Raw genomic sequence first — 72,089 nt, forward strand, 5'->3', positions numbered from 1 at the left:
GCCATCCGTTTGTGGGTGATAGGCCGAAGCGAAATTCAATCTTGTACCTAGATTTTCGAAGAGACCTTTCTAGAAATTACTGGTCATTCTAGGATCTCTATCTGACATGATGGATGTTGGAAATCCATGGTGTTTGAAAATCTGGGATATGAAGAGAGTTGCCATTTGGTGTGCCTTAATAGTCTTCTTGACAGGGATAAAGTGTGCTTGCTTGCTAAACCTGTCGATTATTGTCCATATTTTCGTATTCCCATGGATAGACTTGGGTAATCCAAAGATAAAATCCATGGATATACTCTCCCATGGTGAATTAGGAATTGGCAATGGCTGGAGTAATCCAGGTTGCTTTCCTCTATCATACTTGGTCTTCTGGTATACCACACATTTTGAAAAATACTCTTGTATGTCCACTTTCATGGTGGGCCAATAAAAGTACGTCTCTACTCCTCAAAGAGTAGGTTGAATACCTCTATGCCCCACATAGGGAGGAGCATGGGATTCATACATGAATTTCTCATGAAGGGAGTGGGTAACACATAGCCTATTGCCATGGAGAACATAACAATCCTGAAAGGTGAATGGTTCCTCTTTCTTCTCCAATGCAAGGGCTGACATTATGTCTTTAAAGTTAGGGTCAGTAGCATACTCGTCTATCATAGAAGATAGACCATTGTGAGTTGCTATTGACACAACATTAGCTTTTGGTCGTCGTGAAAGTGCATTAGCCACTTGATTGTGCTTACTAGCAATGTGAGCAATGTGGAAATTAAATTGCAAAAGAAAATTTGACCACCTCATTTTTTTGTTGAAAAGCTTTGTTTGTGTCATAAAGTACTTGACACTTTGATGGTCTGTTCATAAAATGAATGGAGTCCCCAATACACAGTGCTTCCATGTGTCTAGGGCATGTAGAACAACTAACAAATATTTCTCATAAATGCCTTGTTAGGAAATAAGACGTAGCTAAATAGATAATTGAGTAGATTACTTAATGGAGAGAGACAGATTTACATACACAAGATTATAGAGTAGAGAGAGAGAGAGAGAGAGAGAGAGAGAGAGAGAGAGAGAGTACACACGATATACGTGGTTCACCCAATGTGGGCTACGTCCATAGGAAAGCAGCCACTCAATGGCTTTAGTACTTCAAAACAAGAAGTAGTTTACAAAGGGATTATACCCTTAATGGAGCTCCCGCCTTGCTTCACTCTCACCACCTCACACTCACCTTGTTGCATCAACTTCACCTATGAAATGTGTGTAGAAATGGCCTCCTTTTATAGGCCAAAAGGGCTGCCGTCTCTCATGAGAGGCAGCCATGTGTAGCCGCCCTTGTGTAGATAAGTCCAAATCGGACCCTCCAGTCCGTCCATGTGTGGCCGCCCTTGAGAAGACAAGTCCACTTTTGAATTCGGCCACCATCCATTGAATTCGGCCACCGGCCCACCGGCCATTGACTTCCGACAACCGGCCACCGGCCATTGACTACCGGCCACCGGCCAACCGACGGTTGTTTTTCGACCACTTTTCGGCCACCGTCCGGCCATAATATTCCGGAAAAAAGGAATATTCCGGCGAGGGGAAAATTTCATTGGTCTGCATCTCAAAATAATCGTGCAATTGAGATTCTTGATTTATGGGATAAGAGCAATCCATGCCTTGTTGTGGGCTAGACTTTCAGTATTGAGATCATTGCCCAAATGGTCGCTTTTAGTGCAGATGTTTATGAAGTCATAGCTAGAAATGTTAAGTATGGAGCCTGATTTACCCCTTGTAATTTTTTGTATTGAAAATGCACATTTATAAGGCCCCCGTTATGAGAAGAAGCCAGCGTGAAGAAAAATCACTCGTCAAAAATAAAAAATTTTACGGCCATGCTCGTCGGAATATTCCTTTTTGTTGAAATATTATGGCCGGAAAGTGGTAGGAAAACGGCCAACCGGTTGGCCGGTGGTTGATAGTCAATGGCCGGTGATCTGTGGACAGCCTTTTCTACACATAGAAACGGATTGTGAAGCATTGTGAAGTTGATGTGAGGTGGTGAGAGTGAAGCAAGACGGGAGCTCCAAAAGGGTATAATCCCTTTGTAATCTACTTCTTGTTTTGAAGTACTAAAGCCATTGAGTGGTTGCTTTCCCATGGACGTAGCCTACTTTGGGTGAACCACGTATATCGTGTGTGCACTCTCTCTCTCTCTCTCTACAATCTCTCATGTGTGAAAATTATCTCTCTCCTTTAAGTAAACTACTCAATTATCTACTTAGCTACGTCATATTCCCTAACAACTAGTATCAAAGCAAGTCATTTTTTGCCATGAAAATTTTGGTTTTCGGCAAGTGATATTCCTTCACGCACGATGTCTTCTCCTCATAAATGGGAGCCTTACAAATGTGCGCTTTCACCATAGAAGATTACAAGGTAAATCATGCTCCATACTTAACAATCTCCCACTTGGAGACTGATCTCAAAACCAAACCTGTGACTGCTTTCCATCCTGGCTTCTTATCCTTGAATGCCGATTGAGGATGAGCAAAAGCTCAACTTCTCCTTGTTGACCACCTTTGTAAACATGTCTGGTCTGCAGGATTTTCACTTGTATGCACCTTTCCTAGCTTTAGATGTCCCTCTTCCAAAAGAGTGCGTATGAAGTGATATCTCACCTCAATGTGCTTTGTCCTTGAATGAAAGGCTAAGTTCTTCGCAAGATGGATAGCGCTTTGGCTATCACTGTACAAGACACAATTGTCTTGTTTGAATCCAAGATCTTCTAAGAATCTGTGAAGCCACAGAATTTCTTTGCTTGCCTCCATCATTGCTACATACTCTGCTTCCGTGGTAGAAAGTGAAACCATTTTCTGCATCTTTGAAGCCCAGCTTACTGTTGTGCCTCCAATTGTGAACACATAGCCAATAGTGCTCCTTCGAGTATCTTTGTCACCTGCCATATCTACATCAGCATACCCTTCTAGAAAAATATCAGTTCCTCCAAAATACAAAGCATTTGTTGTTGTCCCTTTTAGATACCTAAGTATCCACTTCACAGCTTGCCAATTCTCTTTACCTGGGTTGTCCATGAATCTACTCACAACTCCCACTACATGTGCAATGTCTAACCTTGTCCAGATCATAGCATACATTAGAGAACCTACCGCTGCAGCATATGGAACTTTAGACATATAGGCTATCTCCTCTTGTGTCTTTGAACACATATCCTTTGTTAGTTTGAAATGACCAGCCAAATGTGTAGAAGCTGGTTTTGCATTTTGCATTTTGCATTGCAAACCTTTCTAGTACCTTCTTGATGTAATCTTCTTGAGATAGCTTTATTGTCTTCTTCGTCCTGTCCCTTGATATTTTCATACCAAGTATCCTCTTTGCAGCACCTAAATCTTTCATTGAAAAATATTTAGACAGCTCCTCGTTTAGGTCTTTGATGTCCTGCATGTTAGCACTTGCAATCAACATGTCATCAACATACAACATTAGGATGATGAATTTCCCATCTCCCAAATTCTTCGTGTAGACGCAGTGATCCGAGTTGCATCTTATGAATCCATGATCCAACATCCATCGATCAAACTTTAAGTACCATTGTCTTGATGCTTGCTTTAAACCATACAAGCTCTTCTTTAATCTGCAAACCATTTTCTCCTTACCTTTTACTTCATACCCCTTTGGTTGAAGCATGTAGATTTCCTGCTCTAAGTCACCGTGAGGGAATGCCGTATTTACATCCATTTGCTCGAGATTTAGATCATGAGCAGCCACAAGGCTTAAGACAAGCCTAATTGAGTTCATTTTTACAACAAGAGAAAATATTTCATTGAAGTCAATACCTTTCTTTTGAAAAAACCCTTTTACCACAAGCCTAGACTTGTACCTTTTCTTCCCACCTTCTTCTTCCTTCAGCTTGTACACCCATTTATTTTGAAGTGCCCGATTACCTTTAGGCAACTCAACCAACTCCCATGTTTGGTTGCGATGTAGTGAGTCCATCTCCATTTGCATGCTCTTCGTCCATTCTTCTTTGGATTCATGTTGCATAGCTTCTTCGTATGATTCTGGCTCTCCAGAATCTGAGATCAAGAGATGGTTGAAGGAAGGAACAAACCTTTCTGGAGGTCTACTTGCTCTTGTAGATCTTCGGGGAATAGGTTGAGGCTCCTCATTTGGTTGACGTTGTTGCACATTGTCACTGTTTGCAGTCCTTGAGTCTTCACCGTCCTCAAGCTCCATGTACTCATCACCTATTTCTTTTGTTTGTTTTCTTTCCAAGTAATCTTTGTACATATTTAGTTCGTTAAAAATTACATCCCTACTCCTTAAGATTTTACCATCTTCAGAATTCCATAGGCGATACCCAAAGTCACCTTCTCCATAGCCAATGAAGAAACACTTTTTGGACTTTGCATCTAGCTTTGATCTTAGGCTTCTATCTATGTGCATGAAAGCCTCACACCCAAACACTTTGAGAAATGCATAATTCACTGGTTTACCTGTCCATGCCTCTTCTGGAACTCCCCCATCCAATGCCATTGAGGGTGACCGGTTGATTAAATACACGGACGTACTTACAGCTTCCGCCCAAAGCTCAAGCGGTAGGCCTGCATGTAGCAGCATGCTTCGTGCTCGCTCCATGATTTTCCTGTTCATCCTTTCCGAAATCCCATTTTGTTGAGGTGTCCTTGGGGTTGTCCTTTGCCTCCGAATTCCATTGCTAGCACAAAAGCTTTCAAAAGCTTGGCTGCAATATTCACCTCCATTGTCGGATCTGGGGCATTTAACCTTGGTACATGTTTCATTATCCACAAAGGCTTTCCACCTTTGAAATATGGAAAATACATCGGATTTATTCTTCATGACATAAACCCATGTTTTTCTAGTCGCATCGTCTATGAATGTTACATAGTACAATGAGCCACCAAGTGATGGTGTACTTGCAGGACCCCAAACATCAGAATGAACCAGCTCAAGTTTTTTATTTTTTCTTTCATTTCCTGATTTTTGAAATTTTACCCTCTTTTGTTTACCATAAACACAATCTTCACAGAACTCTAAGTCCACTTCTTTCAAACCTGGCAGAAGCTTCTTTGTTTGAAGGATTTGCATTCCTTTGGCACTCATATGCCCAAGCCGGTAGTGCCACACCGCACTGTCAACTTCTGTAGTTGCTACACAAGCTGAAGGTTGCGTGCTCGTAGTATACAAGTAAAGTGTACCGACCTTTTCTCCCTTGGCAACCACCAAAGATCCCTTTGAGATCTTCCACCGTTTGTTTCCGAATGCAATGTTGTGACCTTCATTGTCCAATTGTCCTGTAGAGATCAAGTTTTTCCGAAGAGAAGGAACATGCCTAACATCTTTAAGCTTCCATTCATTTCCGTTAGCAGTTTTCACAGAAACTGTACCTTTACCGTCGACAATCTCACAAGCTTCATCATCTCCCAAGTATACATACCCAAAATTACCTTTGGTGTAATCTTGGAAATGTTGCTTGTGTGGTGTCGCATGGAATGAAGCCCCGGAATCTACTATCCAGGAATTAGACACATTTTCTAATGAGAGAATTAGAGCATCTTGCTCTACTTTACCTGCCACATTGGCCTCTGATGTTGGCTTGTTGTCTTGAGACTCAGTCTCCTTCTTCTTCTTGGACCAGCAATCCTTCTTGACGTGGACCTTCTTGCCGTAGTTCCAACATTCAAGAACTGACTTTGTGCGTGATTTGCTCAGTCTTGAGCGATCACGACCCTTTTGGTTTTTGAACCTCTCCTTAGGACTTCCTCTTGTTTCCACTGATAGTGCAGCACTTGATGATTCTATTATGCTTCTCCTTCGCATTTCCTCGCTTAGGAGAACACCCACAACATCATCAAACTTAAGAGTATTTGTGCCAGAGATAGAATTACTTACAGCCGTCACAAGGCTGTCCCAACTATCTGGTAGAGATGATAGTATAAGGAGAGCTCGCACTTCGTCATCGAAATTGATTTTCACCGATCGAAGTTGACTTATGTTTGTGTTAAAGTCATTTAGGTGTTCTGCAACTGAACCATTCTCTGCCATGCTCTCCCCAAGGCTTAATCAACAATTTTTAAGCTCTAAAGGAGAGTTCAAACTTTCTTGAGTATTATACCAACCCATGTACACCTTCCCCATATTGGGTAACTTAAGATCAAATTGATGCAAGGATATCAATCGGATTGTTGATAGTTGCTTGTGTATGACAATAATTTCCTTAGAAGAGCAGGAGGCTCAAGGCAAGGACTTGTCACTGGAGTGCAAGGCAAGGATGCGGCATTGTCTCACTACACCGGACATTTTAACCATGAAAAGGTTTGTAGAAACAATTCAAGTACTTGACTCTATTGTACGCATCTCGATAATAATCCATGAATGTTTTAATATCATTTTGTAGATCATAATATACCACAAGAAATACTCCAAGGACAACGCAAAGTTCCCTTTGTTTGCAATGAAAGTTATTACAAGATTGTGTGGTGGGTACCCCGTGCCACTGAACACCAAAAGGATAATTTTGATAGAGAAATAGTTTTCTCTATGCATGTTTGGCATCGGGTATGGGTGCCAAGCACTCAAGGCCCCCTATTTCATGTCCTACATAGCTCATGCCCTGGCGGCAAGAGTCGAAGACCCGAAGAGACTGGATCCATACAACAAAAGGCTATTTTTAAGGGACAGAAGACGCTTGATTCCTGCGGGGATTCTGTCATCAACATAGGAAAGATTTTGGCTAAGGGGTGTGCACGTCAAAGAGTTACATAGTGAGGAAGAAGGGGGTGCAATGAAGAGAATAAAAACAACGGGATTAGGCCCATATTCTCCCACTCTGGACTCGTGACTATCGCCACGTCTCATGGTGCTCCCTCACATTTGAGTTTACCAAAGCCCTTTGCTTCTTCTCTTTGTGGATGAGTTGTAAAGAACATGTAATTTTTTTGCTCTTAAGAATCTCCTTCTACCTTGCTCTATGTATAAGCCGTCTATAAGTTCATTGGTGTAACTCTAGTAGGCTATTGGCTCTATTTTTGCCTCCTCATGTCTGATGTGCTTAAAGTAACGTGATCTTTCCATGTAGTGGGTATTTTCCATGCCTTGTGTTGACCCTATTGATAATGAGCCATATGTCTTGGCAAAATATGGACCACGGTTAATAGTATATGCTGCATTGGAATAAATCAAAATGGTGAGTAGAGTAGGGAGTTATGGAGCATATATTGTTTGCATATAGAACATGCTAACTCTCCATGTACTGAGTGATATGGTGCCCACTCCACCCTGCTAGGTATTGTGCCCACCCCACCCTGTTAGGTACGCCTTCTTCAAATTCAGCAAGGCTGCTTGAAATGATGTGAGCTTACTTTCATCCCCCGAATGCTGCTCAACATAGTGGAAGATTTTATCAAGTGATTTCCACACATTTTTCTTGTGATTTTGGATCGCCCCACCACGATCATTGTCTTTAGCCACTCTATGTAACTGTTTCCATTTGTTGAACAGGTTTCTCTTCTCCTCTCTATTAGACTCTTTGAGGCTAAACCCAAGAAAACTTTTGGCCTTCATGCGGCCTATCGATGCTTTCCTTGGTACCTTGTAACGACCTTGAGACATCTTAGGGTCCTCTTTGATTTTTAAATTTCCTCCATGCAGACCAATGTACTTTGAGAGAACTTTCTCTAATGCTTTGATGACTTTTTTTGACTCGCTCACTGGCTTTAAGGTCCATGCAAAACATATGTACAAATGAACCACCTTTTCAATTATTGTACAAAGTGCATGGAGTGTACAAACGTGAACTCACACAAAGGAATATCAAGCACTGCCTAAAAAACCTTATCTTGAAGATGTCTGTTGGGGGAGCTCTACTCCATTGCACACTCTCAAGAGATTGTGCATCGGCCATGCAGTATGAACATGAATTTTTCCCACAGATGCACAATGTGTTATGTTGTATATGCAATTAAGAGTCTTTAAATCACTTGTCATGTGCCATTTGACTTTTTAGTCACCAATGCAAATCACTCCACTGAAAGAACACCTCCATTTCTTTGGTCTCACTGATGATAGAAGGAATCTGGGTTTGACTAAAAACCCAATGGAGGATTTCAAAATCTTCTTCATCAACCTGCATGTGAAAAAAGGAACATAAAGCCAAGAAACATTTATGCAATATTTTTGTTATTATAGATTAAACCAAGTATATCTCAAATGATCATAGCGTCAGAATATTATTTTTTAACTGCATCGTGGGTCCTCTTTGGTTATTGATGGATCCAAAGCTATATTCATGAGGGTAATGGTGACTCTCTCTAGCTTCCTGTTCTTTAGGATCTTTCACTGGTCGAGCTTCAAAGAAAACTTGAGAACCCTATTGCACTCCACTTGACTCATATCAAAGAAGTGAGCTACATACCTTTGCAATGCTTCAAGATCAACAAAGATGTTGTTATGCTCATTAAATTGTACCTCTCTCCCTCCCTTGCCTATAAATGTTGCTTCAGTATGGAATGGTGATTCAAGTTTCTCAAACACCTCATCATTTAAGTGTCAACGTGTAGTCTTTACATGTGATGGATATGATCCTCTTTTTAGCTAATGCTTTGAAGAGTGCCATGTATCCATATGCGAGATGCCACTCTCATCAAGTATTGCTTGCACTTCCATTGGCTCCAGTTGATTCTACTTCATGAAGGAGGTAAGGAGCCTCCCTTTAAATTTATCAAAGTTTTTAAGAGTTTTCATCTCTTCAACTGCTTGTTTTGGAGCTAGACTACTGTAATCCACTCCGGCATTGGAACTTGCTCTATTCGAGTTTGGATGTATCAAAGACTTGCAAAGAAAGCACCATGCGTCATGATCAATCATAAGAAAGTGTAAAGTATATATATGGTACAAAAGTAGAAACAAACTTTGAGTTACCTTAAATCTCGTATTTGTTGTTTTAGGCCATCGCTACTAGTCTTCATATTTTCTATGTTGCATGAATCTCTTTTTTTTTTTTGACTCCCAAGCACGGTGTATTTCATACACAAACTTGTGATATTCTTCTCAAGGCTTTGGATTGTCTCTCTATTTGATGAAATTCTGGTTGCATGCTTCAGTAAGTTTCTTCAATTGCATGTTCTCCATCGTTGGGAGGTCTATTTGCTTTTCTGCATTCGATCCTCGGATTTCCAAATGTTCAGTGTATCCTAATAGCCCATCCTTGCCATCGCCTGTGAAATGTAAAAGTTTAGTGATATTAGTAAAGGGAGGTGCCACATTTGTTGTAGGATCCTTTGGGTTAATAGACCCATCGGTCCACAAATCCAAATGATGTTCCTTGTTTTTCCTTCTCAGTTCTTTCTCCATTTGGGATTAAAAAGACTCTTTCCTACGTTTTTACAATGATGTGTACTCTTGCAATACATCAACATGAAGATGATGCATGTGTTCCTTCTTTGGGTAAGTGTTGAAGATGAAGGGGTTGAGGATTGCAAGTTCAAATTGAGTTTTTCATCAGAAAAAGAAGTGATGTCCATTCCTAGAGTCGATAGAGCAACAGATAGACAGGCCTTCTACTTTATGGTTGTCAGCCTCTCAAAGTTGCTGCCAAAGAAGGAGGTTTGCCAATGGGGCTCATTGTAGTCGGCCTTGTTCATGTAGCATCCGGATTGAGGAGTGAGCTCCTATAGCAGCCCATTTGCACTCATAACTAGCCAGCTCTTGTGTCGCTACGTTCCCGCGCAATCTTTGTCCCATGTCCAAGTTGCCACCACTATCACATGCCACAATGTGGTGTGCCATGCTGGGTTCACTGCATTGTCCACCTCTATCTTTGCCACAGCCCGCGCCCGGCGAGTAGATGCCCAATGATTTTGTCCACCCCCATGCCAAAAATCTCCATGAAAGCTGTAGAAAACCTCTGCGCTGCCATCACTTTGTAGAAGATCTTTGGGAAGAAGCCGTGAGGCAAGCACTGCGTAGTCGCCCATCCTATCGGTGCAGCTTGCCCCAGCTTTGGTGCATCTGTATACGTATTTTCACCAGGCTTGGAAACTTGGAAATGCTTGAATGCTCAAATTTAAGCTCATCTCATCGGCATGCATCTCTGCAATGGTAGCGATGGCGTCGAATGTGCTGAGGGCTTCCGTGCTCGCGCTGGGTAGCAAGTAATTTGTGGTTATGGAGGTGAAGGAGAGGTAGGAGTATCTTGTCCAGGTTCCAGAATCCAAAAGAGAAGCCTGGAACTCAACAAATTTGGCCACGAGGGTCTCAAAAAAGTAGAAACAAACTTTGAGTTACCTTAAACCTCGTATTCATTTTTTTAGGCCGTCACTACCAATCTTCATATTCTCTATGTTGCATGGATCTCATTTTGATTTGACGAAATATTCTGAGCGCATGCTTCATTAATTTTCTTCAGTTGCATGTTCTCCATCGCTAGGAGGCCTAGTTGCTTTTTCGCATTCAATCCTCGCATTTCCAAATATTCAGTGTATCCCAATAGTCATCCTTACCATCGCCTGTGAAATGTAAAAAGTTAATGATATTAGTAAAGGGAGGTGCTGCATTTATTGTAGGATCCTTTGGGTAAATAGACCAATTGGTCCACAAATCCAAATGATGTTCCTTGTTTTTCCTTCTGAGTTCTTTCTCTTGTTGGGATTAGAAAGACTCCTTCCTACGTTTCTGCAATGGTGTGTACTCTTGCAATACATCAATGTGAAGATGATGCATGTGTTCTTTCTTTGGGTAAGTGTTGTATTGCAAGTTCAAATTGATGTTTTCATCAAAAAAGAAGTGTTGTCTATTCCTAGAGTCGATAGAGTGACAAACAGACACTATGACTAACGAAATATCTCAAGTTTTGGAAGCGAAGGGTTATAAGCTTGCATTTAAAATCACTATAGTCCCATGTTTAGAGTTGATAGAGTTCTGTAGCTTATGTTTTTGGAGGGAACACTTGTGAATTGGTGTTTCAAATCATTAGTCATACATTCATTTAGATTTCTGACAAGAGAACAAAGGACAAGAAAAGAAGGTGGTAGCTACCAATGAATGTCATTCTGGTTGTTTGTTGGTGCAAAAAAGCATCACCTAGAATATCCTATATAACATTTTTATTTTATCTCTCTAAGATGACGTGGAACTTCTTATAGGACCCCAAAGTGAGTCCAAAGTTCTCCTAATGGGAGTCAGTTGCTCGACCAGTGGACCAAGGAGGTCTCAAAATTTTTAACCCAGTTGCCCATGCTGAGGCCTTGTGTGCCAAATTTATAATCTCCTTGGCTAAAAAGGATAAAGTTTGGGCTGTCATGACCAAGGATATGATAGATACAACTAAACTTGGTTCAAAAGATGGGAAGTGGAAAGGAGTAGAGTTTCACAACAAACTCTTAGCCCGGCATGGTGTAATGGAAATGGCCTATGAAGTTTGAGAATAGCGGAATTAAGAGAATTAGAGTGAGCATTTTTGTGAGATTACTTCGAAAACATGAAGGGTGAACTTAATTGATGGTAGCAACATAAACATAGTACTTAATTAGCTTGGAATGAACAATAATTCTGCAACAGAGAGAGTATTCGAGAACATGAAATAGTTGAGGACCGGATTTACTTGGAGCCGGGTACCCCTCCAAAAGGCGTTTGTATTATAGATTCTCCCATCAAGAGAGACTTGTTACAATACAACCTTTGTGTTCCTTGTGACCTTGGTGATGCTATGAAGATGGAAAGCTTCATGCATCACGAGCTTAACATAAACTTTGCAAAAAGCACTAACTATCCCACGGCCTCAAACACCTTCGAAGGTGGAGAGAGCTAGCGAGGAATGAGGGTAGGGAAGAGGAAGAAGAATCATCCATAGGAGAAAGAAATAGTTCCTCACTTATCATCACTCTTCTTGCGTAGCATAGCATAATAGCATAGTAATGAAGATGAAGAAGATGGCAAGCTTAAGCATTAAAGCATGGTTCTGGGTTGGATTTGCATTCCATAGCCAAGATTGTTAGTGTAGGCTCTCCACTTCTCAACAAGCTTGGAGAAGGAGATGGAGCTCGTACCTTTGCACTCCACACAATGAGAGAATGTGTGTGTGTGTGTGTGTGTGTGTGTGTGTGTGTGTGTGGGAGAGTATACCCCCCCCCCTCTCATGCTTGGTCCACCTCTCTCTCTCTCTCTCTCTCTCTCTCTCTCTCTCTCTCTCTCTTTTGTATTATATTATTATTTCATTTGGACATGTGTCCTCTTTTTTTCTCTTTGAGAGAAAGAACTTAATTATTTATTTTTATGTATCTAAATTCTCATTGGACCCCTTTAAAACCTATCCAATAGCATTCAAACACATCACGAGGGCCACATGTGGAGGATCGTTTGAACATGTGTCTTTTATGCTTATTAAGTCATTTGGTTGAATGGAATACTTTAAGGACTTAGTCAATCCAGCATGGAAAGGGTCATGCCTCTTGAGAGTTATCTTTGAATTAAATAATTCAGGAACTTTAGTCATTGAAGCATGTGAGAAACACCTCAAGCTTTTGGGTAAGGTTCCCACTAACACTTAGCAACCCAACAAGCACCTCATGCTTGGGTAGGATTCCCACCTCAAGGTTAGCCCTAATTTACCTAAGGTCAAAGGACTTTTCAGCACTAACTTTTGGAGGTCTTTAATGAATCTAACCCTACGGTCTTTAAGCTCGATTAGGTAGCATTGCTCTTTAACATACCATCTCTCATTTGGACCCATTTTAACCTTGGCCCCGTATTGTGGCCCCGTGTTGACACAAATCCAAAAACACATGTCTATATTCTAACTCTTGTTCCCGTTTATTCTTCCACATTAAATGATCAGTTTAATATAAGAAAATAATTTGGATTGGTTAGATATTAGATGTTATGACATTACCTCTCTCTTGAAATCATAGTCGTCTTCAACTATGAGGTAGAAGAGATAAAGTCTTAGTCATTAATCTACGTTTCTTAGGGGGTAGAGGATCCCTTTTTACCCTGCGACATCATTCCAGAATGGATCACTAGTCCATTTGGTGCTTGGGAGATGTAGGTGCAGCAAGCATGTCTACTCTTTAGTCCATATCATACTCCCAAAGTAGAGTGACAAATTCTACTTGGTGTTTGAGTGACGTCGTCATCACAAACATGATTCTAAGCATGCATACTATTTAAATTTGTGTACAAAAGAGGAATATTCTTATAAGACAAAAACATTGTTCCTTAAGAAAGCATTTACTTTTGCTTGCTCTAGTGCAGCATTGTAAGCATTGAAAAGGTTCATACTATCCTTAAGCTGTATTCCTTGCATCCATCTAGCATCTTCAAATGGATAATTTTTTAATTTAATAAGATACTATCGGATAATCTTACCATGCCGAAGGATAGCTTCGGGTTGTACCATACGGATACCATCTTGAGAGATAATATGACCTGAGTATTGAATCTCTTGAAGGAAAAGTTTGCTTTTCTTTTGATTGATAAAAAGCTTGTTCTCCCTCAATGCTTGGAAAATCACTTGGAGATGTTGCGTGTGTTCCTCCAAGGACTTGGAGTGGATGATGATATCATCAAAGAACACTCCAATGAACTTATGGTAGGATCTAAATATTTTCTCCCATCAAACGATTAAATGTGGCAGGTGCATTGGTCAAGCCAAAAGGCATGACTAGATATTCATAAAGACCAGACATTGTACGACACGCGGTCTTCAGGATATCTTCCTCCACTACCCTTATTTGATGATAACCACTTTTAAGGTCAATCCTACTAAAGAAGGTAGAGCCTTATAGCTTATCAAACAGATCTTCTACCCGAGGTATGGGAAATCTGTTTTTGATAGTGATATGGTTTAGTGCACGATAGTCGAGACTCCACACGCATGCGTTATATACCATCTTTCTTTTGCACTTAAAGGATTGGAGAACAAAAGGGAGAGGATCTAGGCCTCACCATCCCTTTGTCTACCAATTATTATACTTGCCTCATAATCTCCTCTTGTTGAGCTTGGGAAACTCAATAAGGAGGCTTGTTAGGCGGTGACCTTCCTGATAGGAGCTCAATTTGATGGTCATCATCTCCTCGTTCTGTAGGTAAGTCCATAGGGATATTATCGATGAACACATCTTGAAATCCTTTTAGAAAGTTAGACAAGTCTAACTCTCCATTTTCATTTGATAAACCATTAGCGTCATTAGTGGATTCTTTGACAAAAATCATGTACGCAGAGATCGAGCTTTTCATTGACTTATCAAAAGCTAGTGAATTTAGAAGTGGTATAGTACGATCAGACTCATTAGCATCCATATACATGTTCTTTCCCCTGTAGGTGAAGTAGATTCTCCTTTCAGGGAACGTCATGTTGGCAGCCATGCGATCAAACCATGGCAACCCTAGGGTAGCATCCTCATGTTGGAGAGGAGAGATAAAAAAAGTCTTCTTTTTTGACATAGCTTTGGACATGAAGCCTCAACTTCCCAATCAAGGGAGTTATGGAGGCTTACTGTCCCTTGAAAGTTGTGTCACCCGTTACAATATCTCCTATCTCGAAAGCTTGAATGCCCAACTTGGTGGCCAACTTCACTGATATGAAGTTGTGAGTAGAGACAGGGTCAAACAAGATGAAGGCATCATGCTCCCTTACCTTTTCTTTTCAATGAGAATCCTCTTTTGGAGCTTCGATGGTGGAAGCCCAAGGAGTCTCATTGCGAGCTGAGGCAAGAACAATAGCTATGTCCTTGCTCCCCACACTTAAAACACTTATGGTCCTTGCAAAAAGCTTCAAGATCTTTATGAGAGAGTTTTGTTTTACCTTTGTAAACTCCCTTCTCCTTGGACCTATTGTTGTTGTTATAGCAAGTGCCTTGGGAAAAATTTTGGGCATTGGTTTTCCTCTTTGCATCATTTTTGTATTTGTTTTCCATGGGCTTGACATTCTGTCTAGCCCCTTGTTGGAAATTGATGCGGTAAGAAACCATGGTGTGCTGGATTACTTAGGTGATAGAACCAGGCCGTTGGGCGTTGAAATACTCGGCCATTTCTTCCGGTAATCCCTCACAAAATTGTTGCTTTTTCTCGGCAAAGTCTATCTTTTGGAAGACAATAGCCTTGAGATGTAAATCCCAAAACTTGTCCACATATTTGTGAATAGACTCATGTGAGAGAAGCTTCAAACTGCGCCATTTGGTAAGTACTGTGTCCTTTGCATCGCTTGCAAGGAATTGCTTCATGATGGAAACTTGTAGAGTTTTCCATGTCTTTGGGGCTTCACCATTGCCACAAAGGCTAGCCCACCACTGATGAGACAATTTTTGGAAGTGCATAGCTACATGGCGTAGCTTGGAGGACTCCGTGAAGCCCTCGTCTCCAAAGGCCGCATCAAATTGTTAGATGAAGGCCAATACTTTGTCAGTGGCACCAAAGGTGCCATCATAGGTGAGAAAAGAGATACTCTTTTCTCCCTCTTGAGCTTCTTGAGCTTTTGTTGTCTTTGCCATGCAGGGTATAATTTGCGATTTCCTCCCCTCTTGTATTCTCTAGGAGAATAGACATAGATCTCGTTGGGAGAGGAGTAAGGTGAAGAAGGAGGAGAAGAGGGTGACAACTTTCTTGACCTTCTCTTCCTTTAGTTCCTCTCTTCCTTTCAGAGTGACAAGGAGAAGGACTGTGTGTTGACCATTTCCTCTTGGGACGAGTTGGCGATCGTCTAGACCGTCGTCTTTGTGGAGCCACATCTTCAGAGGAACTTAGGGATTCATTACTTTCTTGTTCTTTGGATTCCTCCTCTCGTATGGGAGAGAGTCTTCTTTTGGGGGTCTCATCAAGAGGCCTCCTAAGCTCTCTCTCCTCTTGGAGAGGAAGGGAGATCCCATAAGCACGAAGTTGTTGAATAACTTCGGCTTGCAAAGTAGGATTGCCCATAGCTTGATACAACCTAGTAACAAGATAATTGATAAACATGGGGGATCATCATTAGCACCTTCATGTGCAAAATCAAAGTTATCAATGTTCATTCTACTCTCTTGGCTATTGTCATCCATGCTAATTATACTTATGTGTTTACTTAGTGTATTCTTTGGCAACTCAAAACCTTAGTTGCTACTCCTCTTAGCCTTTGAAAATAAGCACTTAAGTATCTACACCCACGGACTGCATTGGTTAATTATAGAGAGTAGTGGGGTGGGTCTAGCATAGAAGAATTTCCGAGGGAGGATATGTAATGGAATTTGCCTATTCAATTTGAGAATAGCGGAATTTAACGAGAGTACTTTCAAGAAATGATTTTGTGAGCATAGCGGGTAGACATAATTGAAGATAGCAACATAATCATAGCAATTAGTTAACTTGGCATAGACAATACTTTTGCAAGAGAGAGAGTTTAGAGAACATGACAACAATTGAGGACCGGATTTATGTGGAGCCGGTCCCCCCTCCAATAGGCATTTGTATTATGATTTCTCCCATAAAGAGAGACTTGTTACAATACAGTCTTTGTGTTCCTTGTGACCTAGGTGATGCCATGAAGATGGAAGGCTTCATGCACCACAAACATAACATAAACTTGAAGAAAGCTTTAACTATCCCAAGCCTCAGTCCCAAGACCTCAAACACCTTCGAAGGTGGAGAGAGCTAGCAGGGAATGAGGGTAGGGAAGAGGAAGAAGAAACATTTCGTAGGAGAAAGAATTAGTTCCTCACTTATCATACTCTTGTTGCTAGCATACATAATAGCATAGTAATGAAGAAGAAGGAGATGGCAAGCTTAAGCATTGAAGCATGGCTCTTGGTTGGATTTGCACTCCATAGCCAAGAGTGTTGGTGTAAGCTCTCAACCTCTACTTGCTTGGAGAGGGAGCTCTTGCACTTTGCATAGCACACAATGAGAGTGATTGTGAGTGTGTGTGGGTGAGTATACCCCTCCAGCAAGGCCCTAGCTAGCTTGGGTCGACCCCCCCTTGTAGCTCATGCTTGAAGCTCATTCCTCCAGGCCTAGCCAATCACAAGCAGGAGCCATTACAAGCAACGTGGGTAGCCTTGGGACAAGTGTCCCCCTTTCCCCTTTGAGAGAGAGGACTTGATAAATGAAAAATCAATTAGATAATTCAAGTAATTTATCATTGGACCCCTTTGAAGCTTAGCCAATAGGCTTCAAGCAACACATGAAGGTAACATGGGTAGGGGCCTGACATGTGTCCTTGCTGCCTCTTCAAGTTGGGGCTTCCCTTGTGTGTGTGAGTGGGTGTTCTCTCTCTAGCTCCTAGGAAAAGGGCTCGCCCCCCCTCTTGTAGGAATGATTTTGACTTTAGGTGATCAAGCACCTTACTCATCAAGCATGACAAAGCACTTGAACTAGGGGGTGTTCCCACAAGCATCTCAGGCAAGCTTCTCAAGGCACCTCAAGTACCTTAATCATGCAGCAAGTCAAGTACCTCAAGCATGGAGCCAGTCAAGCACCTCAAGCATCTTAATCAAGAACCTCAAGCATGACAAACACCTCAAGCACGACAAGCACCTCAAGCAGGACAAGCACCTCGAGCTTGGGCCGGGTTCCCACCTCAAGCTCAGCCCTAGCTTACTTAAGGTCAAAGGACTTTTTACATACATTTATTGGAGGTCTTCAATGAAGCTAACCCTAAGGTCTTATGCTCCATTGGTTAGCCTTGCTCTTTGATAGACCATCTCCCTTTTGGGCCCCTTTACTATTGGCCCCGTGTTGAGATAGATCTATAAGCACACACCTATATCTTAACACTTGTTCTCGTTTATTCTCCCATATTAAGTGATCAATTTAATATGAGAAAATCATTTGGGTTAGTTAGATATTAGATTTTATGACAGGATAGCTCCTTTCGGACTTCTTATGGCTCAATAATGGTAAAGCCGTAGACAAATCTAAAAACACCCCATTATTAAGACCAAAGCTTCGAGGTGTGTACCATATCCCACATAGTGGACTCAACAAAATCGATAATAGATCCCAATCCCACTTACCCTAATATAATAACTAAATCAACTATTAACAGGCTTATCAAGGACCTCGCTTCTTAAGCAAGAAAAGAGAAAACAAATGCTCTAATACCAATGTAATGGAGCTGGCCTATGAACTTTGAGAATAGCGGAATTAAGAGAATTAGAGTGAGCATTAAGTTTGTGAGATTACTTTGAAAACATGGAGGGTGAACTTAATTGATGGTAGCAACATAAACATAGTACTTAATTAACTTGGCATGAACAATACTTTTGTAAGAGAGAGAATATTAAAGAACATGACAATAGTTGAGGACCGGATTTACTTGAAGCCGATCCCCCCTCTAAAAGGCGTTTGTATTATGGATTCTCCCATCAAGAGAGACTTGTTACAATACAATCTTTGTGTTCCTTGTGACCTTGGTTATGCTATGAAGATGGAAAGCTTCATGCATCACGAGCTTCACATAAACTTTGCAAAAAGCACTAACTATCCCAAGGCCTCAAACACTTCGAAGGTGGAGAGAGCTAGCGGGGAATGAGGGTAGGGAAGAGGAAGAAGAATCATCCATAGGAGAAAGAAATAGTTCCTCACTTATCATCACTCTTCTTGCTTAGCATAGCATAATAGCATAGTAATGAAGATGAAGAAGATGGAAGCTTAAGCATTGAAGCATGGTCCTGGGTTGGATTTTCATTCCATAGCCAAGATTGTTGGTGTAGGCTCTCCACTTCTCAACAAGCTTGGAGAAGGAGATGGAGCTCTTTCCTTTTCACTCCACACAATGAGAGAATGTGTGTGTGTGTGTGTGTGTGTGTGTGTGTGTGTGTGTGTGTGTGTGTGTGGGAGAGTATACCCCCCCTCTCATGCTTGGTCCACCTCTCTCTCTGTCTCTTGTATTATATTATTATTTCATTTGGACATGTGTTCTCTTTTTTTCTCTTTGAGAGAAAGAACTTAATTATTTATTTTTATGTATCTAAATTCTTATTTGACCCCTTTAAAACCTATCCAATAGCATTCAAACACATCATGAGGGCCACATGTGGAGGTTCATTTGAACATGTGTTTTTTATGCTTATTAAGTCATTTGGTTGAATGGAATACTTTAAGGAATTAGTCAATCAAGCATGGAAAGGGTCATGCCTCTTGAGAGTTATCTTTGAATTGAATACTTCAAGAACTTTAGTCATTTAAGCATGTGAGAAACACCTCAAGCTTTTGGGTAAGGTTCCCACTAACACTTAACCAGCCAACAAGCACCTCATGCTTGGGTAGGATTCCCACCTCAAGGTCAACCCTAACTCACCTAAGGTCAAAGGACTTTTCAGCACTAACTTTTGGAGGTCTTTAATGAAGCTAATCCTACGGTCTTTAAGCTCGATTAGGTAGCATTGCTCTTTAACATACCATCTCTCATTTGGACCCCTTTTAACCTTAGCTCCGTGTTGAGACAGATCCATAAACACGTGTCTATATTCTAACCCTTGTTCCCGTTCATTCTCCCATATTAAATGATCAGTTTAATATGAGAAAACCATTTGGGTTGGTTAGATATTAGATTTTATGACACATGGTATAGCGTAATTAAGTCTAGGTGGCATCTTAGGGGAACTCGTTATGAAGTGCAAAAAAGCAGCTAGGGTATTGGAGTGGGGGGAAGAAACTAGGTACTTGAAGAACTCCATCTTGCACTAGTTCCACTGGCTCGCCAAACTTCTTAGACTACCACAAAGCCCCTATTGGATAGAAACTGCCAGGAAAGTGAATAATAAGAGTCTAAATCGGTTTGCTCAATTCTAGGACGTTAACAGTGAGAACTGGAAAACCATTGACTTGCTAATAACCCAATATCAACTAAATGGCTTCAAGATATTGCTAGTCAAACAGAGTGATAAAAGAGTTGGACAAGGCTGTAAATGCCAATCTGTGAATCTGGGTTTGAGTGGAACGCCTAGAGATGGCCCGAAAGTAGTCTTTTTATATGGAAACCCCATCCTAAAGGCATCTATTAGGTATTAATGCATGAGAATAAGTGGTCTAGATCCCTCAACAAAATATGGAAGAGACAATGGCTAGACGAACGGTGGAGGGAAGTCATGGAGAACATCTGGAAGCCAAAGTGGCCGCAATTTATGAAGATATTTTTCTGGAAGGTGATGTGGGGTGCTCTACCAACGGGCGTAAAGATCCAAGAAAGAGGAATTGGGTCCGATCGTTGCCTCGGGTGCAGGATAGCTAGAAGATCTGGCCCACCTTTTAATGGAATGCCAGATGATCAAAGACCTGGCATGGAAAATATGCAAGTGAATTCAAAGGACATCCAATATATCAAGCTCTTTAAGACTGATCTATTCCTTGTTTGCAAGAAGATGGAAATCCTTGCCCTGCTTATCTGCACTCAAACTGTTGGTTACTTCTTCTTCCACCATATATGGTAGGCGAGGAACCGCCGTGTATTTGAGAGAGACCTTCAAGCAACAAGATTCTCAGAGATTATACATAAAAGCAGAGTGGTGATATATACGCTCGGAAGCAAGCAAGATTCGGGAGACTGGTTTAGGGCTACATCCCATGCCATGTTGTCAACCTGGAAGAAGTAATTGCCTAGGTGAGAGGCGATAGACATCTAGTTTGTAATATCCAGCATCTCAAGGCTCAACCTGAGCTTGAGGCTGTTTTGTAAATTCTATGTTGTGCTTAATACAATCCTCTCACAAATTATGAGTTTTGTATTTAAAAAAAGGACTAGATTGTTGAATTGAGTATGTCTCTACAATCTTTTTTCCATTTGTTTTAAAGGAAATCAAAGGAGATACTCTTTGGCTTGAGATAAAAAAAGGTAAATACCTTTTACTTTTGCTTATCTCTTGAGTTATCATTTTGCATTATCTTTTTTCCATTTGTTTTAAGGGGTATCTTGGCCCTTGGGCTCTAAGGAGTGAAAAGTTCAAGGAATTGCGACATGGTGGGGTGTGATGCAGAAAAATGAAAAAGGAAAATTTCCAAAATATCCTTCTATCTATTTTGATTGGATTGTTCAAGATTTTTTTATCTTTATTCTCTTTTGACAACTGAGATCCGTATTTGAGTGCTTGATTACCTCGCAAAAAATGCAATTGTGTGTAAAATTAATGAAGCAATCGATCGCCAAATTCTAGTTTTATCATCTTGAATTGATAGACAATCAGTCTTCTTATGAAAAGCTATAATTTTTTTTTGTCTTCGAAGAAATTTAATCTCTCAAGCGAGGGTGTTTTGGGAATTTTCAAAAATTTGAAGGGCATTTTGGAGATGCACAAGGGCACAAATCACACGTGCAGGAGAGAGAGGAGAGAGAGAAAGATCAAGAGGAATCCTAGGGAGAGAGGAGAGAGATAGAGAAAGGGAAATCCTGGCTCTGCATGCACGTGGAAGAGAGAGAGAGAGAGAGAGAGAGAGAGAGAGATGGATCCATGACATGTGTAGCAACGATCAAGAGAGACGTTTTTTTTTTAATACTAACAGCAGGCATGCTGTTGTCGGCACTGTAACGGAGCAGGACAGTAGACGCAACAAAGACCTCTGTGTGTGTGTGTGTTGCGCATCTGGAGGCGACATTTCTCTCTGGCTTTACCATGTTGCCCTGGATCTGTGCATCACTATTTTCATGGTGGGAGATCTGCTGCTACAAGTAGAACAAGGGTGAGCGCAAGAGGTAAAGGAGGAGGCGTCTGAGGGTTGCAGGTGATGGTGATAACGTTGTAGGCGAAACAAGGCCACAACCATTGAAGACGATGCAGACAAACCGGAAGCCATGTGCAAGAGGCGCTTGTCAATGTCCCCTCCCAATTCGTCTCTCCTTGCGTGCTTTGTCTGGTGAGAGAGAATGTGGACGATGAGGACGGCATGTAAATAGAAAGAAACGTGTGCATTGACTACAACTAGAAAGCTAGTGTTAAGAGTTAAGATATTGCGGGAATCTACATAAAAAGTTAATTAATGGGTGTACAATAGATCATACATATTCCTGAGTAGCTCATAGTTACCAAGATATATAAATGGAAACTAAAGCGTTGTCAACGATTCTTTAAGCATGTACTCTCTTTCTCCTCTTTCTCTTGCATTGAAACTTTAAGGAGAAAGAAAGGCTAGATACTAGAGAAGGCTAGAAAGAAACCACAAAGAGAAGAAATGAAGTATATGTTGGAAGCAAGCAAACATGTTTATGTAGGAAACATAAAGTCTTTTGACATAAAGCTTTTAATTTCCTGCACAGTCACCCACCACTTTTGGGTTTCTAGTGTTTTGCAAAGTTTTTCATTTTGAAATGGTGGGACCAAAATAGTTCAATTTGAGTATGTCTTGTTTGATTCATACCCTTTTGTATAAAAATAACCGTCCCAAACACACACACACACACCCCTTCACCACGCCAAAAAAACACACACACACACACACAAAAAAAACAAATTTTAACTACACGTTCATGTTCTTTTGTAATAATATATTGGATCAAGGTGTTTGCTAAAGAGATAAGGAGATCTATATTGTGTATAAAGCGGGGAGGAATTTCGGCTCTTGTTTCAACCACATGCAAAAAGAGTTTGATCCGGTCAATGTGGCTTGAACGAAATGGCAACATAGGAGATTGTGCGTGCAAGACAAAGAGAGAGATTGTTGGTATATGAGAGAGAGAGAGGGGGGGGCCGCCGAAGGCGGTTTGCCATACTAGTAAGCATAAATTATAGGTCGATCGGTTTTTGTGAGGGAATCCATCTTCGGTTACATCGTGAACAGTGTTCGGGAAAAATGTGTCTCAGCTTAATACGTGCCGTTTTCAATTTCCAAAATGCCGGTTGAGCGCAAGGAGAAAAGGAGAAATTCCGTCCCAAAATAGAGAAAAATAGTGTAAAAACCTGATAAAGTAACCTAATTTTTTTAAAATTCCTCTTGGCAAATTCAAGGAAAGGAATTTTGTATGTTTGGAAAAATGATTTTTCCCGAACACTTATCGTGAACCACTAAAAAGGAGCAAGCATTGGTAGTAAACAAGTTACAAGAATAGTGGGAATTAAGAACTCCATCTGCTAGCCTCATCACTAAAGGGCACGGGGCATTAAATGAAGCCCCAGAGGTGGGATCTACGACTGAGAAGCCCGGGTACAAAAGCAGAAGTGTGCAGGGCCGTAGGATGCACCAGAAGTAAACTAAGACGCCGAAAAGTAAACTTGGACATGGACACACCTATCCACGTTGGACTTATCATGCGTTTGTTGACCACCATGGTCAACATATGCGCACGAGGGGTTGGATAAGCCATGCGCCTTGCCCAACACTCACCAGGGTTCAAATCGTGCGAGCAGCACCCCACGCCCCACTTTTTTGAGCCCTCAGATCTCCTTGAGATTTATGCACGCACCCCGAGCCGTAGATCCCATCTCTTTGCTCCCGTGCCCTTTAATGCTGAGGATCTGCTAGATGTCCACTTAGCACACATAACTTATGTACCACTCAATGTTAGATCAATAGATATTGATCTACCCAGTACTCATGTACTTCGAGCTTCCTACACACTTCAGGCACTTCCAGCAAGAGAAAACGCCGCGAGGATCGACCTTTTCCTTTATGGTCGTCAGCCTCTCAAAGTTGCTGCCGAAGAATGAGGTTTGCCAATGGGTCTCATTGTAGTCGGCCTCGTTCATGTAGCATCCGGATTGAGGAGTGAGCTCCCGTAGCAGCCCATTTGCACTCGTAACCAGCCAGCTCTTGTGTCGCTGCGTTCCCGCGCAATCCTCTTCCGCTGTCCAAGTTGCCACCACTATCACGTGCCACAATGCGGTGCGCCATGATGGGTTCACTGCATTGTCCACCTCTGTCTTCGCCACAGCCCGCCCGGCGACTAGAAGCCCAATGATTCTGTCCACCCCCGTGCCCAGAATCTCCATGAAAGCTGCAGCAACCTCTGCGCCGCCATCGCTTTGTAGAAGATCTTTGGGAAGAAGCCGCGAGGTACGTAGTCGCCCGTCCTATCGGTGCAGCTCGCCCCAGCTTCGGCGCATCTGTATACATATTTGTGCCAGGCTTGGAAACTTGGAAATGCTTGAATACTCAAATTTAAGCTCATCTCATCGGCATGCATCTCTGCGAAGGTAGCGATGGCGTCGAATGCGCTGAGGGATTCCGTGCTCGTGGGTAGCAAGTAAGTTGCGGTTATGGAGGTGAAGGAGAGGTAGGAGTATCCTGCCCAGGTGAAAGAGAAGCCTGGAACTCGACAAATTTGGCCACGAGGGTCTGGAAAGAAGAGATGTTGTTGGCTTTGGCAAAGAATCGGGCGCCCCAAGGGCTCTCTAATGCAGGGTAGGTTCTGTGAGTGGCAGACATGACCACGCCGTAAGTGCCCCCTCCGCCCCCGCGAAAAGCGCGCCCAGAATAGGTCTTTATTTTGACAGGCATTTGCAGTGATGAAGTTTCCATCAGCTGTGACTACCTCCAATTCAAGTATGTTGTCTGCGGCCAAGCCGAGAAGAGGGGAAAGGGGACTGTGCCCGCCTCCTTGCATGTAGCCCCCATCAGTGCTGACGCTGCCACTCATGGCGGCGCCCGCCACCACTCGTCGTTGCGCATCCGCAACCTCGTAAAGGTCATTCCATTGCACGCCTGCTTGTGCGGTGACGGCGGGAACCGTCTCTAGATATGACGAGCTGCAGCCTGTTGGGCTGAACTCGTCGTGAAATGCAATGGCTTTGAGATGATGCATCCAGAGGTTGAGGGAAGCGCGGGCGGTGCTGCGGCCCAAGAAGTCGTGGCCACTGGCCTTGATGCTAAGGCGAAGGTTGTGGTGGAGTGCAAAGCGGATGGCTGCTTGCACATCCGATGTGTCAGAGACGCGGACCGCGTAGGCGGGAACTGCCCCCTGGTAGCAGGCAGTGTGAGCGTAGTGAGGCGATGAGGGGAGCCTGCAGGAGAGATCTCCCTCTGATTCAAAATTGGGATATTGCATGGCTCCTGGTTGCGCAGAGCGCCACTGCGCATTCTGCCAATTCTGCACAGTCTCGTTGGCGCACGATGGCCATGCGAAGCTCTGATCATCATCATGACAAGGAGCTGCAGGGGGGCGTGGACGAAGAAGGCGCCCCGAGATGTTGAGGGCATTCCATGCTTCATCATCAGGCCAGCACTCGGCGGTGGGTAGGCAGCGGTCGCACCCATGAGCGCCCGTACTATAATTACTCGTAGCTGTAGCTGAGCATTATGAGCAGCTCTCTGCGAGCTGAGCAAGAATGTTTATATGCTGATCCCTTGTACCGCCATCTTGATCACCTGCAAGAAAAGAAGGAAGAAGCAGAAGGAGGAGGAGGAGGAGGAGGAACATATATTGGTAACATGATCTCATCCTCTTCGTAGATAATCACTCGCAGTTCCCCTTTGCATCAAAAATTGTTGGGTTTAAAAGCGCGCGCGCAGAGAGAGAGAGAGAGAGAGAGAGAGAGAGAGAGAGAGAATGATACGATCGACCAAGGAGGACCGGCCAAAAGAGCCGTACTGATAGAGCAACCTTTAGAAAACCTGTGACCTCTAGTCTGGCCGGCCGGCGGTCTCTCTCTCTCTCTCTCTCTCTAAGTCGCGCTGTGTCGCCTAGGTTGCCGGGGCGCTGCAGGGCACACTGCGGAGCGAGGAGAAGTCGACACGTGTACGGGGAGCGGACAGGAATCCCCCTTTTATAATAAGGAAAATTACCAAAATACCCCTCTAATTTGTGAAAATTCCCAAAATACCCCTCAACTTTCAAAAATTCTCAAAATACCCTTGTATTTATTTTAGTTGGATTGTTCACAATTCCCTAATCTTTATTCTTTTTTGACAATATTGGAGATCCGTTTTTTAGTGCTTAGCATGTAATTTGTCACAAATTACCTCAAAAAAAAACTCTTATGTCTAAAAATAATAATAATGAAGCAATTCATCTCCAAAGCCTACATAACGGGCTCAAATTCTAGTTTTAGTATCTTGTATTGATAGACAATTAGCCTTCTTATGGAAAGCTACAAATTTTTTTATCTTTGGATAAATTTACTCACAACGGGGGGTATTTTGGAAATTTTGGAAAATTTGAAGGGCATTTTGGGAATTATGAGGGGTATACTGGGAATTTTGGAAAATTGAAGGAAATTTCCACAAATTAGAGGGGTATTTTGGTAATTTTCCCTTTATAACAATAGGAAAAATTATCAAAATACTCTTGTAATATGTGAAAATTCTCAAAATACCCTTCAAATTTCAAAAATTCCCAATATACCCTTGTATCGTTTTTGCTCCCAATTTTTGCATAGTCTAATGTTTATGGCAATGGAGATCTATTTTTTAGCCTCTCAGACAAAATTATTCACGAATGAGCTCACAAATAGAGGCAGCTGTGTTTAAAAATGGTGAACAATTTTAGGCTTCAGCAAAAGTGGCCTCATTACCATCTAAAATCCTTGCTATATCATCTTCTATTGAGTAGAACCAATCTTCCTATACAGAGTTCCATAAGAAATTGTTTTTAGAGATGTCTGTGAGATTAATTAGGGGAATTTTGGGAATGTTGGCAAAATTGAAGGGCATTTTGGGAGTTTTGGGCCAAATATGAGGGGTACATAATGTAATTTTTGAAATAAGAGGGGTATTTTGGAAGGATATTTAGGTAATTTTCCCTTTCTAATATTATAGATATAGATATATATAGATAGATACTCTCCAGGCTCCAGCAGTGTTCCGAAAAATTCATTTTCAAAGCGTTACACAATACTCTCGGTGAATATTTCAAAAGGAAATCTTTAAAAATTGTGATAATTTTTAATAGTTTTACACTATTCTACTTTCCTCACCATCTAGGCAAGGTTTTACCTTTTCCTCTTGCTCTCAAGTGGCATTTCGGATTTCAAAGCGGCACAATTGTAAGCTGAGACACACTTTTTCCGAACATTGCTCTCCAGGGTCCAGAGTCTTTTTTCCTAGACAACCATGTTTCGTCTTGGGTCCTGTGAAAGAATACTAGTAGAATTTTCCTAAGTTGCCAGATTTCTGAACCATTTTCTTGTATATTTTACACTAGTATGTGACCCGCGCGTTGCTGCGGCCAAGAAAATCATGGAGATCTCTCTCTCTCTCTCTCTCTCTCTCTCTCTCTCTCTCTCTCTCTCTCTCACACACACACACACACACACACACACACACACACACGAAGACATATATAAGTAGGCGTGTGCTCTCTCTCTCTCTCTCTCTCTCTCTCTCTCTCTCTCTCTCTCTCTCTCTCTCTCTCACACACACACACACACACACACACGGAGACATATATAGGTGTGTGTGTGTGTGTGTGTGTGTGTGTGTGTGTGTGTGTGTGCTCGCCCACGTGTGAGGAGAATGAAACTATAGTCCTTGGAATCACTCTAGCAAGATAACAATGCATAGCTATGCCTTCTGTCTCTTTCTCTCTCTCTCTCTCTCTCTCTCTCTCTCTCTCTCTCTCTTAATGAGCACATGGAGTATTTTTAGTCAAATGGTTGCGAGTGACTCATTCTTCACACGACTTCTAATAAATTCAAAGTGCCCATATCTCCTTGCTAATCAACCAACAACAATGTATTATATTTATACCAGCTTGATTTTGTTGTGCCATGCTATCAAAACCATGACTTGCCAATAAACATGCTTTTCATGACCCTCTATTGGTTGAAGCAAGATAGGTTTTGGTGCTACGCTCTGGGGTCACTTTTGACGGGCTACCAGGTTACCAAGGAAAGTCTCTCTCTTTCTCTCTCTCTCTCTCTCTCTCTCTCTCTCTCTCTCTCTCACACACACACACACACACACACACACACATACAGTATGTCGAGTCATGGCTGTAGGTGCTCCCACCTAAGCCATCAACTCTTTTTCCTCAGCCCAAACACTCAGTGTCTTGAGCAAACCCATGGACACCCATTGCCTTGAGCACCCATTTGCTACTACCAAGCATTCCCCACAAGAAAGCAGTGCCTCTCCCGTGTTCAACTCTGCTTCACAACCAAGTTATTGCTACTAAATATCACAGCACCACCGCTTGGCCTATTGTACCTATATGTGATCACCAGCAGCTACCCTAATCAAGGTCTTGGTTCTAATTTTGGTGACCCACCTCATTATTTGTCTTTCTTTGTCTAGTTGCTAGTGGCAGAGTGCTATGTGTGTGTGTGTGTGTGTGCGTGTGTGTCACACACGGTGATGGTGACACACACACACACACACACACACACACACACACACACACACACACACACACACACACACAGTGAACATGCGTATGCGTAACACACATGCAAGTCGTCAGGCATACAATTTTGGATACTATAGCTTGCACATTGTTGAAAAATGGTGGATTCTCTCTCTCTCTCTCTCTCTCTCTCTCTCTCTCTCTCTCTCTCTCTCTCTCTCTCTCTCTCTCACTCACACACACACACACACACAGGTTAACACGATGTCAGGTGTACAATTTTGACTATTTCAAGGCATTGGGAAAGAATTGATTTGCATTGAATTTGGAGTACTTCATGTAATTTTTAAAGGCTCTTTAATATGTCTATAGAAAGGAGGACAACCAGCAGGGACATGTGGAGACCCTCACAAAGAAGTTTAGTGCAATAGCCTTAAAATATAGTAAATTTGCTTTTTAAAGTTTTTGGAAAAAACATAGTATATGTTTTTCGAGTGTCGCTCGTAGCAAGCGAGAACCTACTCAATACATAAAGATGTCAACTAGGGACGTCACTGACCCGATTAGGGCATGGAGGCGCACCAAGAGGGTGTCAACCTCTTGTCGAATACCTATGGAATGGTCATCTAAGATCTCTAAGTCCTGTGTGTGCGGGAATACCCAAATCTGCCAAGAACCTCCTACATCACAAAACTAAGCTAAACCTTGGGCTAATGACCTCGGTTTGACACGAAACTCACCGTAGGCAATTTCCTACATGTCCCCAAGCTACCTAGACCCTCAAACCTGAATTCTGCACCCTGGCAGAAAACACGCTTACTGTCTGACAGCAAAATGGAAGTTGTCGGAAACGGTCCCAGATGGTCTCTACAGCTGCGTCTAAGGGAGAGCTACCCTACTCTATGGTTGGTTTCACTGAAATCTACCCTAAACTCCCTAAAACTCACTTGTAAGTCCGTAGGTCGATGCTCGTGAAGTAGCGTCTCGTGGCAAATGGTTGGCGTTGAATCAAAGATGTCGATGAGCTAAACGCGCCTGTGGTCTCAGTTCTGCAATGCGACTCATGCAGCACAAGATAGCAATCAAAGAAGATGCACACACAAAAATAGATAAGCTACCGGCGCAGAGAGTTTTTCTAACTCATAAGATCCATCCCCCCAAAACCCTTCATTTTGACCTTTATACTTATGTCTTGTGGGAGGAGGGTTTCCCATAGATACATGGCTCAATAATCAATTGTGTACTTGAGTTGGGAATCGGTACAACTTGGAAGCCCATGGCCCCAGAAGATAAACCCTTTACATTTGAATAGCAAAAATATTACGAGCTCGACTTCAGAGCAAAAAATTAATACAAAAAGGCGGGGATTTGACTTGATGTAGTTGTGGCCGCTATCCACCGTTGCTGAGCTGCAACACTCCCCCCCTCCTAAACCAAGTCGTCCTCGACATGGGGTTGTTGTGGAGTGTGTTAAGCGCTTGGTGTTTCATCTGTCCAATTGAGTGGACATCTTTCTAATCTGCGCCCTGCCATAAGCTTAAGGTCCGCTTTGAACTGGGCCTTCTTCTCCTTTTCAATGGCTGATAGTGGGATATTCTGGATCCCATGCTTCAACTCAATCGCTGTATAACTTACATATCTTGCTCTAAGGTCTGCGACTTCGATGTTGAAGATCTTTGAATTATAGGAGAAGAAGCCGGTGTAGAAAGCCTCTTCGAATGTTTGGAGGTAGGCGGCTGGGCAAAAACATTAGACGAGAAAAAAATCCATGCAAAATGACTTCATCTGGTTGGCCGGATAGATCATAGTATAGGCCTCTTGTACCCTCCAAAAAACCCAACCAGGGAGTGTCGGTTAACTCCGTCTGGTGGTATACCTGTATACAGGTTAGTAGCATCCGACATATTTTCCTTAGCATGCTTGTAGATAGGTCTGGGAGACCTCTGTACATTTCCTCAGCTTCAGTCAATGATCTGATCATATATTCTTATGTAAGGTAGTCACCTGGCTTAGGAGCTGGCAGTAGTGGATAGTTCATCCAAGTGGGATGCTCCTTCTGAAGGTGCTCAAACTCTTGCCATGTGTATGCTCGCGGACAGGGGCAAACTGTAGGATCTTCTTTAATGTATCTAGGTGCGTGGACTTGATGGATAAGAAATTATGGATGCTTCTTAAGCCATCTCTGTCGCCATGTAGGTTCAAGACTTTTCTCCGGCACCTGCTGCTCCTCGAGCTTCATCTATCTGCTGGGGAGTCAGGTGAGCGACATTTGCAAAGTGTAGTATACGCTGCTCCCAACGTAGGCTCTTCCAATGATACCTCTCATGGAGGGTCTCCATACGCTCTCTTAACTACATCTCTGCCAATTCATTCAATGTAAGATCTTTGTCTGTTGCTTCAGCTGTAGTAGGCTCTGGCTCTGTAGCAAGTGCAGATATTGGTTTCTCTGGAGGCATCTCTTGCTGTACAGTCCCTTCTGTCTCTAGTGGCCTGGCTTCTTTTCTTCTTGCATTTTCCTTGTAAGCAGACCACCAACTTGAAAGTTGTCAGTGTCTAGTCAGAGTGCTGGATAGGAGCTTCAACTGAATCTTTGATGATCATCAAATGCAAGTAACACTCAAAATATATGTATAAAGCATGCTTGCAAGCCCAAAACACTAAAACTGACAATTTAGCAACACCAGACAGTGAGCGTGTTTATTGTCTCCAGTAGGTGTTTTTGGCACTTTGAGGCGACAATGAGTGCATAGGCATGTAATACAATGCATGTGGAGTGTACTCCCCAATTTTGGTGTAATATGGAGCAATATACCATGATATATGGCAAACCCTGAATGGTAGGTGAGCTGTATAAATAGGTAACTTAGTGAAATTTTGATGCATAGTGCTTGTGGTTTCACAAACGTTGTGCAATGAGGCTAGATACAGCTTTTGATGGGGTGCAAGTGAACTTCTCAGCATTGAAACAGTAAGAGCGCTTACTGTCTCCAGAGTGATATGGAGCTGGTTTTTTGATCTGTAATGCCAGGGTTAGCCGGAAGGTATCATTTGATGATTTTTGATGTGATGACTTTGATAGTGTGATGCTCCTTGGCAACAGTAGGTCCAGAGTTGGCTAGCTGGTGACTGAAATGGCTAAGTGATGGTTTTTTGCATTTTTACTTGGTAGGAGGCTTAGCCAATGTAATCATGGTGATGTATAGGAGCTATCTGGAAACTTTGGTAGTAGTCTGGACATGGGAGACAGTAAGAGCGCTTACTGTCTCTTGAGCATTTTTTGAACTTTTTGAGAATGTAGCTTTATGGATGGCTCATAGAGGCTCTAAGAAGCAATTGTGGAGTTTGTCTCTCAACTTGGAATTGGGTATCATGGTTTCTTTACCAGGATTGATGTTGGCAGACTGATGAGCTTGGATTTTGGTCTAAGGATGGGGCTTTTGTGATTTTGTGGGTCAAATGCATGTATATTGATGTATTTAGAGGTGCATATGTGCTCAAAGTTGAGAAATTGGCCAAAAATCCCTTAGAGACAGTAAGAGTGCTTATTGTCTGGGGGATCACAGGAGTGACATGCAATTGGAGTTTTGTGTTGGGACATTGTAGCTAGGCCCTATACACCCTTTTGGTGTGGTCACTTGTCAATTTTGACATCCACATTGGGTGTCGTGTCTTCCCAGACTCCCAAAGCCATCTACTGACTCTGTGTTGGTCTCGGCCTTCCGGGCTAGCATATGCCTATGTGGCATTGTTATTAGACCTATCTCTGAGGTCTCTGTGAAGTCCTATAGCCTTTGGTGGTCTCTAGAGTCTGCTGTGTTTTCTACGGGATTGTGCCTTCCCAGCCTTGTGTGTGCTTGTTACGTGCTTGTAAATGAGTCAAACAAGCATTAAATGACTTGAAAAGTATTCGTACTTACCCCTCATGGTAGCCATGACTGCAATGTGGAAGCAGGTGGCAATATGCTCTCTCAAGCTCTCTTTCACAAGGACAAGTAGCAAATGACCTTAGAAATGAGGGCTTGGGGTATACATACCTGGAGCTTAGGATGTGCAAGTGCAACCACCCCCATGGTTAGTCCCAACTCACATGTTAGATGACCTACTGATCAAAAATTTTGCAATTTGGACACCGTATGGCCAAATTCCATCACTTTTGCACTTTGAGCCTTTCCGCATTAAAAATATGGTTTCCGTCATTTTCCGCAACCTGACCTGTTGACATTGGAAATCCATTCTGAAAATTCCTGCGGGTTTCCTAATATTAGGAAACATTTCTTGTATCTCTGTTTTATTTTTGGCGGCTTATTACTATTTATTAGAAAATAAAAAGAGAAAAATAGCAAAGAAATAGCAAATCACTGCAAAAATTATCCGAAAAATCATAGGATGTCCCGATATCTTGTATTTATTTAAGATAGCTAAAAACTAAATTTTGTACATATTTACACACACCCAGGGGTATATATGTGGTAGTTTCCCCTTTTTTACCACTATTCAGGGCAGAAAATGCAAACTTGGTCAAGAAAATTCGCAATAAAACACAAAATAAGTCGGAAAACATTTGAATACACTGCCCTATCATCATTTTGGGTCCGCATATGGAATGCCTCCCCCCCGCCTATCTGGAGTCCTCCCGGACGACATTGTATCATACTAGTGGTGTTGTGCATGGGTAAAACATTGGTGCCTATGCAAGGCCGTGTAATTAGCCCTATGCATGCATACTCGGTCAGTGCATGGAAAAATTAATGTTGTGCAAGATGGGGGTCTTAAGCAGATTGCTTAAGGGCATGTGCTGGCGAGGTTTCCAAGTGGTAGAATGCTTTCAAGAGACTAAGTTTCTCGGACATGGTCAGAACTGGTGGTGGTTTGACCAATGTTGACGTGTTGAGTACCTGTTGATGTTTTTTAGGTTTCCATTGCAACCTGGATGTAGCCGGTTTCAGGTTTGGAATCTTTCGTTTGGGTTGCCATTTATACGAAACGGCAGTTTTGGTGGGCTGTTTAGGAACCCAAACTTGTTTGTAGTGAATAGGAATTTTGGTTTTGATTTGCCTGGGTGGTGGGTGGGCTCGGGTGTACTGTTTGGATTGTCAAGTAGCTGTGATTTCCGTGTGGTTGCCTTTTGGCAGTGGGGGTTGAGCAACTGTTGGCTTGGGTTGCTTGGGCCGCCAGACCTGCTTGGTTTTCTATATAGGAGTAATGACATTAGCAGGTTTGATTGGATTCCACCTATATTTGCTGGATGTTTTCGATGTGTTGGGCACTAGTGGTGGCTTCGCTCTCTAGACAAGTTGTTGGCTAGGCTTTGGCGGTGGAGATTGTGGATTTGATTGTTTTGGCCGCCAAGCTTACTTGTATGTTGGGCGAGGTAACTGTGGAATTCCGGATTTATGTTAAGGCCTTTTTTTGGTGTGAGGAAGTGCAGGTTGTGACACTGGTTCTTCAATGCTGACCTGACATGCAGCATCAGCAGTTTCTTTTGGCTGTGATGGTTGTACAGTTGCTGAAACAGGTGCAGGTGGTGGAGGAAGGAATTTCTGATTTTTTTCTCGTAGTTGCTGATGAGGGACCTCCTCCTCGCTTGCAAACAACACTTTGCTAACCTTTCCCTCTGCTTGAAAGTACATAAGGTTACCTGACCAATGCAAATAAGCGTTGTATCTCCTTTGCCAGGTTGTACCAAATATGATGGGGGAATAATCATCTTGAACATCGCACACATGAAATTGATGAGTGCACAGCAAGCCATTGATATACAAGAGTATCTCCGCCCAGCCTTTGGTTATGATAATTGCATTATTGAAGGCTTCACAGCAGCGAAATTCCGGCACTAACTGAACACCTGTTCAGTTGATTAAAGAAACTGTATGTGACGTAGTTGTAATGAGCTCCTGAATCCACTAAGGCATAGGTTGGAACTTTATCCAGGGTCACTTCAATCGGAATGCAAGGATCAACATCTTCATCATCCAGATCAAAAGGAGTAATCTGATACATCCGAGTCCAGTTTTGCTTATTGAATCCCTGTTGCTGCTGCTTTTGTTTGAGTTGTCGAAGTCGTGCTTCTTCTTGAGCTTCTTCTTTGATAAATTTGGCTGTAGCTTTTCGACAACCAGCTGCATGCACCCTCTCAAGCATTTCTGGAGTTAGCAGGAAATGATATTTCTTTAACCTGCATCCACTAATCCAATTAGGCATTTCCTCTCCCTCTAATGTGGAAAGTTTGATGGCCCCGCTAGATGATATATCTGTAATCAAATAGGGTCCCATGCCTCGCTTCTTCAATTTCTTGGTTTTTTGTTTGAGTTTGTAGACAAGCACATAATTACCTTTCTAAAATTCTTTCGTTATCAGGTGCTTGTCATGGAACTCCTTCATTCTGCGCTTTTGCGCATAGATGCCTATGACAGCTTTCATTCTTATTTCATCAAGTTTCTCTAGGTCATCTAGGCGTTGTATGAGCTCATGACCTGTCCATTCGAGTGCTTGTGCCACTCTTAAAGTAGGCATTAGGAATTCCATTGGCAATATTGCATTAAGACCATACACCATATTGTATGGTGTTGTATTTAGGACAGTCTTATAGGCCACTCTATATGCCCAAATTGCAGCGTGCAATTTCTGGTCCCAATCAGTCCTATTGTTATTCACTATTTTTGTGAGCACTGTGCATAAGACTTTGTTTGTGCTCTCCGCTAAGCCATTGGCTTGCGGGTGATATGGAGCTGACTTCTTATGTATGACAAGGAACTCGTCAAGCAAGTATTCAATCACTTCATTGACAAAGTGTGTTCCTCGATCACTGACTATTTCTATGGGTAGCCCATATATTGTGAAAATTTCTTCATATAGAAACTGAGCGGCGGTGCGTGCATCATTTTTAGTTGTGGCTTTTGCTTCGACCCATTTCATTAAGTAATCTGTAGCCACAATGATGTATTCAGCGTGACTCCTATAGGCCGGTGTGATCGGACCCACGAAATCAATTCCCCATTTGGCAAATGCTCTAGTTCCTAGCATAGGTCTAAGAGGCATATGGTCCTTTCGCATAGGAACTTTTTCACGTTGGCAGTCGTCACATCGCTTGACATACATCTCCGCGTCTTGAAGGAGTGTCAGCCACCATATCCCTGCAAACATAATCAATTGCACAGTGCGTTCTGCTGAGAAATGGCCACCAGCCTGCCCTGCATGTGCTTCCTGTCGGATTGGCAGGTATTCTCTTTCCGATGCACATAGCCTTAACTGATTGTCTTTGTTTCGTTTATACAATTGATTGCCAATCAGTTGATACATTTCTGCTTCCTTTATTATCGCTCATTCCCTTGTCTTGCTCATTTTCTCGGGAAATGGAGTCCCCTTAAGATAATCGACTATATACTGACTCCATTTAGGTGCTATGGTCACTTGGTATAAGGTGGCATGATCCACCGGTGGTTTGGCTCTGCATCGTGCACATTCCTGAATGTACTTGTGCACATCCTTCTTCATCCGCGGCCAATACACTCCAAGTCGATTCAACTTCCTAGAAGTCTGGTGGAATCCGTGATGTATTCCAATGACCTCTGTGTGAGCTTCAGCCAGATATAGTGGAATCTCATTTGGCTCAACGCATAATTGGAATATACCGTCAGCATTTTGACAATACAATCTTCCACTAATCAGCTTGAAGTTCTTGCTTTCAAAGACCACATCTGGTGACATCAGTCGTTCAGGCCCTACTGAAACTTGTCCGATAGACAGGATTTGGAAGATTTTGTGACTCCATCGAGGAATCATTTCTATATTGAAAAGATAAGCGTCAAGTAGATCATCATCAATCCCCATTGGTGGCTCTCCGCTTAAGATTCGAGACAGATGATCAGCTCGTTGGTGGGTTGTACCTTTTTTAACTACTACAGTGAAGTCAAACTCTAGCAATATGATGAACCATCTGACAATTCTTCCCGTATTGCATGGTTTGTTCACCAAGTAGAGTAGTGCTTGATGATCTACAAAGAAGGTGAAATGATTGGCTAGAAGATAGTGTCTGAACTTCTTTACAGCGTATATTATTCCCAAACCTTCTCTTTCAGTGGTGGTATAATTCTTCTCAGCACTATTCAGCTGTCTACTGGCGTAAGATATTGGGAAATCCATATTACCATCACCAGGTTGAGCTAAGATACACCCAATCTCTATAGCTGAAGCATCTATGTGAACATGGAATTCTTTCGTCCAATCTGGAGCCTTGAGAATAGGAGCCGTGATCAACGCTTCCTTCAGATTTCTAAAGGATTCCTCACATTCTTCAGTCCATTTGAATTCAGTGATAAGGGCATACAAAGGTCGTGCAATCACAGCATACATGTAGATAAATCTGCGATAGTATCCACAATGGCCCATAAAAGCTTGCACGCCTTTGGCATTTGTAGGTCTAGGTAATTCCATTATGACTTTAATCTTTTCAAGATCTGTGGATATCCCATTTTTTGACACTATGTGCCCTAATATCTTCCCTTGTCTAACCATGAATACGCATTTTTCAGGATTCAGGCAGATTCTATATGTTCTACACTTCTCAAAGACTTTCTTAAGGTGAACTACATGTTCATCTCTCGCAAGGGAATGAACACACAGGTCATCCATATAGATTTCCAAGAAATTTTGAAGATACTCCTTGAATGCGTGACTCATCAGTCTCTGGAAGGTTGCTGGTGCATTGGTGAGCCCAAATGGCATCACTCTATACGCATATATGCCCCATTCTGTAGCAAAAGCGGTTTTGTGTTGATCTTCTGGCTTGATCCCCAGTTGATTGTAACCAGAGAATCCATCCAGAAAGCTATACGCTCTTTTTCCTGCTAATCTCTCTAACACGTGTTCGGTCATGGGAAGAGGATAGTTATCCCTGATTGTAGCAGCGTTCACTTTCTTAAGATTGACACATACTCGTAACTTGACATTCTTTTTGGGGACAACCACAATAGGTGACACCCATTCCATATGTTCAATCTCATAGATGAATTCTGCTTCCATAAGTTTGTCTATCTCTTCCTTTATCTTTCTAGCAAAGGTTTCGTTGTACGTATATGGACGTTGTCTGCTAGGTTTTGCATCGGCTTTTAGGGGAATGGTGTGCTGACAGATAACAGGATCCACACCCTTCAAGTCCTTGTAAGACCAAGCAAAAACATCCCTATACTCCTTAAGGGCATCGATTAATGTTAACTCTTCCTCTGGAGTAAGATCTGTGGCAATGTAGGCAGGTTTAGGCTCTTCTCCAGGGTTTTCCAAATCAATTCTCTTAGCTTCTTCAGGACCATCATATGATGTCCCAACTTGTTTCTTCTCTTGAACAGGCTGTTCCAAACATATACGCCTATCCTGAATAGTATATTGCTTGTAGTGGAAAGGAACACTGATTCCATCCTGCACTAAACTGCTTCCTTCTGTGCTATTTGATAGCTCTGTGGTCCATTCTTCGTTGGTGTGCAAGCTTTTCTTGGCTAAATTCTCTCATCGTCGTTCACGTCACGCTTTTTTAGCAGAAATATTGCTTTTAGCCTCAGGTTCTTTTTTAGGTGGCGGATTCTTCATTCTTCGTTTTGTTTCTCTGAAATACATCCCCGTTACCCCATCTTTAATGCAGTCTTCAGCCTTGACTAGCATTAAGAATTGTAATTTGCTTTCTAGCTCCGGCATCGGGTTGGTTTTCTTGTATCTTCTCTGGATCTTCCTTTTGTAGCACTGCAATTTATAGTGGGGTGGTCTAGGTATCGTCAAAGGAATCCTCATTTCATCCTCAGACTCACTATGCTTCCCACTCGAGTGTTCGTCATCTACATCTTCTATGAAGAGGCACTCTCATTGGATCCCTTCGTTTTTTGACTCAGTGTCGTCTATCGTCTCTGGATCTGAAGAGCAAGGAGTCAAGTCCCTGATAGAGATTGTGTCCTGAATTGTCAGGCATTGGACTTTCTTCTCTATCTCATCGACTTCATTGACCATTGTAGTCTCCTCATTGCCTTTGTCTATCGTGTGAAGTGCTTTTAGCATGCGTAGGGGGACTAAGTCCAAACCTTCACTGTCACAAAACTTTGTGGGAGTGGTCTCGTTAGTGCTTACATCAAGTGTAGCTAAGATCTGCATCCATTCCAAAGGCTCAAAGGCTTCTTCTGGAAATGGCTCTGCAATATATGCATCATCCACTACACTTCTTTCCAGTTTGCACTCATTTCTATCCAAGCTTCCATTGTCTGAAGCTCCGCACATCCATAATTGAGGTTTTTTTACCAGAAATGCTTGAATTTCGGAATTAGCTGCTGTGACTGAGTCAAAATCCTCCGCAAGTGTTCGCTGCACATCACGAGAAGAGTAATCTTCGAGGTTTATCCTTGTGATGTTGTCCATGTGGCGAAGATATAGGTAGTTGTAGCCCCAGTCTTGTATCATCATGAGCTGGCGCATGAAGGGTCTTCCAAGAATAACTTCATAGTTATTCCTGTCACCGAAATCAACTACTGCGAACGTATGCTCATATTCTATACCACATGACGTTACGATGATTTTTTCCAATATTCCCAAGGGTCTTTCGACATAACCATCGGCTAATTGTAGCTTCATTCTGGTCTTTCTGAGTGCTGGTTTTCCCCATTTCTCCCAAAGATCTTTTGTAACTATGGCTGCACCTGCTCCACTATCCAAAATTGCCATGGTTTTGACGTCATTGAACTCCAGTGGTAGTATCGTGTTGCCTTCCTCACCTTCACAGTAATCTCTAACTTTGTTTACTGGTACAGATTTGACACTAGCTTTTGTCTTTTGATCGTCACCCAACTCTGCTTCAAGCATCTCTTGCGAATCCTTTAGACCCAATTTCTCTAAGCATGTGCTCACTTCTTTCCACATATGTGGTCGTATCTTGAGCAGCTCTGCCAACGTTAAAGTGCATCTTACTTGTGTGGACAGCAACTCATGAAGGGCGTTAGAGTCTAAGGTTGGCTTGAACGACTTTCTTTGAGACGGAAGGATCATAATGTCAGACTTGGCTTCATATTTGCCTTGATAAGCAGGGAGTTCCTTAAGATTTTCATCTATGCTCTCTGTCGATTTTTCTGACCCTATGTCTCCATACATCGACCCAGCATCTAGATCGGGCATCTGGCGTTCTACATCAACTTCCTCTAGAGGAGCTGACTTGAGTGTCATGCTTCCATCTTTGGCGTTTCTGATTAGCTCCCACAATCTATGAGGCCAATCATCTCTGACTTCAGGTGCCATGGGTGGTTCGTTATAGATGGATTTTTCTGTGCTATTTTCCGCCACTCTATGGTCCAACTCTTGTCTTTTGCTCTCTTCTTCAGCCCGCGATTCTTCAATCTTTACTTGTGGATCAGATTTCTCTTCTAGTTCCTTGAAGCTAGCTTCTGGAACATTCACCTCCTCAGGTATATCAGATTTTAGGTCAAATGGAGGTTGTTGACTTATCCTTTCCTCAACTGGCATCGCAAGAGGCTTTTCTAATAATGCATGAGCTGTTTGGATCAATCGTTTGCACATTTCGAACCTCTGTTTCTCCAGCTCTGCATTTGGATAAGTCAGCCATTGATTTGCCTGAGTTTGGTACGTTTCTATCCTGGCTTCATAGGCTTTTATTATAGCATCTAAGGGTTCACACACCTTCTCAACCAAGACTGATCCACCTGAAAATAGGCTACTGCTCTCCTTATCTTTCTTTTCCTGGCTGTTCGTGTTGTCTATCTTGTTTGGTTCTGCTTCCCCAGAATCAGATGCTACTCCAGAAAGATGTTGTTGCAATTTCTCTTGAGCTTTTGCAAGCTCAGCAGATACAGTCTTGTATTTATGATGATTTCTAGCTCTCTCCTTAGAGCGGATTTTACGTCTTTCTACCCTTCAACTAGGAGCTTGACTAGCTCTCTCTTGGCCTTCATCCTTTTTCTCACCTTCTTTCCCCTTAGCTTGAGCTCGTGTAACTGCCTTGACAGGTACAGTCGCTTCAGTCTCCGATCCACTCGAAGAAGGTATCACTCCAATCTTACTTATGGTCGCTTTTCCTTTATTGTCGGTTTCGTTTGGACAGTCGGTATACAAGTGGGTAATTCCTCATTGATTACACTGAGGTTTGATACTTTGTTCCCCCACTGGACAACTGTTCATCAAATGATCTCCACCACACCGGTAACATGGTCCCAATGGTCTTGGTGGTTGTTGAGGAGGTTGCGGGGTGAAATTTTGCCTTGGAGGATAAGATCTTGGCTTCATTTCTCCCTGCTAATTAGCTATGAACATCAAAGTTCCTTGACCCACAGTCACTCCCTCGTTAGACATCATGGAAGTGTCTGGTTGTGGAATGTAACTGGTGGTAGGATTCGACATCCATGGATCATACATCTACCCCCCTCCTGTACTGAGTTCTACAGTTTGACCACATCCATAGTTCTCGTCCGTGTGGTAGGGCGGTGTAGGAACTAAGGCTCTTTCCTCTATTGGCTGATTTGTATACACGTACCTGACTGCTGCCTGGGCTTCCCCTGGCAGTGGTGGTTGATGTCCAAGGACAGGTTTCGCTCTTTCCAGCCCTGGCTGAACATCCGGATGTCCTGTGGCATATCTAGGTGGTGGTGGTGGTGCCCTATTCATCTGATATGGAGGAATGGCTTGCCCTTGTTGTGGCTGGTACACAGGGTTTGGTTGGTACTGCCTTTCTCTCACATATCCCCTTTGGTGGTAGCATTCTTCCGTCGAATGATTTTTCCACTTTTGTTCTATTTCACACCACTTTTGCTGCCGCAGTCTAGGTTGGTCACGTGGCTGAGGTTGCATCACATGACACTGGGTTGTGGGATGACTCCCTCCACAGATGCTACATAAGCGTAATTGTGGCTGTCTCACATGCTGAGGTGCCAACACAGCATTGTTGAAACGCTCAAGGAGTTTGTCTATAAGGGCATCGATTTCTCCAGCGGTTCGCACAGGGGTTGTTGGTCCCGTGTTCACAACACTTGTAGTCACCCTCGAGTCGCTTGACCTGGTATCAGAATCCTTTCGGGATTCTCCATATATATTGCAATTGTCGACCAGGTATACCGCTTCTTTGATAGCCTCGTCTAATGTTTGGCATCTTTGAATATGCAAATCCTTCTTGAGATTCTCGTCTAGTAACCCTTCTATGAAGAGCAACGCTAGCCTTTCTTGTTGAGGGATCTCCCTGGGAGGACATCTCTCCACATATTGCTTCAATCTCAAGGCGGCTTCCTTTACTTTCTCTTTCTCTTGTTGTTTGAAAGAGTATATTTGTGAGACTGTGTCATGCTTTATCCCACGTTTGGTGAATTCTTGGACAAAGCCAGATAAGAGATCCTCTATGTCAGAGAATGAGCTCTTACTTAATGGCTAGAACCAAGTCATAGCAATACCATCTAAGGTCAATCCAAATCCCTCATATTGCGTATGGAAGTCATGTACTTGCTCTGCTCTCAGCACTTGTCTAAAGGCAGAAGCATGGGCATATGGATCCCCAGATCCTGTATATTTAGACGGCACGCATTTGGCGACTTGATGCGGCCTTAGGGGTCTGAATCCTACGGTTGGTGTCCCAAGTACTTGTATAGTGTCCCCTATATGTGCAGTAGTGGTTCTCTGATGCGGCCTAGCTACATTTTGTGTCGTTTGAGTAGCTCTACCTGAGTTTCTGTTTGTCTCATTTCTTCGATGAATTCCTCCGGAGAGTTCTTCATCGCGTGGTGGATTCCTTGTTCCCGCTTGGAACGAATATCCACTCATGTTTGGCACTTGTTGCGTGTGGAATTCTGGTTTTTGAATAGGTTCAAAGAAACTAGTCTGACCAAGATTCTGCATAGGTTGCCTCTCTACTTGGATTGGTCTTAGGATGTCATCGTCCATTAAGTTTCTTACTGGGATTGTAGGCGGTGCACTTGCTGTGGGCTTTGCTACTTCAGGGTGCACAATGGGTAACCCTAAGTATGTATACCTACTCATCTTTGCAGCAGAGGTCGGCATGTACTCCTGACCAAACTTGTCTACGATTAAGAATTTGCTTTCATTCAAGAGGTAGACATACAAAGTCTTATCCGGAGTAGCCTCTTTCTCGTTTACATCCTCATTGACATAGTACGCAGCAGTTTCTTCAGGAAAGGCTTTGTAAATTCCCCATCGAGGATTGTCGGACATAAGCCTTCTAGTGGTGAAAGATCTGAACATGGTTCTATTGTTGTTTTCCTCTAGAGGCGGTTTCTCCTCGACCTCATCATCAGCATTTTGTCTTGGACGCATTTCGTCCCCATTTGTCCGCGACATCAGGGCTTTTGACTATCATGTAGTAAGCACCCTGTTCATCCATATAACCTCCTTTTCCATCATAAGTGGCCAGGACCCTATACTGTAATTCGATTGGATTATCTCCAATCTGAACACAGCTATGGTTCATAGAATCCTTGAAGATTCTGGCATTTTGTCCATTGTTATAGGCATACAGCAAGATTGATGGAGGTCTCTCATGGTCTTTGGAGGATTCTCCCATAAAGTTAACTCCCTCTTTGAAGTTCACTGATGGTTGTCCCCCTGCCATGGTCTGATAGTATAGATCTTCTGATGATGTGTCAGAGATGTAATCCTCTGGGATTGGGCCTAAGGATACCTAGGTGGTCTGATTGACACTCTCTTCCGTAGAAACTTGACTCACCTGGTCCCTAAGTGGTCTATGTTCTGAGGGTACTACAGCTCCTGACCTCAAAAACATGAAACGTGCTTAACCTTGGATGCACTAACCTGGAAAGCTACCTTACTTCCAGCTGGCTGTGCTCTCAGGCTCCTAGTACACCCTGCAAGCAGTTTACACACTTTTACTATCTATTTGAAGTATTTCTCAGTATAGAAACTATATATATACATGCATTCAATGTATAGATTAGGTGGCAAGCCAAATATCACAATTTGGGCACTGGAGAAAGTAAGAGCGATTACTGTCTAGAGGACAGTATTGCACTTTCTGTGCTCACAGGATGTATTTTGACACTCCTAGCAATAGGAACCTCTTACCTGGGCTTATACCCACCTTCTGGAGTCTTCACCTGGGTTGTGGGCTTGCTGGCTTGAGTTATGGTCACTTTTGCAGATTTTGTTGTGTATATCAAGCACTTGACAAGACCAAAACACATCAAATTTGGATTATAACTACACAAACTTGCTTCTTACTGAGCCTACAACATGTGTACATGCTTTCGCTTGGTCAGTTGGCCAAATCTAGGTCTGGAGACAGTAAGAGCGCTTACTGTCTCGACTTGCAGATTGCAGCTTTTTTTGGTACCTGACACTTGTTGTGGTTACTAGAGGTGATTTTAAGTGCTTTTGGACACTAATACCAACTCTGTACACCAAGATGGCTTTTCTAGGTCACTTCAGTCACTTTACAGCACCAAACATACAAACCTTGTGCAAATCCAAAGTAAATTGAACCTTTCACATCCAGGACACTCCACACATGTGTCCTACTTATTCGAACCCTAAAACAACAAAGAAAACACTTAATGGTATCTAAATCCTAAGAAAAAGAAGTTTTTAGGTGTTTTCTTTTTTGGATGTTTTTGTGCTTGACCTAACATGCACTTTTGGCACACACTAAGCCAAACACTCTTAAGCTACTGAATGCTGCTGAAAACACAACTTTTACACTAAACTACAATAATACTCTAAACTAACAATGACAGCGGCAAGAAACTCACCAATCCTAGACTAACAAAGCCAAGGATACCTCGACTTTGGCAAAGTAATGAAAGATTCTTTCCGTACAGCCATAACCACACACTAAGGTATCCACTCTAATCTAGGTAGCTCGTCCCTGGCAACGGCGCCAGTTGTTTTTCGAGTGTCGCTCGTAGCAAGCGAGAACCTACTCAACACATAAAGATGTCAACTAGGGACGTCACTGACCCGATTAGGGCATGGAGGCGCACCAAGAGGGTGTCAACCTCTTGTCGAATACCTATGGAATGGTCATCTAAGATCTCTAAGTCCTGTGTGTGCGGGAATACCCAAATCTGCCAAGAACCTCCTACGTTACGAAACTAAGCTAAACCTTGGGCTAATGATCTCGGTTTGACACGAAACTCACCATAGGCAATTTCCTACATGTCCCCAAGCTACCTAGACCCTCAAACCTGAATTCTACACCCTGGCAGAAAACACGCTTACTGTCTAACAGCAAAATGAAAGTTGTCGAAAACGGTCCCAGATGGTCTCTACAGCTGCGTCTAAGGGAGAGCTACCCTACTCTATGGTTGGTTTCATTGAAATCTACCCTAAACTCCCTAAAACTCACATGTAAGTCCGTAGGTCGATGCTCGTGGAGTAGCATCTCGTGGCAAATGGTTGGCGTTGAATCGAAGAGCTCGATGAGCTAAACGCGTCTGTGGTCTCGGTTCTGCAATGCGACTCGTGCAGCACAAGATAGCAATCAAAGAAGATGCACACACAAAAATAGATAAGGTGCCCGCGCAGAGAGTTTTTCTAACTCATAAAATCCATCCCCCCAAAACCCTTCATTTTGACCTTTATACTTAGGTCTTGTGGGAGGAGGGTTTCCCATAGATACATGGCTCAATAATCAATTGTGTGCTTGAGTTGGGAATCAGTACAACTTGGAAGCCCATGGCCCCAGAAGATAAACCCTTTACAATTGAATAGCAAAAATATTACAAGCTCGACTTCAGAGCAAAAAATTAATACAAAAAGGCGAGGATTTGACTTGATGTAGTGGTGGCCGCTATCCACCGTTGCTGAGCTGCAATAGTATGGCTGAATGATTAAAAAGTCCTTGCTTTAGTGTAATCCCACCTACAGATTTTGAAATTTATCTCTAAATTTTAGATTTGAAGGTGAGAAAACCTACAAAGTAAAGAAATTGAGTGTAATAGCCTTCAAATATAATAAAGTTGCCCCTAAAATTTCTCATATGTAAGCTTTTTGAGTTTTTGGGAGAAAGTATTGTGTCTCACCTTGATTTACTGCAACCCCCCTTACAAATTTTTTAGATTTGCCTCAAAAAATCTAATTTGTCTTTAAGCGCTTGCAAAAACGTAGGCTTAGTGCAATCCCACCTATGACTTTTGAGATTCACTTTTGAATTTTGAGTCAACCCAAAGCAAGAGCAAGAAATCTAGCATAAAGACCTAAAAAATAGCCAAGATTTTCCAGAGTTGCCTCTTGTTGTCCGCCTTTGCTATCTGTTGAGGTCCGCTCTTGCCTTGGGCTTACACGCCTTCTGCCTTGGATTTGTCGGATCAAAATTTTTTCAATTACATTAATTCCCGATTTTGTAGATGTCAATGTTGATTCATGATTCTTGATTGTGGATTCTATTGATCGTCGCTTTGTTGATTGCTGATTGTAAGACCAATGCTTATTCTCCCTCCCCCCTCTCTCTCATGCTGGCGTGATAGCCCCCCCCCCCCCCTCTCTCTCTCTCTCTGTCTCTCTCTCTCTCTCTCTCTCTCTCTCTCTCTCTCTCTCTCACACACACACACACACACACATGATGAATCACATGGACCATTCTCTATTTCTCAGCACACACAAAATCTTGCACTAAAAAACGTCGCATTCTCTCTCTCTCTCTCTCTCTCTCTCTCTCTCTCTCTCATACATACACACAATGCGTGTAGGACATCCACAAAAAATCATTTGGTCTCCTATTGTTGAATCATTGAGCTCGCTGCACTTCAGTATTGCAATGCAAATGTGGAAGGCCTTCTTGCAACGCTCCAACACCTCAACGAAATGGCATGTCAACTTTGTCTCTCTCTCACACACACACACACACACACACAAAGGCAATGGGTCTCTCTCTCTCTCTCTCTCTCTCTCTCTCTCTCTCTCTCTCTCTCTCACATACACACACACACACAGACAAAACACGGATACATGCGTGCAACTATTGAGCTTTGAGTAGTAAGGCTAGAGAGAGATTATTTACGACATGGAAGGTTTGTGCAATCCTACAAAGGGAGATTCATTAGGACATGGCCACACAAAGCTTAGTTGTTTATAAGCCTGGAAAATTTTAACTAAGACATGCTCGACAGTCCAAAACGTCACGGGTAGCAGTAAGTAGTGAGGTAGAGTGAGACGCAAACAATAGAGAGAAAGAAAGAGGACTGACCGGCAAGAAACCGATGTAGTTTGTATAGCTGAATGATTGAAAAGTCCTTGCTTTAGTGTAATCCCACCTACAGATTTTGGAATTTATCTTCAAATTTTAGATTTGAAGGTGAGAAAACCTACAAAGTAAAGAAATTGAGTGTAATAGCCTTCAAATATAATAAAGTTTCCCTATGTAAGCTTTTTGAGTTTTTGGGAGAAAGTATTGTGTCTCACCTTGATTTAGTGCAACCCCCCTTACAAAAACTATTATAAATATAGACGAAGTACTAAGTTTTCTACTTTACATTTCTAGGACTCAGAAAGGATGACAACCAGCATGGACATGCGGAGACCCTCACAAAGAAGTTTAGTGCAATAGCCTTAAAATATAGTAAATTTGCTTTTAAAGTTTTTGAAAAAAACATAGTATAGCTGAATGATTGAAAAGTCCTTGCTTTAGTGTAATCCCACCTACATATTTTGAAATTTATCTCTAAATTTTAGATTTGAAGGTGAGAAAACCTACAAAGTAAAGAAATTGAGTGTAATAGCCTTCAAATATAATAAAGTTGGCCTTAAAATTTCTCATATGTAAGCTTTTTGAGTTTTTGGGAGAAAGTATTGTGTCTCACCTTGATTTAGTGCAGCCCCCCTTACAAAAACTATTATAATTATAGACAAAGTACTAAGGTTTCTACTTTACATTTCTAGGACTCAAAAAGGAGGACAACCAGCAGGGACATGTGGAGACCCTCACACAAAAGTTTAGTGCAATAGCCTTAAAATATAGTAAATTTGCTTTTAAAGTTTTTGGAAAAAACATAGTATAGCTGAATGATTGAAAAGTCCTTGCTTTAGTGTAATCCCACCTACATATTTTGAAATTTATCTCTAAATTTTAGATTTGAAGGTGAGAAAACCTACAAAGTAAAGAAATTGAGTGTAATAGCTTTCAAATATAATAAAGTTGCCCCTAAAATTTCTCATATGTAAGCTTTTTGAGTTTTTGAGAGAAAGTAATCTGTCTCACCTTGATTTTGTGCAACCCCCCTTACAAAAACTATTATAATTATAGACAAAGTACTAAGTTTTCTACTTTACATTTCTAGGACTCAGAAAGGAGGAGAACCAGCAGAGACATGTTGAGACCCTCACTCAGAAGTTTAGTGCAATAGCCTTAAAATATAGTAAATTTGCTTTTAAAGTTTTTGGAAAAAACATAGTATAGCTGAATGATTGAAAAGTCCTTGCTTTAGTGTAATCTTAGCTACATATTTTGAAATTTATCTCTAAATTTTAGATTTGAAGGTGAGAAAACCTACAAAGTAAAGAAATTGAGTGTAATAGCCTTCAAATATAATAAAGCTGCCCCTAAAATTTCTCATATGTAAGCTTTTTGAGTTTTTGGGAGAAAGTATCGTGTCTCACCTTGATTTAGTGCAACCCCCCTTACAAATTTTTTAGATTTGTCTCAAAAAATTTAATTTGTCTTTAAGCGCTTGCAAAAACCTAGGCTTAGTGCAATCCCACCTATGACTTTTGAGATTCACCTTTGAATTCTGAGTCAACCCAAGGCAAGAGCAAGAAATCTAGCATAAAGACCTAAAAAATAGCCAAGATTTTCCAGAGTTGCCTCTTGTCGTCCGCCTTTGCTATCTATTGAGGTCCGCTCTTGCCTTGGGCTTACACGCCTTCTGCCTTGGATTTGTCGTATCAAAATTTTTTCAATTACGTTAATTCTCGATTTTATAGATGTCAATGTTGATTCATGATTCTTGATTGTGGATTCTATTGATCGTCGCTTTGTTGATTGATGATTGTAAGACCAATGCTTATTCTCCCTCCCCCCTCTCTCTCATGCTGGTGTGATAGCCCTCTCTCTCTCTCTCTCTCTCTCTCTCTCTCTCTCTCTCTCTCTCTCTCTCTCTCTCTCTCTCTCTCACACACACACACACACATGATGAATCACATGGACCATTTTTTATTTCTCAGCACACAAAAAAACGTCGCATTCTCTCTCTCTCTCTCTCTCTCTCTCTCTCTCTCTCTCTCTCTCTTACATACACACAATGCGTGCAGGACATCCACAAAAAATCATTGGTCTCCTATTGTTGAATCATTGAGCTCGTTGCACTTCAGTATTGTAATGCAAATGTGGAAGGCCTTCTTGCAACGCTCCAACACCTCAACGAAATGGCATGTCAACTCTGTCTCTCATACACACACACACACACACAAAGGCAACGGGTCTCTCTCTCTCTCTCTCTCTCTCTCTCTCTCTCTCTCACACACACACACACACACACACACACACACAGACAAAACACGGATACATGTGTGTAACTATTGAGCTTTGAGCAGTAAGACTAGAGAGAGATTATTTACGACATCAAAGGTTTGTGCAATCCTACAAAGGGAGATTCATTAGGACATGGCCACACAAAGCTTAGTTGTTTATAAGCCTGGAAAATTTTAACTAAGACAAGCTCGACAGTCCAAAATGTCACGGGTAGCAGCAAGTAGTGAGGGAGAGTGAGACGCAAAATATAGAGAGAGAGAAAGAGGACTGATCAATAAGAAACTGATGTAGTTTGAAAATTATGCTCTTTTAGGCATAGTAAGCTGATGAAAATCTACACCTTAACGTAAATTTTGGGCTAATGTAACGAACCACTAAGCTTTGCATGACCATAGCCTTAGATGACACATGGAGGGAAGTTCCTTCAAAATGCAAAGTAAACCCACCCTTCAAATGGCTTTAAAAAACAAAAGTAGTCTATGAGTGAAGTGAAATTCCATGGCTTTCCCAAGAACTAAAACTATTATAAATATAGACAAAGTACTAAGTTTTCTACTTTACATATCTAGGACTCAGCAAGGAGGACATGTGGAGACCCTCACAAAGAAGTTTAGTGCAATAGCCTTAAAATATAGTAAATTTGCTTTTAAAGTTTTTGGAAAAAACATAGTATAGCTGAATGATTGAAAAGTCCTTGCTTTAGTGTAATCCCACCTGCAGATTTTGAAATTTATCTCTAAATTTTAGATTTGAAAGTGAGAAAACCTATAAAGTAAAGAAATTGAGTGTAATAGCCTTCAAATAAAATAAAGTTGCGCATAAAATTTCTTATATGTAAGCTTTTTGAGTTTTTGGGAGAAAGTATTGTGTCTCACCTTGATTTAGTGCAACCCCCCTTACAAATTTTTTAGATTTGCTTCAAAAATTCTAATTTGGCTTTAAGCGCTTGCAAAAACCTAGGCTTATTTCAATCCCACCTATGACTTTTGAGATTCACCTTTGAATTCTGAGTCAACCAAAGGCAAGATCAAGAAATTTAGCATAAAGACCTAAAAAATAGCCAAGATTTTCCAAAGTTACCTCTTGTCGTCCGCCTTTGCTATCTGTTGAGATCCGCTCTTGCCTTGGGCTTACACGCCTTTTGCCTTGGATTTGTCGGATCAAAATTTTTTCAATTACGTTGATTCTCGATTTTGTAGATATCAATGTTGATTCATGATTCTTGATTGTGGATTCTATTGATCGTCGCTTTGTTGATTGCTGATTGTAAACCAATGCTTATTCTCCCTCCCCCCTCTCTCTCATGCTGGTGTGATAGCCTCTCTCTCTCTCTCTCTCTCTCTCTCTCTCTCTCTCTCTCTCTCTCTCTCTCACACACACACACACACACACACACACACACATGATAAATCACATGGGCCATTCTCTATTTCTCAGCACACACAAAATCTTGCAATCAAAAACGTCGCATTCTCTCTCTCTCTCTCTCTCTCTCTCTCTCTCTCTCTCTCTCTCTCTCTCTCTCTCTCTCTCTCATACATACACACAATGCGTGCAGGACATCCACAAAAAATCATTGGTCTCCTATGGTTGAATCATTGAGCTCGTTGCACTTCAGTATTGCAATGCAAATGTGGAAGGCCTTCTTGCAATGCTCCAACACCTCAACGAAATGGCATGTCAACTCTATCTCTCATACACACACACACACACACACACACACACACACACAAAGGCAACGGGTCTCTCTCTCTCTCTCTCTCTCTCTCTCTCTCTCTCTCTCTCACACACACACACACACACACACACACACACACACACACACAGACAAAACACGGATACATGCGTGTAACTATTGAGCTTTGAGCAGTAAGGTTAGAGAGAGATCATTTATGACATGGAAGGTTTGTACAATCCTACAAAGGGAGATTCATTAGGACATGGCCACACAAAGCTTAGTTGTTTATAAGCCTGGAAAATTTTAACTAAGACAGGCTCGACAGTCCAAAACGTCACGGGTAGCAGCAAGTAGTGAGGGAGAGTGAGACGCAAACAATAGAGAGAGAGAGAGAGAAAGAAAGAGGATTGATCGGCAAGAAACCGACGTAGTTTGAAAATTATGCTCTTTTAAACATAGTAAGCTAATGAAAATCTACACACTATAAAATTTTGGGCTGATATAACGAACCACTAAGCTTCGCATGACCATAGCCTTAGATGACACATGGAGGGAAGTTCCTTCAAAATGCAAAGTAAACCCACCCTTCAAATGGCTTAAAAAAAACAAAAGTAGTCCCTGCCACAAGTGAAATTCTATGGCTTTCCCAAGAACTAAAACTATTATAAATATAGACAAAGTACTAAGACTTAGAAGTCTTCTCATTTTCTATCTTTCATTTTTGCATTTCTTAAGATTTCCTTTGAAAATGCAGCAGAGTGTGACATGTGACATGTGGATGCCTTCTCCTTGCTCAAAAATTTTAAGCTCCATTATAAAGAGTATAGATGTTTTCTTCCCTTTTCAGTAGTTTCAAATAGACTCTTGGCTGCTAAATTGAGCCAAACTTTCTCGAACACAAACATTGCTTTCATGATCATCGAATTATGCTTTTTTGGTTGGTATAAAAATGTATTTTTGTTGCAAAACTTACCATTTTATGTTTTTTAATGAGCAGATTGTTGCAAAAATGACACAAAAGCCAACCCAAGTGATGTATGAAATGTTACAAATCTCTCCAAATATTGCTTTCAAAGCAACTTAACCTATACCTCTTGGGATCTAAAAATGGCAAACTTTTTGCTCAATTGGGCTGAGAAAAGAATGCCACAATAGTGACACCATCCATGGCGGGGCCTTAGCCAAATACGTCGATAAATTTTACATGTTGTCAATTAGAGAAGTTGCCACGATAAAGATGGCTTTGTGGTAGAACATTTCAAATAAACTAGAGACACATTAACACCAAAACTAACAGAAATGCTCAATAAAATGTTATGACGTGAGAGATTTCCTATAAGCTGGCCTAATTACCTGTACAAGTTGTCACATAGTAATTTAACGCTTCTTCACACTGGCTAAGAATAGAGAGAAGCACACAAGCAAACATTCCATCAAAAGTCATCATATGTCAACTTTGTGACTACTAGTCCAAGATCAAGAATCATTACATGTGTAGATGAGACTCATCCAGTGTTCGGGAAAAGTTTGCCTCAACTTAGCCTTGAGCCGATTGCAAAATCAAAGTGGCCGGTTGAGGGGAGGGCAAGAAGGAGAAAATTCCACTTAAAATATATGAAAAATAGTGTAATTTTGCAAAAATATTGGCTAGTACTGTAAAATTTCTGGTACAGATTTGTCTTGGAGGGATTTTTGTATGTTTGTGACACTATGACATTTGGAGCACATTACCGCTCAGATAGACCCACAAAAACAAAGGAAAAGTTCAAGTCAAAAAATCTCGAAGGCAGTAATGCTAGTGTCAATGCTCGCGGTAATGGTCCTTCAGCAATGCACACGGTAATCGGCCCGGCTACATTTCCGCGCTTATTTCCGCGGGCGTTACAGCAATCATTACCGCAATCATTACCGCACACGCGAGTATTTTTTTAAAAAAAGCAGATGACCATTTGGATGGTCCTTGGTAGGACCCATCCAAATGGTCATTTGCCTTTTTTTCCCTATATATTTAATAAATAAAAAAACAACAATTTCATTGCTCAAAAACTTTAGGCCAAAATCAAATGTTTAATTATATTGGAGAAACTATTCATTACAAAATTGCCCAAATAGGCAATGCATAGCGGCTAAACAATTGTGGCCAAAAGAAAACTTTGGGCCAAAATCAAGTCTTTAATTATATTGGATATTACAAAATTGCCCAAATAGGCGATACATGGGGGCTATACAATTGTGGCCAAAAGAAGACGGGCCCAAAAACACTCGGAGGATTGAGCTACTCAGATCCTAGGACCTCTCGAGGGACTCCCTGACTCTGGAAACACTACAACAAAAAAACGTGTTATCGACGCGGCCCGTCGCTATGCGCGTTGCTATCCGCGTCGCTGTGAAACCAGTCGCTATTAGCGATGCGCATAGCAATGCGGATAGCGACGCGCATAGCGACGACCATAGCAGAAAAAAAATTTCTTGGGCAGAGGGCAGGTAGCTTGGCCTGTGCCCAGTTAAAAGATGGACACAGCCACAGCCAGACTTCCTGCCCTCTACCCAAGAAAGCGAGCAGCACCAAAATATCAACCATGCTCCCGCGCGCAGAAATTTCGGCAGAGTTCCCTTTGTTTTTACATAAACTTTTCAAAAAAAACCATATCATGTATACGCCTCTTACATGCTATCCATGTAGGATCTCACATGAGATTTAAGGCCAATGAAAGACAACCGTACCAACTGAAAAGCATAGCCATAACTTAAAAGCATAACCATAACGAACCATAACCATAACTTAAAAGCATAACCATAACGAACCATAACCATAACTTAAAACCATAACCGGCTATAACCACTTTGATCAAAACCATAATGCAGATAACCATAACCATAAACAAAATTAACAATAACCATAAGTATAACCAGAAAGAAAAACAATAACTGTCTATACAATGACAATAACAATAATCATAACCATAAGGGAAACAATAAATGTCTGAACACTAATTGTTTGTACAAAAAAGAGACACAGAAGCGTGTCTGTGTCTCACAAAGCATATAGATGAAATCTGGTCCACTAATGATTAGGCGTCGCAACCTACACATAGGACAACTCACAAAATTAGTATTGATATTACTTCACATATACTGACTTAATTAAATCAACTCACACATATTAACGTCTCACCTCAAGCGATCAGCGAGACTGTAAGGCCTCCCAGTCTACAGGCTCTCTTGAAGCTTCAAAATCATTCAGTGCTTCATAGATACCTCTGCGATATCCATCTGACTCCTCCTCGTGTGATGGAGCTCGATGCATCGCAAGATTCTACATTTATACAAAAATCAAAGTAATAAGAATACATGATTCATCGCGTTTTCAAAAACGCCATAGTTAAGATTGGATTAGAAACTCACAAACTCATAGCGAAAGGTGTCGAAGCCTCCGCTGCCAAGATGAGATGTCCCCCTAGTCATCTGTCGTACCTGCGCGGCCTCACGCTGCTGTCTGAACCGCGTGGCCGTTATCCACTCATCCTTCCTGATCTGCAGCCACGTCTCGTGTGGGATGCCCGAAGGCTTCGGCGAGCCGGTCCTGAAAGCCTTCCGAGCTGCATCTCGTCGATGTTTGATGGTGTCCCGTGCAACACCCTTGATCCACCACGCCGAAACAACGGAAGAACCCGGAGCAGGCTGGTACTCTCTCAGGATGGTCTCCACTATGTAAGTGACTTTTTCCTTTTCTTGCTGATCCCAAGACGTTAGAATGCTGGTCGAAAACTGCAGCTCCACTAGCTGGAGAATCCATTGTCGCATCTCAGTCCCGACTCTATCCATGTCAATAGAACCATCTCCCCGTACAGTATAGAGCTTGGAGGCACTAGGATCGTGTGCCCCCCAAGGTGTCCGAGGTGTGCCAAGAGGTGTGTCGAGAGGTGTGCCTGGGTAAGACGGGGGTCGTGAGCGAGGAGGGGTCGAAGCATGTGTGGACCCTCCTCCACAGCAACCACCACCTCCTCTGCCATACCTTCATCCATCTCATCTAATGTCACAGTAGTATGGACGTCGTCTGACTGACTTTACTCCAGGAGATCTTGCCCTTCAAATACTTGTTTATTTCTTGGAGCAACCTACCACATTCTTGAATATATGCATTGGATCCAACAAATGGTTAATTAGTAGATCACCCCAGTACGGCAACATATGGAGAATGGACAAACCTTTCATTCCTGGAACAGGTTGCCCCTCATGTTGCTCCCATCGGCAAAGCCACTCTTGTACATGCATAGGACGACATTCGACGTGACCAAGCTAGCCTTCGCGCAAGTGATGGCCATCTGGAAGATAACGGTGGTGGCCTTGATAAATTGTCTTTCGAAGAGAGGTAGAATAGCGCACATCCAAAGACTGCTTCCATCCGTGACTCTATATTGGTCGGACCTTCACGTATAATCTTTTTTCTCTCTCTCTCAGATGTAGGTGCTATGTCGTGGAAATCAATGCCCGTTCCGTAGGAGTCGTATCGCAGATTCTGTACGGTTTCTCTAGCAAACTCTCCGTACTTGTGCACATGCTCATTACATATCCTACGCTTGCGCAGGATTTGATACTTGCAGAGCGTGCACGAGCATGCAATCTTTTCCTCCATGTTAGTTGATGACGTTGCCATCTACAATGATTATGAATGTTGTTTTAATATATATATATATATATATACTCCTCACAATGTAAACTACCTCGCATTCTCTAGTCTTGCCCAATCTCGTCTTTATTGGTCAAAACCTATATGGGTAGACACATACGTGCACTCCAGGTGTACATGGCAATGCATGTAGCAAGCAAACCCCTTTGTCTCTTTTAGTTCCATAGTTTCTTCTCTGTCTACGTACCCTATCTCTCGTTCTTTCTCTCTCGATCTCGCTCTCGCTATCTCTCTTTCTCTCTCGATCTCGCTCTCGCTATCTCTCTCTCTCTCTCTCTCTCTCTCTCTCTCTCTCTCTCTCTCTCTCTCTCTCTCTCTCTCTCTCTCTCTCTCTCTCTCGATCTCGCTCTCGCTCTCGCTATCTCTCTTTCTCTATTTTTCTATCTCTCTCTATTTCTCTATTTTCCTATTTCTCTGCCATAACTCCTGGAGCTCCACTTCCCTATCTCTCTCTCTCTCTCTCTCTCTCTCTCTCTCTCTCTCTCTCTCTCTCTCTCTCTCTCTCTCTCTCTCTCTCTCTCGCTCTCTACTTCCCTATCTCTCTAATGATCGAACAAGCGACTGATCTAGGGAGATCTAGACGCCCACGACTGCGAAGGACTACACAACATCGACAGAGGCTGCATCAGAGGATTAGCTAGGTCACTTTGGCTCAACATGCACAACGTCCGGTCAGAGTACTGACCATGGAGGAGATCTACCTATCCCAACTAGCTCGTTTAGCTGTTTAGTCCACACCCAACAGTTTAGGATTCCATAATATTTTATTTTGTCATGTTCTTACTCTGACTTTGTATCAGATCCATCACATTGTAACTTTCTTGTCTCATGTCTCATAGGTCACTTTGGCCTTTCGAAGACGTTAATATAACATTTCATTTCATTTCTCTCTTTAATTTTTTTTTCTTTAGTTTTAATTTCTTACATTTTCTCTCTCTCTCTCTCTCTCTCTCTCTCTCTCTCTCTCTCTCTCTCTCTCTCTCTCTCTCTCTCCCCTACACACACGCACACACCGCTCTCTCTCTCTCTCTCTCTCTCTCTCTCTCTCTTTCCTACACACACACACACCGCTCTCTCTCTCTCTCTCTCTCTCTCTCTCTCTCTCTCTCTCTCTCTTTCCTACACACACACACACACGATGTAGAGGTAGAGAGAGAGAGAGAGCAAGAGAGAGGGGTTGGGGAGGGTGGAGATGGACATAATACCTGCGCAGCAGGTTTCGGCCAAGACTTGAGCAGGCGAAAATGGCCCCTGCGCGCGGGTATCGCTTTTTTCTCCCAATTTTTTTGGCGTCGATATACTCGTGGCAAATAAAGCCTTTCCACACGTATATCGACGCACATTGCGATGTGTATAGCGACGCCCGCTAATGTCGTCGATATACGCGTGGAAAGGCATGGCCGTCAATATAGGCGCGTCGATATCTTCATTTAGTGTTGTAGTGAAAAGAAAAAAACAACAAAACCTTTAATTAATACAAATGGATACATAATTCTGCATACACTCATTTTAAAAAAAAGTTCACACTTACAGGCTGTAGTGTACGACATGCATTTTCAAATTCTTCGCGATTGATTTTGTTGTTTTCATACAGCCAGCACCATGTCTGATATTCGGAGTGGCTCTCTCTGTATCTCTGGATCTCTCGGCTTGGGTAGGTCATAGTAATATTTTGCTATATATCAATTAAAAACTATCAAAAACCTAACCTTTTTACCACAAATTAAATCAATTCAAATGAAAATACGCGCACTCACAAATTTATCTTTCCATGCTGCTTTTTCGCCCGAGCCGTAATGCGTGGGCGTTTGCTGCACCCTCGCCTCCACCTTCCGAGTGTGCGTCCTAGCACCTGCCGCTCTCTCGTCCTCCAGCTCTCCATGGGCTTTCTCCCACTCCTCATCGTGAACATTTCCAAGGCGATAGTTGCGACCCTCAGATTCAAATGTTCGCTTTGCCGCCCTCCGCACACTGGACTTCTTATTTTTCAAGAAATTCTTGACGTACTCCTCGAGCCACTGCCTAGAGAACTCTTCCACTTTCGGATTAGGGAACCGCATGAGCATTGTCGTGTGAATGTATGTCAAGTCGACTGGGTCGTGATCTTTGAAAGATTTAAAGCAATCTTGGTATGTCGAGTGGATCAGCTAGTTAAGGTGCCCTCAAAATGTCCTCCCCAAAGAGGAACCTAGATCCACCTCCCCCCCTCGATGTATAAAATAGTAGTAGCCATGAGCGTCCGGGGCGGGCGCATCACGGTCCTCATCCTCATGTGGAGCTCCAAGGGGTGAGCGAGGAGGTCGGGGTGTAAGAGGAGGTGAATCTGTAGCACTGTCCCCTCCACCACCAAAGCAGCACGAGCCACTACCTCGACGAGAACGTAAGCCACCACTACAGAAAGAGCGTTGTCCACCTGAAGAGCGTTGGCCCGAGCCCGAACCGTTGGGTGGTGTAGGCGACGGATAACTCGACAGTGTGGGCGTGGATCGCTGCGAATGCAAGGTGGAGGGAGGTGCGGGTGACGGGAAAGTCGAGGATAAGGTGGAGGGAGGTGCTGTGGGAGGCACACTCTGCACGATCGGAGTGTCCGCGCCCGGTGTCGCAAGTGGTGAGAGCCCATAGGCAGCCAACTGTGCGGGTGTGTACCACCCTAGAAGACTCTGCTGCGAGGATAGCCACTCTCCCTGGGCGCGGTATGCCCTCTCGAAGTCGGGATCGTGTACTGCATCTTGGAACAATTGAAAGCCGATTGTGGCTGGTGGGAGGAAGACTGCGAGTAGTAAGCATCACAAGCGTCCTCGTAAGAGAGGTCGTCGACGAGAAAGTCCTCTATGGTTCGATAGCTGGCCGTGGAAGAGGATGCCATATCCTACAATTTCACAAAAAAAAGGGACCTTAATTAACATTGGATTCTAGTCAAAGTGAGATTCTTTATTGCATAGGATTCCTTTTATCTCATATTTAAGAAATGGTTTGTGTGCTTATTTTTTTTGCATCCATTTAGAGTGTGTGTGTGTGTGTGTGCGTGCTTCTAATTAATCTATTGTGTGTGTGCATTAGTGTGTGGCAAAGAAATTAATCTAGTGTGTGTGTGTTGGACCTTAATCTACCGTTGGGCTTCTCGGTGACCATTGGGGTCTCAATCCACATCATCGCACACCCACATGGAGGTATGTTTTGGTATGTTTGTAATGCATGCACACTAATGCTTTCATTAGTGTGTTCTTGGGCAAGCATTAGTGTGAAAACACACTAATCCATGTCCAAGCACACACTAATGCAAGCGTTAGTGTGTGTTTGTAACGCATGCACACACTAATGCTTGCATTAGTGTGTGCTTATGCACAAATTAGTGTGTGAAAACACACCAATGCATGCACACACACACTAATGCAAGCATTAATGTGTGTTTGTAACGTATGCACACACTAATGCTCGCATTAGTGTGTGTGTGTGTGTGTGTGCATGCATTAGTGTGTTTTCACATACTAATTAGTGCACAAGCACACACTAATGCTTGCATTAGTGTGTGCAATTTTTTCACACACCAATGCTCACAATAGTGTGTGTTTGTGCATGCATTAGTGTGTAGACACACTAATTTGTGCACAAGCACACACTAATGCAAGCATTAGTGTGTGCTAGAGAGGTATGCACACACTAACACTTGCATTAGTGTGTACTTGGGCACAAATGAATGTGTGGAAATACACTAATGCATTATACACACACACAATAATGCTTGTAACGCATGCACACACTAATGCGGGCATTAGTGTGTGATTGTGCACAAAATCGTGTGTAAAAACACATTAATTTGTGCACAATCACACACTAATGCAAGCATTAGTGTGTGTGTATAATGCATGCACACACTAATGCTCACATTAGGGTATGCTTGTGCATGAATTAGTGTGTAAACACACTAATGCAAGCATTAGTGTGTGCTTGTAGCGCATGCACGCACTAATGTGGGCATTAGCGTGTGATTGTGCACAAAATAGTGTGTGAAAACGCAATAATTTGTGCACAATCACACACTAATGCAAGCATTAGTGTGTGTATAATGCATGCACACACTAATGTTTGCATTAGTGTGTGATTGTGCACAAAATAGTGTGTGTGTGTGTGTGTGTGTGTGTGTGTGTGTGTGTGTGTACAATGTGTGTGTGCATGTGTGTGTATGCATTGTGTGTGTGTGCATGTGTTTGTGTGTATGTGTGTGTAGAAGAACGAGAAGAAAGAGAGAGAGTTCGAGCACTTACAGTCATGACCTCGATCGCTTGGATATGGTGGGGATGGAGATGAACAGAGTAATAGAGCTTGGAGATGGAGAGGGAGAAGGAGAGAGAGCTTGGAGATGGAGAGGGAAACAAGTCCGCGCAGAGAAGGAGCTCATTTTTGAAATTTTGGCACTCGCGGGGGCATGTAGGTGCCCCCTTTATATAAAAAACTTTGCTGTAAATTTTACCGCATCTTTTCCCACGCGTATTACCGTGTGTATTACCGCGAAAAGCTCTGATGAGACATTAAGGTTACGCCGACTGGATGACCTCTTCTACCCACCTCTTTACCTTACAATCCCCTCTATCTTTAATGAGTGGCAGTCATGTCAGTACCAACATTCTTGATTCTTCTTTTTCTTATTTTATTTTTTCTTATTTAGTGTGTGGTCGTGCGTACAGGTCGATTGGGATGACATGGGTCCGCCGGTTGGCACGGAACGAACTCGATGGTTGAGCGAGCGACTACCATGTCCATGTACGCGATGTAAGCGTGCGATTGCACGGCTTTGGCGTATATGCTTGGCTCACGTGGATGATTATGGACTATGGGACGATCCGAGAAAACGTGCTCGAATGGAAACTAGCGATCTAAGGGTTTTGGCATCCATTGATGTCACTCCCCATTGGAGTGTGATCGGGGGCGGAGGCGGGAGGAGGACAAAAGAGAGATTGTGCCACGAAGCAATCACGGGAGGGGGGTCACACCCGCCATCCAATGTGGGTGGGTCCACACGAGCGCATGCGCATCCTACATCCACCACATATGGGAATCTCCCCACCACCCCGCCCCACATGGAGATGGAGGAAGATCATTTGCACAATATGGTTGAGGATCTTCTTGCACGTGAGGCAGCGAATGAGTGTGAGCCTGAGTGTGCATGTGAAGAAGCCGCCCAAAAAACCAAAGATTCATTGCTAGAGGCAGCACACACCACTCTTTACGAGGGATGCTCCTACTCCATATTACAAGCGTCTCTTGAGATCTTGAAAACTCAAGCAATGTTTGGATGGACCAATGCAGGGGTCGATGCACTATTGAGGTACGTTTAAGTGTAATAAGTATTAGTTGTGAGTTTTTTTCGTGGTTATATGCAATAACGAGTGTTCTTTAATTATGTCATAGGCTATTAGGCAAGATGATGCCTAAAGGCAATCATCTTCCAGAAAATCGAAGGAAGGCACGATAGGTGGTGAGAGAGTCTTACTATACATCGAGCGACAAAATCCAATCAAACCAAAATCCGAGCGAATGTTTATACGGCATGGGCCCATCTTGTCCTATGTGGTGCGGTGTAGGCAATTGCTCCCAAAGAAAAAATGGGGAGGAGCTTGGCTTTATTAAAACCAGGAAAATCTACACAAGTTTTAGTGTAATTACTGGCAAAAGCTTCAAATTTTAACCTAAAAATCGTTAAAAATTCAAGTTTGTCCTTATTTACACCGGTTAGGGAAAATGTATTTTTCTAGTCCTGTTCTCTCTCTCTCTCTCTCTCTCTCTCTCTCTCTCTCTCTCTCTCTCTCTCTCTCTCTCTCTCTCTCTCTCTCTCTCTCCTTCTTCTTCTTCTTCTTCTTCTTCTTTAGTATAAAAAGAATCTTCTTCAAAGGGTGTGTGTCAACGCGCACACGTAGACCTTTTGAGGGAGATTAAAAAAAAGAAAAAACCTTTTGAGTGCCCCCCTGTACGCAGCTACTCCTCCCCCTCCATGCCTTTTCACCTACGTCTTCGTCCCTCGCCGTCCACCTTGCCATGCTCAGACCCACCCACCTTGTCTAGCTCCTCTTGATATGCATTCATTTACCACATGCTGGCACTACTTGTTCCATTACACACACACACACACACACACATGATATCAAAGCAAAAAACTAGAGACATACTCCTTTTGGATGCCCTCCATGGTACCAGGAGACACCACCACAATTTTCATGTTTTGCAAAGCACCATTGCACAGATCATAGTTTACACGCATCAAAGATTGGACTCCTTGCGCATGTCGCCATTAGAAGCATGCTCTTGCCTGGAACTGCACAATTGTGCTCCCTCCCCACCTCACATTTCCCTTTGTCTTTTCCTCTATCTTTGCCCTTGCAAGCCACACTGAGCAAAACCATCACCTCCCCTTTTTGTCATACTTTGTGCAGCTTGTCTACTGCCGCATCAAGCCCTCCCAAACCTGGCTTTGTCCCCTGCCTTAGCTGACTGGCCCTGCTACGATCAATAGTGCTTCAATAACCCAACAAATGGACAATTCCCACAAAGACGTAGATAGATAGTTAGATAGAGATAGAGAGAGAGAGAGATAGAGAGACTCTGTGCAATATCTACCACACATCCCCACCACAACTCAAGGGACTCAATTTGTATTCTCATCCCTTGTTCAATATGTGCTCCTTGTGCTCGGCATGGTCCTGCTACTCCTTACTAGCGAGTGAGACAATAAGAGAGAGAGAGAGAGAGAGAGACAAAAGCAATGATGACCCCGTAGCATCCCATTTCCTTAACTCCCTCTCAGCCCCCCATCTTACGCTCATCTATTTGCCAAACTGTCTTATCTCTCTGGCATCGGATCCATCGTCTCGCTCCAACTTTCTTCCTTGCGTACGCGAGAAAAGTTTTTGCCTCAAAAAAAGACCTAACTGCGAGCAAAGCGAACAAAAAAAATCCCCAAACAATCTCTCTTTTTCTCTCTCCTCCATGGGCCTTCCTCTCTCTTTTTTACTCAAAAGTTCCCACTCTAGTCCTTTCCCTTTAGTTCTCCAAATAGCATCATCAAAACAATTGAATCCAAAATTGTTGGCACCTACTGACACGAAATCTCACCATATTCCTTCAGTTGCATGAGACAAAAATGCCCATGAAGGCACCGCTCTTCGAACTGAAGACCTCAAAACGAGATTGTAATCATTGGCTTGAGCCGGATCACTGCCGCAACAGGCTCTATGTCGAGCACATGACAGACTGCATATAAAAAAAACATCGTCGTTCCAACCTAACGCGTTCACCACTTGTCATCTTCAACTCGCAGCTTGCCCACGATATTTCCCTTTCACTTTGTCTTTTATGCACCTTTGCCTTTCATTTACATTTTCCAAACGGTATCTGCTGAGATACTCACTTGAAAGATATGGGTTCTCCCCTATTCACATTTTATTAACATTACAAAAACATTGAGTTTTTTGCAGATCCTTTAGGAGGCTCCCTTTTTAAAAAAAAAATGTGAGTAGGTTTAGGAGGCTCCCTTAAAAAAATCAAAAAACTCAAATGTTTTTTTTTTTTGATACTAAGGTAGGGCTGTGAGGAGCGGATGTGCTTTGTAGCTACGGCCTGTGAGACGAGCATAAACGGAGGCCTCCAAAGTGAGTCTACAACAAGGCGGTTGGGGGTCATGTCGAGTTGGGCATCTCATAGCCGATGGGAAAGGGTGAGATTATGAGGGACTAGGCAAACTTCAGGTGTGAGTTTCTTGCAGTTCCTCCCTTGTCTATTTTACATGCCTCGTCCCGTGCCTCCTTATTTTTTGCTTCCTGGGAGAGGCTACCCTCCCACCCCTCCTTGGGGGGAAAGATGGACAGCCAATTTCAGGTGCTGGTTCTGTTGCGTCAATCGACAAGAGCGGGGCAATTAGAAAACGCCCTTCTTTTGGTGGCACTGACTGGCGCAACAATGCTTGTCTCTTAGGTTGGTGTTTGGCTCACCAAGAATAGCTTGCATGTTTTTAGGTGGTCGGTTCTTTGGTGGATTTGTGGTTCGAGGAGTTGCTATGCTTCCTTCAAATTTTTTGGAATGCTAATCGAGGCAACAGATGATTGGTGGAAGTGGTTTCTCGTTGGAGGCACCTCACAAAGCATCTCGACGATGGGGACTATGGGCCTCGATATTTTTAGGTTCAATCTATGTGTCGAGGATAGCCGCCCTTGTTTGACCATCTATGGTTGTATTGTTGTACTGACCAATGGTCTGTATGGTGTTGGTCTGGTTTTGCCTCTCTGATGCCATGGCTCTTGTTGAGCATGGCCATGTAATTCTTTTTGGATATCTAGTATATCTATAACTCACTATTGTGAGTACTACAAAAAAAAAAAAAAAAAAAACTCAATGCTTTTGTAGTGAATAAAACGTGAGTAGAGTCTTCAAGAGGGTTTGTGAGAACTACGCAGGGTTGATGTTTGCTCTACTTGCAAGAATGCTTAGAGCAAGGAGGCTAAGGGAGCCTCTTTGGGAGGGAGTGGACCCCACATTGCGTAATAGCTTAGCTAATGGAGACGCCGCAAAGATGGCTCAGTCAGAGGATGAGGAGATCAGCCCGGAGGGGGACGCCCAACTGCTCCTCTCTCGGTTCCGCCTGTTTGGTACCCCTCCACTCAATTTTTTTGCACGGAGCAGCCATCCTACCCCACTCTATTTGGAGAGGAAATTGATGCCCCAAAATATTGCAATGCTCCTTAGGTGGGAGTCGGGCTCATGGCAGGGGAGGCCCCATTGTGGCAACCGAGAGCCACATTCAAAGGGGAGAATGCCCTCAATGGCTTAATGTTGTGTTGTCTTTTGGTTTGGCTTCGGAGATGTACTACGGCTTGTGTGGTCTATTGAGGCATATGAGGCTATGCTTGAGGATGGGTTGGTTGGTGTTGGATCTTAGCTTGAAGATGGAGGTGGCACTACTAGATGTGGATGTGGTGGTGGACACACAACCTTGCTAAAATGAGCAAGGTTGTTTTGTGTGGAGGGTACATCACATGAATTGCCATAGAGTCATCAAAGACGTACTGCACATTGTGTGTGTGTGTGTGTGTGTGTGTGTGTGTGTGTGTGTGTGTGAGAGAGAGAGAGAGAGAGAGAGAGAGAGAGAGAGAGGCTTTTCGCATGCAAACAGAGGGTCTGGACTCTAGAGTCTTTGTTTATTGCATGCATGATGAGAGAGGGGGGGGGGACTAATAAAAGTTGGGAACAAAATATTAATGGATTTTATTAAGATTCTCTCTTTTAAGAAACACGAGGAGACAAGCATGCAGCAGTTGATGCAACACTAACTTCTTGCCTACAGTTGACCTTCGATATTGTCTTTTGGGATCTTAGTAGATTCCTCATAAAAGCTAAATAAAATTCAATAGGATACTGATAGTGAAGAAATGAGTGACTTACAGGAGCTCTTGGTTGTGTGTGTTTTGATAAAGTGCCTCTCATTAACTCGCTCGATTTTATCATTGCTCGAAAAAGTTCGCTCGGAGTTTGGGATTCCTCGTGGTGAGACAGGGCTTGGGATGGACTATGATCGCATACATGCATGTGTCAATGATTGTGTGCTATTCCGCAATGAACATGCAGGGCTTGATGCTTGCCCCGAGTGTGGAGAATCAAGGTACAAAGAGGGAATGCAAGGAACCACAATACCTCGCAAGGTTCTTCGTCATTTCCCCCTCATTCCCCGCATCAAGCACATGTTCAGCACCAAAGGAACAAGCGAGCTTCTTACATGGCATATGACAAATTGCTCCACCGATGGGGTTATGAGAGTGCCGGCTGACTCGCCGGCATGGCAACACATTGAGCAGACATGGCCGGAGTTTAGAGAAGAGCCTCGTCACTCGAGGCTTGGTCTGGGTAGTGATGGGGTAAACCCATTTGGGCATCGGTCTACCTCATGGAGTACTTGGCCAGTGGTTGTTGTGAACTACAACATTCCACCATGGGAGTCAACCAAGAAGGAGAACATTTTGCTCTCTCTTCTAGTCCCAGGAAAACACAAGGTGAAGAACATGGATGTATATTTAGCACCTTTGATTGAAGAGCTTCAAGAGATATGGAACGACATAGATGTTTTTGATGTATCAAGACCACTTCATGATCGGCACACAATGATCAAGTGCATTCTCATGTGGACCATGCATGATTACCCCAGGCTTGGAGAGATTTCTGGTAAGCTTATACTTTGTGACGCTCTTTAATGTCTTTGCATTGGTCACTTATATGCGGTTATGTCTTTTGTTTTTGTAGGACTATCGATATCTGGACATAGTGCATGCCCAACTTGTGGACCCTCACTCGTGATAGAGAGACCCGCTCTACTTGGTAAGGTGATCTACCCCAATAACCATCGCTTCTTGCCACCCACACATCGATCTTATGCTCCACCCTGCAATGGGATGGAGCCACTCCATTGGACCATGGCCGATTGGGCAAGACATTGGAACGAGCATCACAACACATTGCCTCCTCCCAATGATCCACTTAGGGGTATGTCTAGGTACTCTATTTTCTTATCACTACCCTATTGGGCTTCATTGAAAATCCAACACCTATTGGATCCAATGCATGTGTTCAAAAATGTCGGGCAAGCTATATGGGATCACATAGTAGGCAAGAAAGATTCATTGGGGGCTAGAGAGGACATGAGGGCCATAAGGAGGCTCCCTCCTTCGGCCACACCTCGCATGGGGCCTCGGGGGAAGATGGTTCTTCCAAAGGTACCTTGGATTCTATCAAGGGTGGATCAAGAGCGGATGAAACAAGTCATTGCATCCATCCGTACTCCAACAGGTTATATGCGTTCGCTCAAGGGTGCCTTCACTAAAACTAAGAAAGAAGGATCCACACAACTGTATGGGCTCAAATCCCATGATTGGCACAAGATTCTTCAGGTAATGTGTGTGTGTGTGTGTGTGTGTGTGTGTGTGTGTGTGTGTGTGTGTGTGTGTGTGTGTGTGTGTGTGTGTATGTGAGTGTGTGTGAGTGTGTGTGTATGTGGTTTAGGGTTCTGGATACTAATAAGTCTTTTTGTTTGTGCAATAGTTCGTGCTTCCAATTAGCATTAGTGGATTTGCGGACACGAAGGTAAAGGCTACAATATTCAAGGTGGGAGAAGTTGTCAGGTATAGCACATTTGATCCTCCTCCTAAACTTTACTTTGAAGACTAACTTTACTATGAAGATTATGAAGGGTTTTTTGGTTATAGGTTTGTGAGTTCCAAAGAAATCGAAGTTTCAACCATTCCAACAGCTCTACTTCTAGCGATTAAAGCAACTTGTGCTATTGAGGATGCATTCCCACATTCTATCCTTGTTAGCCAAGTTCACCTATTGCTCCATCTTGTTGAGGAGATAGCCATTTGTGGTGTGGTTCACTCCAAGTGGATGTTCTTTCTTGAGAGGTTCCTAAAGACCTTGAAAGACTTTGTAAGGCTACGATCACAACCAAAGGTATTTATCGATCTTAATGCTTAAACCTTATTAGGATTGGATTGTATTCACAACGCTTTTTATTGGTTACTTTAATCACTAATGGTTTCATGTGTTCAGGCAAGCATGGCAGAGGGTTGGATTGTACAAGAAGCTTTTGTGTATGTCTCTCAATATCTTTTCACAATAGACCCATCATTGCCTCGTTTAAAGACGGAGGAAGAGGATCCAAAAAAACACGCAAACATTCCAAGTGGGAAAGGTTCTCTCTTGATTTTGGATAGGGAATTTCAAGCCATAGTCAACAACCATTGTGTACTCAATGCTCCCATCATGGGAAAATCGGTGGATATGTATGTGGAGGTGCGTACAACGAGAGAAAGGGAGAGGGAAGCATGGAAGAGGTCACATGGCGGTAGGCAAGCACCTCCCTTTCCTAAAGAGCTTGCCAAATACCTTGATCTAATTCCAGTTGGGTGGATACACAATGCCATGACCAAGGCCAAGGCACAAGGAGAACAAATAAGCCCTAAAGAATGGGAGTACGCGCGAGGATGTCTACCAAGGGTCATATACTCAATGTGTTTAGTGTGTGTGTGCGAGTGTGTGTGTGTGTGGGTGTATGTGTGTGTGTGTGTATGAGTGGGTGTGTGTGTGTATGTGTGTCATCTCTCTCTCTCTCTCTCTCTCTCTCTCTCTCTCTCTCTCTCTCTCTCTCTCTCTCTCTGTTTTAGGGAAAAACTACTCCCCTGTTGATACTCACGAGCACGACACAGACAACATACTTATCATCCGATGACATGACTAACCCGTAGGTGCACGTAGGCAATCTCGTTAGCTTGTCAAGCTGAGACCAATCTACACATACGCACTTTTATGATGCATCGATCATTAACCCTGGTAGAATGCAACCTACTCTATCCCTAAATGCTCACAACACCGTTTACACTTCCAATGAACTCGGAATCGCATCAAACTTACTAGGCACCATCCTCTCACTAGGATATACTTACCTATAAGTCTAATCTCACCAAATTTGAACCCTAGTTATCTCGAATACAGTCGCGATAGACTAACAGGTCATAATCCAAAAGTGGGAGAAACTTAAGTTTAGGAGTATCTATGTGTAGCTTATCTCTTTCTCATTCCATAAAGCACTTGATTATTGAAAACAGACACTGTTTGTGCTACTTACAAGCAAAACAAGCTCGAGAAAGGATCGATCGCGATCAGCTCGAAAAGGTGAATGCATGGCGTGGGCGCGTAGCTCTCGGAGAGACTACCGCGATGGTGTGGTCACGTCGTGAATCCGGTGAGGGAGAAGCGCGTAGCAAACAGGATAAGACACACTCACTCTCTCTCTCTCTCTCAGACTCGTACAACACAGAATTAATATTCAAATGTTATTCAAAAATGGTTCTAAGGTGACTTTTATACTTTAGTCACCTTAGCTCAAAAATGTACATGGGGTTCTCTTACTCCTTATTACAAAGTGGGAACAAATCTGAGTCGTGACTAGCTGATTAATCTTTACATAACCTAAACGAATGGATCAAAATGATAAGACGTCTTTGACATAAAATGGGAATTTGATATGCTTTACAAGATGGGCTCATTACAACAGTTGGACCGATGGGGCTCCAACACTCCCCCCCTCCTAATTCATGTCTACCACGACATGATCGTCTTTGTCTTCATTGTCGTTGTTGTCTTTCTTGGTTGATTTGATGTAGAAACGCATCATATCGCATAGAATCGCTTGCCATTAATGGGCCAAAAATTTTTGACTTGTACATGAAGAAGCCTGTGTAAAATGCTTCTTCGAAGGTTTGTAGATGGTAGCTTGGCAGAAACATTAGCCGTCTGGAATAGGCATACAATACTGGCTCTGTAGGTGGTCCACTTAGATCGTATGACAGCTCTGAGATGCTTCTTTCGTTATTCATATACTCTGACGTCCAGCTTTCTGAGAAGACTGTGAGACAGGCCAAAAAGGTTCAAGCTATTTTACATAGCATCTTGCAGGATAGTTCGGGAGAGCCTCCGAATTCTACAATGGTGCCCTGAAGGGTTTTCACCATGTAAGAACCAGATATTCTCTCTCCCTCTGCTGGCCCTAGCAATACTGGATAATTTAGCCATGTCGGATTTCTGCTCTGTAGTGCTTTATGTTGGCTGTAGGTGTATGTTCGCAGAGTTGGGCAAAAAGTTCTGTCATTCCTCAGCTCAGACGGTGCGTTGACTAAGTAAATCAGGTTATTAGGATGATCCAAGAGCCATTGACGGCTCCATTTTGGCTGGTTGTCTACTATTCTGTTTTGATGTTCTCAATCTTGTACTTCTCCTTCAAACACTGGCACTTGTGCTTCTTTTTCGAGCTGTCGTTGATGTGTTAGAGTTTCAAATTTCAGCAGAGCATATGGTAACATAGGGGCATTCCATTCCTTCTGTAGCTCTACTGCTGTTTTGCCTGATCTGGAGAGCCCTTGTAGCAACTCCTTTTCTAGTTGCATTGCCTTGTACCATATCATCTCTGATTGTTTTTCCATCTGCTTGGCCAGCCTCTGCTCTTCCAATCTCGTGACTGAATCTTCTTCTATTTCTTGGTCTTTGGAGCCAGTCTGATCAGTCTGTGTATCTAGGTCCTCCTGTTCATATGATTCTTCCTCGTACTCATCTTGACCCCCATATACTTCGGCGAGTCCAGCCAAATTCATTGTTGCTTGTTCTAGGTACACTCGTACCTGTCCTTGGTGTTGCCTTGCAGTTTGTAGACTTGCGATTTGCACAGCCATTGTTCTACTATTGATTTGTAGAGCTTGAAATTCCATTTCTTTTTGAGCTGCAGACTCCTCTAACTGTTTTACCCTGATGTGCAAGTTTTCATTTTCTTCCCTGAGTGATTTGGAAACAATGCTTTCCATTTCACTGTCAGGAGCTGGTCCTTGTTGTTGTTCACTTTGTAAGTCGGAAATTTGCCTTTGTAGTTGATCCTCTGCTCTAAGCGCACTTTCGGCTATCATGAAGCGATGTTTTCTTTCCAACTCCAGCTCCCTCTTCAGTGCAGCTACTTCTTCTTTTGGGTGGACTACCGGTGTTGTTGGTAGCGGCGTTTTTTGCTTCCTAGCTCGTTCGATTTCCCTTGCTTGTATATCTATTACTGCTCTCAAATCATTGATTTCAATTTGTAAGTCATCGATGATGACTTGCAAACTTTTGACTGTGTCCGGCGCATCTTGCTTTTCTTTTTCCAACTTATTTATGTGTTCATCTCTGTCACTAACATCTTCAAGGAATACGTTGATTGTATCTTCACATATGGCATTGAAGTCTTCAGACTCCTGTAAATTGTCCTTGAGGAGATTCACTGTGCTTTTGAGCCCCAAGATCTCAGCATCTCTGATGCTGATCAGCTTTAGAGTGTCCTCCCTTTGCTCCTGCAGTCTTTGAACTTTTCCATGGGTTTGTTGTAACCTCATTTTGTTGGACCTGTTCTGATCAGCTAGCCATTGACTGTGCAGTCTTGTTCGGTTTAGTATTGTCGCCATTGACTGCAAATCTTCATCTATAGTAGCTTCCAGCTCAATTTCTTGAGAGGAGGAAGCTTTATCTTTTGTCTGATCCACCTCCTTTTGCTTGCCTTTATCACTTTGTGATATGGTTCCAGTGTTCGCGTGACCATCCGTTCTTTCTTCTTCTTCTTCTTCTTCTTCTTCACTAGGAGGTGTATGAACTCTCTCATCACAATGTGAGCTTTCTGAATGCGAAGTAGAGTCAGCAAGTGGGCTAGATTGCCTCTCACTTGCATCTGGCCTTGGAGATGGTGGCGGTGTTTCCTGATCTCGTGAAGTTGGCCTCAACTGATCTCTCAAAGTTTGGAGATCCTCCTCTTCTAGTAGCAATTCTGGTTCGTCCCTAGCATTTCTTTCTTGGATGTACCTCTCGAACCAGTCCAACTCGAAAGCTGGGTTGTTTCTATTCTTCGTTCTCAGAGTGTAAGTGCTACTAGAAGGTTTCCAAGTGGCGCCTACATCGCCTCGTAGAGATCTCTCTAGAGAAAATCCTTCTAGCATCCTTTCCATTTTTGCTATCTTCTGCAACCTGGTGTTGTTTTCCATTTCCGCTTCCCGCTTATTTAGTCGGGCATCTTCCTCTTCTGTTCTTCTTTCTTCTTCCATATTTTCTTGTGTACTTCTTGTTACTCTTTCTAGCCTGCGTCCTCCAATGGTGTTAATAGAGGCAGGTACTTTCCTTTGTGATCTGCCTTCGATATTCTCTCTTAATACTAGCCAGTCGTTCTGATGAGGGGCAGGTGGCAACTGATCTGCCGCGCCTATGGCCTGGTATATTACTCTGGTCAGGACTTCTCCTCCTGCAATGTAATTTGGTATGTCCTGCCTTAGCTTTGTCATTTCTTCAAACAGATATGACGCGTGATCTATATAGAACTCATGGGTCATTGCCATAGCCCATGTCAGTGTGGTTGAGATGCTCCCGTGTGGTGTAGTGTATCTTGGCGGTCGTTTGCTGTAGCTCAACAAACACTGACTGTAGATCTGTGTCAGTTCTCTTACTTTCGGGTTTGCTATGAGTTCGAAAGAAGGTAGTTTAGACTTTTGCAAGTAGATTGTGAGGTTTTTCCTTCTTTCTCTCATGTTTGCTCCTTGATCTGACAATTTCAATGCCTCTTTGATGATCTCTTTGGTGATCTGGATCTCCATCACTTCATTATCCATGCGTGTCACTCTGCAAGTTCCATCTTCTTGGATAGTCTCAATTAGGTGTTGTACCCTCTTGAAATCTATCCCTACTGGTGGTAGTGATACAAAGTTCCACAAGCCAGCTTTTTTGAGCCATGACCTTTGCGGTGATCTTTTCAAGTAATTCTCTGCCTCCTTGGGGATCATCACTGTATCCACCAAGTTTCTTTTGTCATCCACATATGAACCTTGATAGATCTGAAAGGCTGCTGCTTGTTTCACATCTGTAGGTATCCAGGTGGCTGCTGGCTTTACGGAATCGGGTAGAAGTGCATAGGGTACTGCACCTTCCGTTGCCAGGTTCTTGCCTTTTCTTTTTCCCAGAGAAGCATCCATGGATCCTGTATTCACAATTAACAGTTAATGCACAAACATAGTACCACTCTTCTAAATTGATTACCACTTAATCATGCATCTAGATGAGCCTTCTTAGTCCCCAGATTAGTTAAGGTAAAATGTTAGCAGATAGACAAGTTCTTCCATTGTGCGACTTTGACGGCTTCAAATTAGTGTTGTTGGTGAAGGTGGACAAGTCCAAATGCCTTGAAATTTTGTGTGGTGTATGTTCACAAGGCATGTAAGGTCACTCTATAAGCCCAAGCTCAAAAATTGTTCATTGCAACTTTTTCTCTATCTATCGCGATAGACTAGACTTTTTTTTATTATCAGGGACCTATTTTGCAGTTGTGCCATCACCAATTGGTTTCCCATACCTTGCACATGATCTGATCCCATTTTCACCTCAAATGAATGTCAAGTGACCCCTTTTTGGATCAACTCCCATTTTTCCAGATTCCTTCCACGGAGATGTTGGTCTATCTCCTTCATTTTGTGTTGTTTTGGGC

General features: G+C 42.7%; 4 pseudogenes; all 4 read right to left on the reverse strand.

Annotated features, from left to right (window-relative positions):
- Nucleotides 1–9,734: 9,734 nt before the first annotated feature.
- LOC147461290 (uncharacterized) lies at nt 9,735–10,441 on the reverse strand (annotated as a pseudogene).
- A 12,489-nt stretch (nt 10,442–22,930) lies between these two features.
- On the reverse strand, nt 22,931–32,262 carry LOC147461291 (putative FAD-linked oxidoreductase ARB_02478; annotated as a pseudogene).
- A 1,196-nt stretch (nt 32,263–33,458) lies between these two features.
- Nucleotides 33,459–34,192, reverse strand: LOC147461292 (uncharacterized; annotated as a pseudogene).
- A 7,658-nt stretch (nt 34,193–41,850) lies between these two features.
- Nucleotides 41,851–42,418, reverse strand: LOC147461293 (uncharacterized; annotated as a pseudogene).
- Nucleotides 42,419–72,089: the final 29,671 nt, after the last annotated feature.

The sequence above is a fragment of the Adiantum capillus-veneris genome, chromosome 3 (assembly GCF_014529385.1).
Source record: "Adiantum capillus-veneris isolate H3 chromosome 3, ASM1452938v2, whole genome shotgun sequence".
Taxonomy (NCBI): Eukaryota; Viridiplantae; Streptophyta; class Polypodiopsida; order Polypodiales; family Pteridaceae; genus Adiantum; species Adiantum capillus-veneris.